Source organism: Daktulosphaira vitifoliae, unplaced genomic scaffold (genome assembly GCF_025091365.1).
Source record: "Daktulosphaira vitifoliae isolate Bord-2020 unplaced genomic scaffold, ASM2509136v1 Scaffold_3, whole genome shotgun sequence".
NCBI classification, from domain to species: Eukaryota; Metazoa; Arthropoda; class Insecta; order Hemiptera; family Phylloxeridae; genus Daktulosphaira; species Daktulosphaira vitifoliae.
In genome coordinates this window covers 43,465,731-43,520,007 of record NW_026099574.1, presented here as the reverse complement: position 1 = coordinate 43,520,007, position 54,277 = coordinate 43,465,731, and the positions used below count along the sequence as shown (strand labels likewise).

Below are 54,277 nucleotides of genomic sequence, written 5' to 3'. Positions count from 1 at the left end.
ATTTTAAAATGCCGTACTTTAAAGTTTCTTATATAGATAAGCGCTTCTGGTTTATAAAAATGCAATTAAATATAAATGTCACTTAGGTGAAAAAAACTATTAGGATTGAGCTTTGGACTAGGTATAAATATAAATTAAATAAATGTATGTATATACGTTTAATTATGATCTAACTAAGAAAATAACTGATTGATGATAATTTATTGATTAGTCCTTTGGGAGTTATAAACATTTTAAAATATATACTGGTGATAAAACGTAAATACTGCTATTCATATTTTTATAATCTATAAAATAAAATCTAATTAAATGGCCTATTACAACTTTTAATCCATTATTTTAGAAGTTATTACCATTTTAAAATATAGACTGGAGCTGAATGCAGCTACTTTAATCATTAGACATTTTTCGATTTAACTCTTCCTAGGTATAAATATGTTAATAACTTTTGAAATATTGGTCTAAAAGTTGTTATCAACCGGTTGTTTTCTTAATTACTTAATTATGTGTGTTGTCATTTGAAAAATTAAAGTTGACACACTTATAAGGCAGAAGGGACGAACTTAAAAATACTTCATAGTTGATAAATTGTGAAAAAACATGAAACTAAAAAAAAACAAAAAAAAAAATTATCTATATTATTTATATTTTTCAATTAATTTAATGTTTCGTGATTAATGAATCCACCTGTATCAGTGACGCAACTATTTAAGGTGCTTAGGTGTACCTTCCCTAAATTTTAATATCTATAGTTTCAACTAGAGGGCTAGATAATATAATTATCTATGCTCTCTAGTTTCAACGAAGTAATTTTATTTGTAAAAAATTATTATAGTTTTTTCTTATCTTGCATTATGTTTACATTGTACTATTATTGTAGCAAACAGAATCGTTCTTTTATGAAAGGACCTAAATAATAAGATAAAGGCAATTTGATTTGATAGCAGTCAAATTTCGTCCAAACTTTTCCAGTTTTTTATATAATTCAAATATTTTATAAAAGAGGACATTTATGAATTTATTTATTTATTATTCGATGTCGAAAACTACAAGAATCAATTTTTTCATATGACGTTTTTAGTTTCTTGTTCTATCTATTATGTAAAATTAAATTTTGGTATGTTTGTTTGTTTCATTGCGTTTCTATTAAATACATCCGATAACGATGATACTTTAGTGGGGTTATGTATGCACGTTTGCTAAGGTTTCTGAATTAGTATATTAATGAACTTTACATAAATTTATAAAAGGGTGAATGAGTGAAATATAAATATATATTTTACATTTCTATACAAAATGTTCACTAAATTGACTACTCTCTTATTATTTAGGCTCTCTAATTTTGAGTATACTTGGTCATCTCATTATTAAGCTACTGATCAGAGACAAACGTAGTTCGATTGTATAGCCATTTATAAACCGCTATCATTAATACAGCCATTATGCATTATATCATTATATAGCCATCTATACTCATTGTGTTGAACTTGGTAGTGTGAGGAGTAAGCCCTCAGTGTTTTGAGAGCCGTTACACAAATTTAGCACCACTTAAATTTTTTGTTCTAGCTGCGCCATTGTCCTGAATGATTATAAAGTTTTATGTAAAAGAAGAAAATTGTTTAAAAGTAACAAAATAGAAGAATAATTTATGACAAAATACATTTAAAACATTATAACGCATGATTCATTGTTATTTATTTATTGAAAATAATGCGCAATAAATTAATCAGATATATTTTTCAAATTGAAATTTATTTTAAAATCAATAAAACGTAAAATATGATAAGTTTGAATCTAGTAAATGATCAAAATAAAATATTAATTTCGCTAAAAATTAGAAAAAACATTTATAACAAATAAAAATACTTACTAAATTTTAACATGAAAATAAATGTACATATTGAATAAAAATGCAAATCAAAGAAATTTAATAATTGTTTAAATCGTTAAAATTATTGTAACGTAAAAATCTTAATATCTCTGCAATGTTAAAATGTTTAACTAAACTTATTAACTCGTTTACGCCTCAGCTATATGTCTTGTACATAAAATATATATTTCCAGTTCATGTCATATCTTATAATATTACATTGGGTGTAGTCAATTTTATATTTTTCAGAAGAATAAAATAAAATATTAAGAATATAATATAAGAATGAAAAATTCAAAAATAAAAAATTATTAACATTTTTAATTATATTTTAACAAATTAGTATTTCTATAATAACAGAATTTGTCAATAATTTATTTAAGGAAAAAATGTAATTGAAAAAAATAGTCTGTAAATAATATTTATAGATGTCACAAACATATTATTATGCTAATCCAATCAACCGTTTATTTCAGAATGTTAACCGTTTTTAGATGAAATTTCTATTGATATACTACTGTCTTATCTTTAACGAANCTGATCCAATCAACCGTTTATTTCAGAATGTTAACCGTTTTTAGATGAAATTTCTATTGATATACTACTGTCTTATCTTTAACGAANGACGTTTTTAGATGAAATTTCTATTGATATACTACTGTCTTATCTTTAATGAATCACCTGAATACATTTTTCAATTGATATCATTTAAATAAGTTTTTACTTCATAAAGTCATCGTGGCATTAGTGGCATCGGGTTGGTATNAATCACTTGAATACATTTTTCAATTGATATCATTTAAATAAGTTTTTACTTCATAAAGTCATCGTGGCATTAGTGGCATCGGGTTGGTATTTTACTCAACCCAACCATCGGGTAAAATACCAACCAAACCCAACTAGTGTCCACCAATATAATTCAGAAGAGGGACATGGTTTTTTCCTNAATATAATTCAGAAGAGGGACATAGTTTTTTCCTCCTCATTAATGTTAGCGATAAAAAAACAATTTTGCTCGTTTATCTTATGAATTTAATATGTAATTCACTAATTTCTAGTATAGCAATACAAATTTTAAAAATTTAACTTTTTTAGCATTAAAAATAACAATATATTCCTAAAAATTATAAAAACTGATACATGATATTTCGCTCACTAAACTTGAAATATTTTTTATATCAAATTATTAGGTAAATAGTAAGAGAGACTGGGACACATACAAATGTGCCTCAGACTCCAACTTTGGTAAACGACTCGTCTTTTTTGATTTGCATGTCAATGAATCAACTAAGAATTTGTTCATTTAATAAAAATCATATTTTGAATATAATCAAACTTGATATATCGTGTTGTTTGTTTACACTAAATTTGAAACAACTCTTAATTTTTGCATTAAGTCAAAGAATTTGATTTTAGTAGCAAAAAACAATATTTTTTGGTAAAAATATTTATTTATTATTTTACTCATAAATTAAAAATGTAAACAAAAACCAGTAGTTAAAAATTTCTAGTATTTCTTATAAAAATTGATTTTAAAGAAATACGTTCTCTAAAACTTTCAAAATAAATCATAACATTATTATATAAGTGCTCTTCAAAAATTTATTAATATAACTATAAATATACAGCACAGGGGGGTCGCAGCACAGTGGTGACGTGGCATAGTTGGATCAAGTATAATGATATCTGACAGTGATTAAAATCACTATCAAAAATAAATGCTTCGATGCAAATCTTTAAATAGTGTTTAATTTTAAAAAATTGGTGTATTATTCCAAAAGTTACATGATCTGCTATTTCTTTATTAATATTCTGATTAAGATAAAGTATGTCGAATGAAGGGATTATTAAAAAATATTATTTCTCATAAAAAAATTATGTTGATCCATACACTTTTAAATAAGTTACAGCATTATAATGTTAAAAATGTAAAAAATAAAATCGAGAATTTTCACACAAAAATAGCATTCGTTAGCCTTTTTCACCGTGAAGACAAGTCCAGAGGTCTAATTTTTATTTTTCATAATACAGTACATTACATTAGCTTTAATTAAAGATATATATAAAAGTGTCAGTCTTTCCGGAATATTTTCAAAAGTTATGTTGAAAAAGTTGTCATTTTGAATTCCCTTCGGTAGACAGGGAATGGGTCAAATTTATAAAAAAAATATATAAAATGATAGATAAATATCTAAGGTATCTATAAAAAAAAAAGTAATATTGATTCGGTCATTTTTAAAAAAGTTAGGGCAATTTTAAGTAAAAAAAATTAAAAAATATCGAACATTAGCGATTTTTAAATTTGTAATTTTTTGGGGGATTTCCCCCGTTTACGGGGAACGAGGGATTTTTTTTCAATTTTTGAGAGTAATTTCTTCGACTAGATACGATGTGTGATCTTTTGACATATTTTTCATTAAAATCGGTTCAGTGAGAGCTGAGATTAAGCGTATACAGACACAAAAAAAACACACATCATAGTAAAATTAATACCTTTTCAGCTTCGCATCGAAGCTAAAATTTTAAGTATAATATCTGTTTAAAATTATCTATTCAGTAATATAGTTTGTTGTAATTGTTTTAGTGTTATAATTAAATATAATATTATATTTATTTTAATTCTTTTTTGCATGTATTGTAACTAAAACGTTTAATAATGATAATTACATCGAAAAAAGACATTCTATGTACTGTTACATGATTGTATGTTAAATACATTTAAGTAATTTAGTTTAGCCTTAACTACATCGTCCTTCTTTAAAATTAAGAACAAAAGTAAATAATGAGAGACAAGATATTTATTGGCTGATATTTATTTTCTTATTGCTACAATAATTTATCAATAACAAATACATCAATTGCAAAAAATGATATACATTTTTTTATATATTTAATTAATTATATAATATATATATTATCCACAAATAATATGAATATTTGAAAATTAAAAAAAAACATTGTTAACTGTGTGTCTTATAAATTACTAAGGCATAAGTTTTTTAGTTGACTTTATTATTCTTCCTTCTTTTTTCATTGATCCAATCATATTTTTGTGTGTATATCATCACCTGATTACTTTATCAACCAGACAAACATTTTTTTATTTTATTGTATAGTTACACTATTGTAATTTTCAACTTCAATAATATCTTCTATTACTATATTATTTTAAAGCTTAACATATTCTGTCTCTTTTTCTTAAAGTAGGTATTTACTATCTCTGTCTTATATGTGTGACAATTTATATCTAATTTTAATTAAAGAAATTAACAACAAATGCAGCACTGGTGCAATAGAGGCCATCAGTACTGGTATATATATGGGGTGAAAAGGCTCTTCTGTACTGGCTTGCCAATTCTGATATAGTGCTAAGAAAATCAGTACTGGTACTATATAGAATTGCTACAGACACATTTCTAGTATAATACAAAAATACTATTAAACATCATAAATAATTATTTAAGAAATAAAAATGTATAAATATATCAAAGAATAATGAATAATCTTATTTATTAAATTAGTTGATTATTAATTTAAAGCTAGGATTTACATAAAAAATCAAATATCTGACAATTTTAGGAAATTGATATATAATATAAGGACCTAAACTATAATAATTAATTAAACAAATAATAATCATAAAGTATAATTAAAAAATAATAATTTAATGAATAAAAAATAACTTAAAAGAAATTTTTTTATTGGTCCTTTCATTTTTACCTCCTTTGCGATCAATTGCATCAGAAAAACAACGACTGAGTTGGACGTCTCATGTTTTATTACCTCTAGAAGTTTAGAAGTTAGTGCATCTAAAACACAACAAGACAAAGTAAAATATATTGTTATTAAACTTATTATATATATAATGCCAATTAAATGACTATACGTTTGTATCGCAGAAAAATTAATTTTTTTAATTCCTTTGCACTCCCTTTTAAGGACACTGAATTTCAATTGTACATTTTCATTCATTATATGTGAAAAATTATTTTCAAAGAGTTATACAATTTTACTGGCATTTATAACCATACATTTTTTTTTATAAAATATAGAATAATAATTTAATTTAATTTAATTAAAATTATAGTATTAATATAAAAAAAAAATTTACTTATTTACTGCTCTACTATAGACAAATATTATTAACATGTTAATTTTGCTTCTTCCATAACCCTGTTCTATAAACTTCATTTTATTAAGTCTAAATTATCTTTCTTATGGCCGAGTCTTTACCTAAAATTTAAAAAATATAATATACATTTTGTTGAGGTTTAAAATATTCACATACAGGGTTCATCCCAAAAGTAACGAGCCTTTGTTCAGAATCACACTTTTATTGATTATAACGCTACAAGCCATCAAAATTCTTCAAAATACTCTCCTCCCGTGTCAATACACCGCTGGAGGCGGTTTTTCCATGCCTCGAACGCTCTCCGGTAGGCGTCTTCCGTAACTTCTGTCAGGACCTTCGTCACGGCTGCTTGGATGTCTTCGATAGACTGTCAGGGATGTCTTTTCAGGGCTGTTTTCATTTTTGGAAATAAAAAGAAGTCCGGGGGAGACAGATCGGGACTGTAGGGAGGCTGAGGAACCATGGTGATGTGCTTTTTGTCCAGGAATTCGTTCACGATGAACGCAGTGTGAGAGGGCGCATTGTCGTGATTGTTGTTCCCGAATCGGCCACTTCCTCTCCCTCTGCAGGCGGTGGATCCTAAGCCTCAATCTCTTCAACACAGCCTTGTAGAACACTGCATTCACAGTCTGTCCTGGTCGGTGTTCAAGCAATCGCGCACACGTTTCACATTGGCGTCTGTCTGCGAAGTTGACGGGCGCCCTGACCTTGGTTCGTCAGCGACGTCCTCTTGACCCTTCTTGAACGCCTTGTGCCACTTATTAATTTGTGAACTGGACAGACAATTATCCGGAAAAGCCGTCTGAAGCATTGAGATTATCTCAGTAGCGGTTTTCCCCAGCCGAAAACAAAACTTGATTGCGTAACGTTGTTCAATCGTTTTTTCCATGACGACGCTTAGAAACTTCCTTCGGGGGAACTAACGTCCTGTCGCTTCCAGAGCTCAGAGTGAAATGGACCGGTCTGCAGTATTTCGTCAGAGTTCTCCCCACTCTTCCTGACCGGTCAAAGCGCACTGGATTGTTTAGTCACGTCAGAAAAAGTTGAGGCTCATTACTTTTGGGATGAACCCTGTATTATAACTTTATCGCTTAAACTATTTTAATTTTAAGTAGCATTTACATCTTAATTTTTAAATAGTATATAGCTTCCCGTTAGACTAAAAGTGATGTGATTTTTATTTCAAATAAAATGAGTTGAATCAGAAAATTAATGTTTCAAATTTAACTCATTCTCGCATATTATAATTAATTAATCCTAGTATACATTATTGTATTTGTTACCATGTACCATGTGTTACCATTTAAAANTATTGAATTAAAAACTCAAACATTTTATTAAATTAAAAATATGTGTTACCATTTAAAAAAACAAAGTTGACACCCTTACCAGGCATAAGGGATGAACTTAAAAAGTATTACATAGTTAATAATTCAAGAATAATGTGTAACTAAAGATAGTAATAAAAAAAATTTTTTAAATTATTATTATTCTGTAAGTAATTAAGTGGGTTATGATAAAAAAAATCACTCTGTATATTATTGCATATGTAATAGATTGCGATTCAATATAATTAATATATCTGATATAATTATTCAATTCATTATTTTATTTGCAAAATANGGGTTATGATAAAAAAATCAATCTGTATATTATTGCATATGTAATAGATTGCGATTCAATATAATTAATATATCTGTTATAATTATTCAATTCATTATTTTAGTTGCAAAACAAAAAATTAATTAATTAAATTATTATTTATTTATTATAAACTATACAGGCAATAGACCAAAAAATACAATATGATAATATTGTAAAATATTTTAGTAAATAATCGTTAATATATCATTAACTATTATTTATGATGACACAATATTCTACTACTACTAGAATAAAACCATTTCCTCTATTATGTTTTAGAATCAACATTTTTTAAAAAGCTATTTTTTATTTAGACTTACTAATAAATTTAATCTTTTAGGTAACACTATCGAGGCTTAAAAAGAGGATTTAATGAAGAGAAAACTGTGATATTTTAACTACTTTGTGCGTTCCATACATCAATATAATGCCAAGTTATCCACAGTGGTATTCGATTAGATTATTTTTTAATAAGTTAATAAACCATTATATATCTTAAATGAAATAATTTAGTTTTTGTGGTGTTCTTTTATTTTATATCATATTACCATGGTGTAAAATAATCAAATGCAACAACACTCTTAATTTAAGTAAAAGCTCAAAAGTATATTTTTTACGTTTAAAAACATATTTTACTTATAATTTCTTTAATTGAAATTGCACAGCATTAACTCTTTAATTCACTAAATAAAATACATTCTCGATTTCGTAAAAACTGCAATAATTTAATAAATATAGTAGAAACAATGTTTTCCTTTCATTATTATAATAATACTTTTAGCCCAAGTAAACTTTAAATACAAAGTTTTTCCATTAATCTATAGTACCTCTATTAATTTGTATTTTTCATGATCTCAAAACTAATTATTAAAGTAAAACAATCTGGTAAATAGAAAATCATTTTAATTATATAAATTTATCTTCAACAAACAAAGTAGCTAATATTATTTTTTAATTATATAATGAAAACAGTAAATAATTTCTTTAAACACAAGTTAAGTTAATTAATTGAATACTGGACAAAAAAAATATAAAGTATAAAGAAATATCAATAATTTTAACGATCACGTAATATGTCCATAATTGTTTTTGAAGATATTAAAAAGTTACGGTCGCCAAGTCTTAAATTTATTTTACATTTATATTCATTATTCTGTAGTTTACGCAGATTTTTTTGATGTGCGTTAAATAACTTGAAATCTAAATAAAAAAAATTGTTAAGTTTTCATCAAATAAACTAATTATTTCATAAGTACCTAATATGATGCATTTAACTGCCAATGGTGCGTGTTTCATATAAAAAATGTCTAATCTTCGCAGTTCAGAAGATGTTACAGACACCGACTCTCCCCAATCAATTAAATTAATAATATAAAAATGACTTCCCTCCACACTATTTTCAATATCAATACAAATTCCTCTATACCAACTACCATCACCTAAATGAAAATTCATATATTAATAAGAAAATAATGGAAATTCATTATTTTTTTTTTTGGTAAATAATATTCTTTTATTAAAGACGCTATTTGATTATTATGAGTTATGATGCACTCATATGAAAGAAAAAAGATACTAATAAATTATTTAAGTTGATTAATTAACTATCTATCATACATACGTATGAAGTTTACTTATCTTCATATTATTTTAATAATTAAAATTATTCATTACTATATTTAACAGCACACAGTTCATCACGTTGCGGTTTATAATTGTGATCTTGTGTTTGTTTGTAATGTGAATTCATACTGCTTTCCATAAATCTTATGTTTTGTTCATTTTTTACTTTTGTCATGCAAATATAATCTGTTTGACAATACAACACTCTCATGTTATATACATAATTATTCCTTAATTGAATTTGAGGAATATTAAACAGGGTATAGATTTTTAGTCCATTGTCGACCTGAGTTCTGTCCTGCTTGTTCTCTACACCGTCATTCTATTAAATTGTTATTATTATTTATTAATTATTATGGCTTTATTTATCTAAGTCCTCTCTGAAAAGACTATGCTTGATAGTAAGAGTCAAACATAAAGAACAAAAGTGTTCAGTATTAGATAAATAGAAAAAATTTGATTATATGATTTCTAATTACCGAATATGTTTTATATACGCCCACTTCAGCATTTGACAAATCATTCGACACATCTTCTAAAATATAAATTTAAAAAAAATGTTTTACTTATAAAAATTTCTAATACTTCTTTTTTAAATTTAATATTAGAGTCTATTGTTTTTTTTTTATACTCAATTATAGTTGCTAATAGCCAATTTAAATTTTACAAATGTAATTTTTAAATTCATTTTAACTAATTATTTTAACCTATATAATAAAAATATTTATAAGGAACAAAGTCCTAGAAATTAAGCACGTATATTTAAATTTATTCATGACTAAACATATAATGACTTTAAAGTAGTCAAAATTAAAGTAAAGTTAACGATTTTGTTTACAGTTAATATTACACAAATTAAAAACAACATAAAATTATGTATAAAAATCCAAAACAGAAATTCCTATTTTAAAAATTATGATTTATAGCAAGCTATATGAAAAAATAACTAATTGTGGTCACAACTTAAAAGAAAAATGAAAAAATTGTTTTCTTAACATAAATTTTTAAATTACTAATTAAAAAATTAAAAAATGTTCATTCAATTTTAAAGTAATCATACCTTTTATAGATGTTTCTAAGGGCAACGAAGTACATGAATGCAAATCATGTTCTCTAAATTCATTAACTAATGTGATATTTTTATTAGAATCTTGTTCAAATTTACCTTCAGTGGTTAAATTAAACATACCTTTTAAAAGAGGCTCATTTTTAGTAGATAAGAGGCAACACTGAGAAACAGTGTGCATATAATTTATTAATTTTGAATTTGAATTATGAGGCTCGTCCAAAGATATTGTATTTAAAATAAGATTTTCTATTGAGACGTCAGTTTGTGTTTCACAACTTAACGAATTAAACAACGACATTTCTGTTTGTGTCTCAGACACATTATACATAAGTTTATTATTTGTCTGAGTGAGTTTGTCAGAGGTTAATAGAGACGTCTGAACTGCTATATCTTCTACTTCCTTAATCTGTGACTCTAAAATATTTATTTCTGAAACGGATTTTATCGGAGCGACAATTTCTTCTGCCATTGTATTAGTTTGTGATCCACAATCTACTGAGATGACTAAATAAAATAAAAATCAATGATAACTTAAATCAAATTTAGAATAACACGTAAGAATTAATCATAAATAGAGGAAATAAATTTAGCAAACATTCTAATGTGCATAGAATTACCTTTTGATTTTTTTCTTAAGCCAAATTTCTTCTTGGCAATTCTCATTATTCGTCCAAAAATTTTAGCCATTTTGTACCAAAAATTATTGATTATTACTTTACTTAATTAACTCGTAACTGATTTTTGTATGAAAATCTTCATCATTTATAAATATATACATAGTTGCTATGAAAAATATTTTCAAACCAATTATTAGAAATAATGTTACTTTTCTGTCTAATTATTATTATTAATTTTTTTTTGTATAAAAATTGTTTTATACCTTTTTTAATTCTATGAAACAAATTTTAAATTGTAAGTATTAAAAATATTATCAAATTCATCTTTTTATGTACTTTACTGATTGATAAATTATGTTATTACATTTGAAATACAAGAGGGATATGATAATTTAAAATGACAACTTTTTCAACTTAACTTTTGAAAATGTTTCGGAAGGTCTGACACTTTTATATATATCTTAAATTAAAGCTATTGTAATGTTCTTTATTATGAAAAAAAAAAAATTTCAGACTTTATTTTATCTTCACGGTGAAAATTGCTACCAAATGCTATTTTTGTGTGAAAATTTTCGATTTTGTATTTTACATTTTTAACTTTATTATGCTATAAATTTTTGAAAAATGTATGGATCAGTACAATTTTATCACGAGGAGTAGTATTTATATTCATCTTTCATTTGACATACTGTTTTATTATATCGGATCATTTCCCTATATACGAGGGGATTAAAATCTAAAAAATGCATGTAGAAAGCATAACTTTTTCAACTTAAATTTTGAAAGTGTTCCGGAAAGTCTGACACTTTTATATATATATCTTAAATTAAAGCTAATGTAATATACTTTATTATGCAAAAAAAAAATTTCGGACTTTATTTTATCTTCACGATGAAAATGGCTACCGAATACTATTATTGTGTGAAAGTTCTCGATTTTATTTTTTACATTTTTAACTTTATAATGCTATGACATATTGAAAAGTGTATGGATCAACATTATTTTTTTATGAGAAATAATATTTTTTAATAATCCCTTTTTCATTCGACATACTTTATCTTAATTAGGATATTAATAATGAACTAGCAGATCATGTAGTTTTTGGAATAATCCACCAATTTTTTAAAATTAAACACTATCTAAAGATTTGCATCGAAGCGTTTTTTTTTTATAGTGATTTTAATCACTGTCAGATATCATTATACTTGATCCATCTATACCACGTCACCACTGTGCTGCGACCCCTCTGTGCTGGGTTTTTTATAATAAGGTTTCGGGAAAATACAATCGAGGTTAATGATAAACTATTTAAAATTAGGGTTCTTTTTATTTTTTAACAACATATTGTTATAGTTTTTTGAAACAAACAATATTTTTCTTTTCAAAAAGTCAAAAATTTCTATTTTCTCCAAGAAATTGAGTACACAATACATTATTACTTGATATTTTTTTTAAATAATTAAAGTAATAACCATTACTTAAGTTAAAACTATATTAAAAATATTATTAATTTAAAAAACTAAAAAATATTAAAAATATTAAACTCAAAAGCCACAAAAAAATTAATGAAAAGTCGCGGATACGTATTTCGGAAACAATGTTACCATTATCAACGCTAAACACATACTGACACCCCGACTAGAAAAAACTCCCTTATATACCCCTAGTGACCTTATCAGCTAGTGACGACATAANCTAGTGACCTTATCACCTAGTGACGTTATCACTAAGTAATATTATCACATTTTGCCAGTTTACACAAGTTTAATAATGAATTTTTCAGTGGGCCAAGATCCCAATTAATTAAATTGTTTTTATTTTTAAACATTTCTATTGCTTCTCTGATATTAAGTTCTTTGTAATTATTTACGTTTTTAATTAGTTTTATGGTTTTAATAGAGTGATTATGTGTCAATAAATGTTCAGCCACTGGAGATTTCTCAACTTCTTGATTTTTAAATTTNGTTTTAATAGAGTGATTATGTGTCAATAAATGTTCGGCCACTGGAGATTTCTCAATTTCTTGATTTTTAATATTTCTTAAGTGCTCTTTAAACCTGACCCCTATATTTCTTTTTGTTTGTCCTACGTAACATTTATTACAACTTTCACATTGTATTTTATAAATGCCTGATTTCCCCCCTTCATCTACCTTATCTTTAGGGTTACCTAATAAATCTCTTAAATTATTACTCTTAGATGTTACCAAAGTAATACCAAAATTCTTAAATATTTTAGTTAATCCATTTGAGATGCCCGGATAATATAAAATTGGTGATCTAATAACTTTTTGTTCCCCTTCGCTGGTGAGTGAGGCTGCTCTCCTTTCTTTTTTCCACTTTTGTGTTCGGACTAATTTTGAAATTATGTTTTCGTTATACCCATTAAATTTAGCTATTTCTTTTATAACCACCAATTCTTTATCATAATCTATTTTATTCATCGGAATATTAATTAATCTGTAAACCATACTATTAAAAGCTGACAATTTGTGTTGCCAGGTGTGGTTCGATGTGTTCGGAATGTATCTGAACGTGTGTGTGTTTTTCCGATAAATTTCAAAATTTAGTTCCCCCTCTGTTCTTTTAACTAATAAATCCAAAAAAGGCAATTTTCCCTCTATTTCTTGTTCATATGTAAATTTAATCGATGGGTAAAAAGAATTTAAATGTTGTATGAAAACCCCCATATTAAAATCTTTATTTATAACTGCAAAAATATCATCGACATACCTAACCCAAATTTTTGGAAAATCACCATAAGTGTATTTTAAATTTGTTTCAAACCTACTCATGAAAAGTTCTGCTAAAAATGGTGATAGNACAATAGCATCGTTCAACTGGTTGCAGGTGGATGCAAATACGGGTTATCCAGTTAATTGCAATTTATTCCCAACGTTTTTAACGTTTTACGTTCTTCATATACGTATATCGTTGAGATTGAAATCAACTGACCGCACGCGTTTTACAATGAATCCAACACGCTATAATATTAGTACTATTACTATTAACCAAGCTGGTTCTTACATTTTGTTTTTGTATTAATTTTTTAGTTCACGCATAATTATTGTCACCCAATCATAAATCTTAAGAAAAACTTAGTGGGCGTCAGAATTGCTTCCAGGTGTTACCTCCAGTATTAAGAAAAATACAGTGGCCTATACCCTTATTTTGTTTGACCTCTTCTTTGTACGTTAAAACATGCCCCAATTCAGTGCAATGAGAGACGCGATAATAAATGTACTGATTTTATGCATAGCGAAAAGATAAAAAAGATATGTGATTTGTTACCTACTAAGAAAATTATCTAAAGTCAGTGGAATATTACAAAATCATGTATATTAACGTAACAATCATTGAAATACATTAAATTGTACTTTTTAAAGTTAAAAAAATGAGTTTTTCTCGTCAGCATTCATATTCAACTAGCTTACAAATAAGAAGTTAAAGTCTATTGATTAAATGTCAAATCAATAACATATTTTTAATCAATATTAACAGTTCAAACTTATGACTGCAGGTATGAGTCTGATTTTTATTTTTTACTGTCTTTTATTTTGTAGACGATAAAGCTGTATAATGACGTATACAAATAAAACAATTTTAAACAGAACCAGAATTATTCCGAATTTAAACATATGATACCAAAAATGGAACTACATATAGTTATGGGCGAATTTTTCTAGGTGTTTTTTTTTTTTAATTTTAAGCCTATCACATTATTTTTAGTACGGTAAAATAGTAAACAAAAAAAGGATTTAAGTTGAATTATTCTTTAAATCCAATGTCCATAACTATAATTTCTATACAATAATCATTTTGTTGAATTTTTTTTAACAATTATTACCTTCTTAGACTACGCTTGTATCATATTTTTTATTATTTTCACTAATAAGAAAAAGAAAGGTAAACAAATGAAATGTTTTTCAAAATTTAAAAATAGCCTTATTTACCTTTTTTACAAAAAATGTTAATGGGTCCATAACAATTTTAGGATATTTACTTATTAAGTTACAAGGATTTTAATAAATAAATGTTCAGTTTTACATCCTTCTATTTCCCAAACTTAACATACTACAAAGGATGGTAGCTCTCTTACATATTAGGGAGTTAATGATGGTTCTTGGCTTGGTCAATTTTGGACAGTACAAATATTATGCGGATTGCGCTAGTGATCAGACACCAATAACGAAAAAATAACAAGAAAAATCTAGTTAGAATCGTGGGAATCGAACCCGGGACTTCGTGCGCCGAAACATACATTTCTACCCACTAGGCCCGGCCGACCCCTCAATATTTTTTTAAAAAAAATTTCAATAAAATGATAATTGTATCATTTAAAATTATAAACATTGACAGGTTGATCTAAGTCACTCTGTATAAAGAAAAAAATTTTTTTTTCAACAGATTTTTANCCTCAATATTTTTTTAAAAAAAATTTCAATAAAATGATAATTGTATCATTTAAAATTATAAACATTGACAGGTTGATCTAAGGCACTCTGTATAAAGAAAAAAAAATTTTTTTTCAACAGATTTTTAANACTCTGTATAAAGAAAAAAATTTTTTTTTCAACAGATTTTTAAATGGTATACAAGCTTTGAAGTGATATTTAATTACATAGTTATATATTATACGTAGATAAATAACACATTATTTATGTTATATTATAATACATCTATATAATAGCTATTTATTATGCAAATCGCATACTTATTCATCTACTCCATATTTGTTGGCGGTGTTTGAGAGCCTTCTGTATATGAGCTGCCAATATAAATAACTAGAACATTTTAACTATATAACTGATTTACGTTATCGATAAGCATACATTTAACCCTTCTAGTTCCAAAATTTTTATTTTTTATTTGGCATAATTATAAATACCTATTATAATATGTGCTTCAAAAAAATTATTTTAAATATAATAACATTTATAACTGTGACGTTAACATATTAAATTATCGANTAATATGTGCTTCAAAAAAATTATTTTAAATATAATAACATTTATAACTGTGACTGTAACATATTAAATTATCAATATAATAGTATTTTTTATACACCCAAATTATCAATCAGGATAAATAATAAGTAAACAAATATGAGGCCCCCTCGTAAAATCATGTCCGGGGACCTCAAGAAATGTAGTTGCACCGCTGTATGATACGTTATACCATGGGAATAAGTTAGTTTTTTATTGCTCTCAATTAAATTTATAACACACTTGTTCAGTATTCAGTTTTATCTGATCCACGTGAATTGAATTATTTCAATTAATTCAAGTCATTTTACAGGATAAAACATAAAGATATCGTGATATTTAAATAATTTTGTTTGTTTGGTGTAGAGAAAGGTGTCATTGTTTATTATTCCGTTTTCGAGTCAAAATTTAGGATAAGAACTACCGATCTAAATAAAAACTATCTTACAAAGCAATTGTTTTATTTATTTGTATGTATGTATGTATCAAATTTCAATGAATTAAAAATGAGAGTTGGGTGATAAACGAAGGACCGTTGGCGAACACATACTCGAGGTCGAGTTTTGCCGACAATGTAAATACAGAGGAAATTCGCAGTTGTTCTGGTTTCACAAAAACGATCTATTCATCAGTTCGTGACACTTAAATTAGCTTTAACAGCGACGTGCTTCCACACGCATTAGGCGGCATGAGACAAAGAGATCGGCTCTTGATCCGCAGCTCGTACAAACATTTATGATAACAATCACCGCCCTTTTTCTTCTACTTTATAGTTACAAATAATACCCAAGAGACTTTCACCAATGTCACCTGTTATAACAATGTTTTAATTTTTCTGTTCAATGCAAAAATTAATTTCAAAATGATGCAATATACTAGTAATAACCATAATTTATTACCTAATTTCATTATTGGTTACTATCATACTTGTTTGTCAAAATTAATATCCTGTAAAAATAATAGATTTATAAGGAATGTACAGTTTACTAGAATTATATCATTTATCCATTTGTAAACCACTTATTTTAATTTCCATTCAATATATAATGTGAACCAAGTAACAATATCTAAAACATAAAATTAAACATGTTTTTAATAGCAATATTTGATTATACATTTCGCGTACTTGCTCCGTTTAGAGTTTGTGTGCCTACTCATTTTCATTTAGGTACTTTATTATCATAACTATTACAATACCATTATGATTGTAAAACGACTGCTACGTCTATCATTCACATAATGATAACATAATACAGTTTATGGGAGAAGAGCAAAACCAGTGTCCCCCGCGTGCGTATCACTGGAAGCCGACCGACGCAATACCCACAGGCCTTAACGAGTGTCACGTACCATCTGATGCTCGTCAAGTTCCTTTCATATAAACCGCTGCCGCCACCGCACAGTATTTCGGTACACTTTAAACGACTTTGCTGATTATTTTATACGGAAATGCACGACCCGACGGCTCTGCACATAAAGTAATGTATGTATGTAGATGTACAGTAACACAAAAGGGCGAGCATATACCTGCGACAAACGAATTGCCATCGTGCCTCTCCTACTTATTCTATTCTTCATTTCACTCGTACCTATCTCTTCGCGTCTTAGACACATGCCGACCATTCCGTGATTTTGCAAAAATGAACTCAGACGCTCAAATGAATAGCATACATTTCGGCTGGTTTTTCATTTTTAATTGGATAAATGTTATTTACCAAATACCAATGATTAATATATAAGTTCAATTGAATTTGTGAAGCAATAATTGTAATTATAGGTATATTGTGTGATAATAATGTATTTATTTAATTTGAATTCTCATTAGCCAAAATAATTTTAAAAAAGTTAAAAGAGCAACTAAAATAAAATAAAATAAATTCTTTTTTATATTTTTAACTTTATAATGCTATTAACTTTTTGAAAAATGAATGGATCAATATAATTTTTTTTTATAGATGCATGATGGTTTTACCTATCATTTGGTACATTTTTTTTATAAATCTGACCCTTTACCTGTCCACAGGGGGGGATTCAAAATGACAACTTTTTCACAAAAAATTAACTTTTTCCACTTAACTTTTGAAAGTGTTCCGTAAAGTCTGATACTTTTATATATATCTTAAATTAAAGCTAATGTAATGTACTTTATTATGGCTAAAAAAAATTTCGGACATTATTTTGTCTTCATGGCAAAAATAGACAAAGTTAATAAGAAAAATATGATTTTTGTAAAAATATTCTTTTATATATTTTTAACTTTGTAATGCTATAACTTTTTGAAAAATGTATGGATCAATATAATTTTTTTTAATAGACGTATGACGTATGACATATGACATATCATTTGGTATATTGAATTAAGTGCAATGAACCAGACTTGAGACTAGAATTTAATAATGGAATAACAGATTCTTTTTAGAGCCATTTCTTCATTAGAGACAATTTAAACTGTCTTTTAAATAGTAACATTTTTAATGAATAAATACCTTTTTTTATCCAATGTGTTAAGTGATGTTTTCCAAGCTAATAAAATGTTATAGTCTTGCTTAAATTTTCTCCGAGAAAAATTATTATAAGCTCCAGAAATTCTTTATAGTCATAGAGAAAATCGTTTTGTAATTTTTTTTAAGAGAATTGTAGTATTTTTCTCTATCATTTTTAATATATTTAAATTTATGTCAATAGACTAAAAAGAAAATGCAGTTTTATTTATTTTTCCCCAATCATTAACAAATCTCTTAAAAAGTGGAATATCTGAACCAAACGACGGAATAAATTTTGTTTCAACAAAAACGGCATGATGTATTATTTCAAAAATATGATGCCCGCATGTGTACTTCTTATACTTATAATAGTATACTTCTTTCTAATTTTTGCTTTAATAATACACAAGCGCCATTTAATCGACCGTAGTTAAACGCTTTTTTGACAAATACAAAGTCTTGAACTTTAATAATGCCCACTTTTCTAATTCGCAATTTGGTTTGGCAACTATTATTGTAACATTTTAGAATCCCAGTGCACTTTATTACACTGCACTTATCGTATCAAGCATAAATAGTTTACGATTAGAGACAAAAGTTAAAAGTCACCGAATATAAACCGTTTGTTGCATTTGAGTATTGCAATTTTGTAGTAAGAGTAATTTGCTCAATCAGCTGATACTAATGACATTTTGACAAACTATAAACTCAAGCAAAATGTAGTAAAATACGTAAAAATATTTATATCAATATAACATTTAAATGATTTCATAGGATTAACATGCGAGACTAAATGTAAATGTATATATAAATTTCGGAATAACAGCAAATCTATAAAACTGACTATAAATTTACAAAAAACTAATATTACAATAAAATAAAAATTTAATTTTGCTGTTGAGCGAATTTTCAACTTCGACTCAGCACCTGAAGGGGTTCAGTTATTAAAAACAAATTTTACCGAAAAGACTTTCATATAATAACTAAAAGAAATTGGCAGGTACGGAGATCGATCAATGAAAGTTTATAAAATAACAGCCACCCTAATATATATTAATATACTATATGCTATTATATATTTAAAAAGATGTGTTAAATAAATAGTTCTAATATTAATCCAATTTTATACCAAAAAAATCAATTTTTCAATTTTATTGTTCTAATGGAACTATGAATTGTAAATAATAATACAGGAGTTACATATAATTTCAGTAATTTATCCATTAATGTAATAATAACGTACAAAAACAATACATAGTTATATCACTGTCATCAAAAAATGGTGTATCATGCATTAGTAGTAGGCTTCGTGACAACGGTTATGTGGGAAAAAAAAGAATTTCCTCATTATAAGTAATATTTTTTGGTCGGAATACCTTTTTATTGCAAACATGCAAACCATACAAAGAAAACGTATAAACAACAATTCTAACGAAAAAAAATTATGGAATCCTTTAAAAAAATCATTATTATATTTAAAAGAATTTTCAGAAATAACTTCATTACATGGAATAAGACACATAGGACTTTCCAATAGACATGTCTTAGAAGTGTAAGTATAAATTTTATTAAGAGATAATTTATACATTAATATTAATAATAATAATATTATTATCTATAACAAATTTTTCTGGCTACCATAGAATAATTTTTCTACATTAAATAAAAATTTAGATTTAACCGATATTATCGGTGTATATTAATTAACAACGGTTTTATGTTAATTGTTGTAGATAATTAAATTAACATTGTTAAGTAATTTATATAAATTAATTATGTGAAAATTTTCTAAAAACGATATATATGTCAATTTTAGAGGTTTTTCAGGCGAACAAATATGGTTTTTAAATTTTAATGCTGATTAATACTAAAAAACCATTTTTAAAATACAAAAATTTACCATCTCTTATTTTTTTAAAGATATACTTAAAAATAAAACACCCTTTTTTGTAATTAATCATTTTTTAATAAAAAGAGGACTCGTTCTTTAATATCATTTTATATAAAAATTTTGATACAAAAATGATAAAATAGTTAATTAATAGGGCACTGTGGCTATTATGTGTAATAATGTCAGTTTATGGATCAATTGCTTTAATGATAAACAGCTATGAAAGGTATAACACGAATCCAACAGTAATTACAGTAGAAAAAAACTATCGATACTGGTATATTCAGTTTCCAAGCGCCACCTTTTGTTATGCAGACCCTATTAACAAGGATTTAGCCAAAGAGTACATCAAAGAGTCAGTAAAGTTAAATTGATATACTAATGTATTAAATGTTGTATTTATTAAATTTAAGTTTTTAGTATGCATAATATGCATATAATTTTTTTTTTTGTCAGGAAATGGAACGTTAGCTCTGGAGAAGAATTTGACTACTACATGAAATTTATTACAGAAGCAGTTAATGTAACATATGAAAGCCTTAATTTGATGATACCATATTCAAAAAATCCCAAGCTTAATAAAATTAATTTAAAAGAATTATCTGATAGGGTAAATATTAAGGATCTATATTTAATACAACATGCATATCTTTTTTAATAACTTAAATAAAATAAATATAAACAACTTTATTTATATTCTGTAAAAAATGATTATAACAATTTCAAAATAAAAACAGAATTTACAAATGTCGAAATTAAGCGATTTTAAAAATTACTCGGGGAATTTTACACATTTACGGGGAACAAGAGAAATTTCTTTAACTGTTATGGGTAATGTCTTCAACTAGATACAAGTTAAGATTTTTTGATGTATCGTTCAGTAATACGGTTCAATAAATCTGAGAAAAAGTAGTGACAGTCAAAAAAATGTAATTGTAAACAAATTTTACTATTATTATCTTCTCAGTTTCGCATCAAAGCTAAAAAATATCGTATCATTGCTTTTAATAAAATAATTTTGATAAAATTACTTCTCCTAAAAAATGTTAAAAAATTAACTTATCTGTATATTGCACCAAGTCTATCATATATTTTATGCAACTTAGGTTTATACTAAGATTACCAATTCTCGAGCACTATGAATATTGAATATAGTACATCTTCAATTAAATTCATAAAAAAAATTTTTGCGTAAAACAGGTTCACGTGGAGTTGCGATTTAAATCATCTATATTTAATACTGAATATCAAAATATATCTTTTGAACCAGTTCTCACTGAAATGGGTACTTGCTATACTTTTAGTGGTACAATAACCGAATACTTCCGACCAAAGTAAGACAAAATTTAACTTGTCATAAAATAATTTTTTTAAAAGATTTTTGTATAAGAAAAAATATACTATAATGTTGTAATTATATATAATTTAAAATATTATATTAAAATGTTATGTCTTTTAGAATAGGAAAATGAAATTGTACAGTTATATTTGTTTTATATTTAACATACATAAGATGTTCATGTAATAATTTCCTTACTTTTTGAACACTCTATATATTAGTGCTAAGGACAAACGCAATGCATCAGTACTAGAATAAAATGTGTGTGTACCTAAATTTAATTTTCTTCCAAGAAAGTGAACATAAAATATTTTAATGGAAAATTAACAATTGCGTTAAAGATTATTAATTGTCTTATTTAAAAAAAAATTACATAAGGAAATTTTTTGGCACAGACATAGGCTTGTAAAATAACAGATTATGAGTGTTAAATATTTCATAGCATTTCAAATTACATGGAGAAAATACACCTATATTTTATTCAAAAATTATAAGAAAAAAAAATCTATATTTATTCCTCTTCCTAAAATAAAATTTATAGAGCGCCCATATAATGTAGTCCTTTTTAGTTGAATTAAATATTTGTTACAAGATTAATTTAACATATTTGATTCTATATAGGTATTCAAATATTTTTTATTAAAACTGTGATGGATTAAAAATTTGTTTTAGCGGCAAAATACAAATAAAGCGAAACTACTCTCCACCATCATGTAATTTTTTCAATTCATTGTGCTATGCTAGAGCTGAAAGTTTATCTCGGATTGTTGCGGTAGGAACATTTTATTAATTAAAAATAACTAATCGTAAGATTATAATTATGTATGAATCTAAATTTTATATGCGGATGTCTCAGACTTAACTGACAGCACTTATAATTATTGAAACAATTATCATTTTCTTGATATAATTTTCTTAATAATAATTACCGTCATATATTACATTTAAAGCATGTTTTTTATCGTTTATCTATTATAAAAAAAAAACAAAATAGTAATTTTTTATTACTTGATTAATGTACATATATATATATATATATACAGGGTGGCCCACCACTCACTGACAACTTAAATAACTTTTGATCCAGTTAATATTTTTAGTTGATTTTTTTTTTTAAATAATAGTTAGACGTTAGGTCTATAGCTATATCTCAATAATTAATTTTTTTACATTTTATTAAAAATATTAATTATTTTAAAATTTTAAATAAAAAGTAAAAAAAAAATCTAAGATAGCTATTTTGTAGAGTAGAATTTAAGAAAAATTTTAGTAAAAAAATATCTTATTAATATTCAGTAGTAAATATTCTGTAGCGTTTTGAAGTTTGTAAAATTTTGAATTTTCATGTACTATTTTACGGTTATAAACATTGAAATACGTATTGAGAAAAGGACAGAAGAAAACGCTATCTTTTCATGATTACTGTGTATACATATGATGATAATGTGTATACATTACAAACTTGGCATAAATACCATGATAAGAAATTAGATAAGGCAATTATTACTTATCACTCTCATTCAAAAGTATATTGAAAAGATAGCGTTTTCTTCTGTCCTTTTCTCAATACGTATTTCAATGTTTAATACCGTAAAATAGTACATGAAAATTCAAATTTTCACAAACTTCAAAACGCTACAGAATATTTACTACTGAATATTAATAAGATATTTTTTTACTAAAATTTTTCTTAAATTCTACTCTACAAAATAGCTATCTTAGATTTTTTTTTTACATTTTATTTAAAATTTAAAAATAATTAATATTTTTAATAAAATGTAAAAAAATTAATTATTGAGATATAGCTATAGACCTAACGTATAACTATTATTTTAAAAAAAAATCAACTAAAAATATTAACTGGATCAAAAGTTATTTAAGTTGTCAGTGAGTGGTGGGCCACCCTGTATATATACTACACCCGCGTTCCAAATACTCACTAAATACATTAAAATATTTGTAACTTATTATTATATTACAACTGATTAAAAAATATAATATTAAATAAGCTATATATTTTAAACATTTTTTTACTATCTATTGGTAATAAATTAAACAGTATAATTTTTAAGAAAAATATTTAATGTTGAAATTTAGCTCATTTGTTGTCTATTGGAAGTCTAACATCTCTATGGATGTTAGAAATTTAAGTATAATTGACATTTATTTGCAAAAAAACTATTTTTATTTATAGAAAAGTATTTAAGTATATTAAAACATTTTAATATATATCAATTAGTATTATGTACACTACGCAAGAGAATTACCAAATATAGTGGATAAGTATTTCTTAGTAGTAGATAATATGGAACGAGACACGACCTTCACATTCTGGGAGATGACATCTGCACAAGAATTAAGAAAATTAAGCCCCGTGCAACGTCAATGCCGTTACATGGACGAGCCAATGGACCGTTCCTTTCCTGTGTACAGTTACAATATATGCCGGATGATTTGCAGACGGAACTTGGCTATAAAATATTGTGGGTGTACACCGCATTTTTATTTGAACCGCGGTAAAGCAAGATCAATAAATCATATAAGATCTTCAGGATAACAAGAAATTATTTTTTACTTTCTTTATAATTTATCTCTAGATAACTCTAAGATTTGTGATCTCGAAGGATTAGCGTGCCTGTCACCATACAACGAAACCCTTATAACTCTGCAAAATACCGATGGATCGCAAATCTGGTGCAACTGTTTGATGCCATGTGAAGATTCTAAGCTTTTTTTAGACAGAGATTCTAAACGCACATGGTACTTACATAAATAATATACAATAACTAATCTAAAACATTTATAGCTATAAATTTATGACGTGTCAACTTAGGTGAATATAACTATAAAAGAAATATTCTCACATATATTTATTCGTATGAGTAAGCTTCACTAATTTAATATCATCAATGTAACTTAAGTCTTAACTTGCTTGTTCAGGTCTTATCCAGTACCGTATGACATTCGTTTCCGTTGGGCTATTGACAAATATAGTAAGACACGGTTACGACGTGACGTCATCTATAGCTTTGAAGATTTACTTGGTTAGTTACACTCTTGATGGTACTATACTAATTTATTGATTATTTTGATTATTATTTGATTTATGCTTTGACAAGAGAACAAAACTATCTTAAGTGTGAGGGGAAACATAATATGTATAATAATAATAACTTATATTATAAGTTGTTGCAAATAATAATGATTTGAGAAAAGTTGAAACAAGGATAAAAATTTTACTATAGAATATTGTTAGACTTAAACAATAGGACAGAACGAAATATTGAAAATATTAATATTTCAATTCTAATAGAAAAAAAATTGCAGTATAGTCTCCTGATTATGAGGGAATTTTTTTTTTTTAATATCTTCAGGTGATTCAAGAGAGTTGAAAAAATGACATTGATGGTAGTTTTATCCATTTTGTCACTTATATTTTATCTATGCTAGTCATAAGAAAAATTATAGAACTAAATGTTTACCATAAAAAATGTTATTAGTATAAAATTCATATCTATAATACTTAGTCATTAAAATTAACAACATACTTTTACCTTAACCGATTAATTCGTTTTATTTGTTATTTTAAATATTGCAGACGAAATATACAACATACAGAAATAATTTTTAATAAAAATTGTTTAGGATTTATTTGTGTTGTTTTAGCTTCGATGCGAAGCTGAGAAGGTATTAATTTACTATGATGTATTTTTTATTTATTTAATGTTTATTTTGTGTCTGTTACCACTTTTTCTCAGCTCTCATAATGTATTTGGTATATTTTTTTTATAAATCTAACCCTTTACCTGCCCACAGAGTGGGATTCAAAATGACAACTTTTTCAACTTAACTTTTAAAAGTGTTACGAAAATACTGAAACTTTTATATATACCTGAAATTAAAGCTAATGTAATATAATTTATTATAAAAATAAAAAATTTCGGATTTTATTTTGTCTTCACGGTGAAAATATGTACCGAATGCTATTTTTGTGTTAAAATTCTCGATTTTATATTTTACATTTTTAACTTTATAATCCTATAATTTCCGAAGAACTTAAATTATTTGTTTTCAAAAAATTAATTATAATGCTTTTAATTTCTTTAAAAATATTTTTTTAAAGTTAATTTAACACCACCAAGCAGATCTGTTTTCTGGTGTAGTATGACCAATGTTTTTCGATCCTGGTTATTGAATAAGTGTTATATATCCTTCAGTGATAATATTTTTACAATACTTAGTTCTCTATTGATTATTTATATCCTTCAATGAGTAATCCTAAAATTTGTTAATTTTTTAGTTCTTATAAATCTAAATTTCTTTTTTGTCTTGCTCTTCAAACTTTCACTCTATATACAACACTGTTTTTATTATCAACTGAAATAATACCAAAATACTAAAGTACTGCACTTGCAATCGTAACAGCCGATCCATCTGAAATTCCAGTTCTATCGCAAACTAAAACTAGAGCTGGTAAGTCTCATCTGTGAGTTTTTAAAATTCTCAATATTGTTTTTATTTTTCGATTAATTAAGAATTTTTTGATAAATGAACCTTCCTATGTATAATAATATGAAAAATATTTAAATAGATTTTATTGATATAAAACGATTCAAGATTATATTTTTTTCATGTTACATGAATGAGTCGATACATTTCCTAAACCTATTAAAGACGACCACTTCATATCGTAAAAAAATGAATTATGTTAATCATCCGATTAATTATGAGACTTTCATATTTATGTTTTTTAGTTAATTTGGCTATACTTAATTTCATGTGGAGAATCAAACATTTACGCTTGTCACAATAGATATTAAACAATTTCAATTTTTAATTTTTTGTGAATTAAAAAACAAATTGGTTAAATCACCAGGTTTTTTTTATAATTAAACTGTCACTGATGTTTCTACAAATATATTATGCTGTATGCAAACTGTCAAGATTTTTACTCGCGTACTAATATAATTACTTATTCATGAAAAATATAATGTATTAATAAAACACAGCTGTCCACAGCTTATAGTTGAATATTAACAGTAATTGTTGACGAAAATTTTTGTAAAGCCAGTTTTAATTCAGTAATAAGTAATTAATTGTTACTTTTACATATCACTATTTACTCAAAATCATGTTTTCATAAAATTTATAATACATAAACATTGTAAAAGAAGTGCAAGAGAGGCATATATCGATATTCAAGACATTGGACGTTTAAATCGTATAAAACAATCAATATAGTTTATTATTCTCTGCCTAAATATGCAAGAAATTCGTATAAAGTTTGGCAGAACTTAACTATTAACGAAATAATATTATTCATTTTAAATAGGTATAAAAAAAAATTTAAAAAACTTATTTAGTCAATAATGATAATGTTCAAAATTTTTAAGCTTTGATGCATAGCTGAGAAGGTATTTATTTTATTATAATGTGTTTTTTTTTTTTTTTGTTAAAGTTTTTGATTTCATATTTTAATTTTCAAATTTAAATTTCTATAACTTTTTGAAAATTGCACAGATAATACAATTTTTTTTATAAATACTTTGTATACACACATTTTCTTTTAGGATCATTTTACTTTATACACGGTAGGGGGTTAAAAACTTTAAAAATTCGAGAAAAAGTAGAACTTTTTCAACTTAATTTTTGAAAATGTTCCGAAAATACTTCGATCTTTAAATATAAGTCAAATTAAAATACTATAAGTTCAAAAACAAATTTATCCCGAATCCTTTTCATCTATCAGAAAATGGCATACAAATTGAACAATAAATGTAATTTTTATGTAAATATCATTATTTAAAGTTTTAATATTTTAATACTTAATCGTGTCATAAATTATTGAAAAACAGACAAATCAAAATAATTTTTTTTATATTTAAACCCTTAGATATTTCCTTTTCATTTTATATAAATTTTTTGAAAATCTAACCATTTATCCGCCCGTAAGGGGAGAATAAAAAAAGCAACTTTTGCACACAAGTTAAAGTTTTTCATCTTCATTTTTGAAAATGTTTCAGAAATATTGACACTTATATATATATTTTAAATTAAAGCTTATATAATATATTTTACTATGAAAAAAAAATTCAAAATAAAGATTTTCTTTTTGGCAAAAATGGCTATAGTATTAAAAAAATGCTATTTTTTTGTTAAAATTTTGGGTTTTGTATTTTATTTTATTTTAAAATACCTTACAATGGGAATACACTGATTTTTAGGAATATTATATAATTTAATTGATATATAATATAAAGTTAAACTTTATTTAAATTTTTTTATTTTTTTTAAGTCGAAAAGTATATTTTACACTCTAATAAAAATTCCTTGCAAACTATTTATTCATAATTAACAACAAATGAAAAGTTTTGTATCAAACTAGTGCCGCGGGAACCCGAAGATGGGGGCCACGAGGGAGGCAGTTGTCCCCTTGGTCAAAATACGAGGGTGTAAGAGTATTATTATGCCCCCCCCCCCAATAGAATTTGACAAAAAAAATTACAAAAATCTGGAAATTATAAATAACATTACCATATTTAATTATTTAGCTATTCAGATTTTAGGATTAAAAAGTATTAATGAATTTACCTAACTCCATTGAATATCAAAAAACGGTAGCACAGTGGAGTTGTGGGACCATATGGAAGTGGCATAGTTGGAACAAGTATAGATGATATTAACAGTGATTAAAATCACTATCATAAGAAACGCTTTGATGCAAATCTATAGATAGTTTTTAATTTTAAGAAATTGGTAGATTATTCCAAAAGAAAATTAAAACCTATTTTTTGTTCTACTTCAACTGTCATTTGCACATAGAAAATAAGTCATGGATACATATTTTTTTTTGAACTACTAGTTCATAAAATAAGCTTTATTTTAATATATATTTAATAGATGCAGGTTTTCAAAAACTAAGCTGAAAAAGTTTTACTTTTTATACAAATTTTCAAGTTTTCAATAAAAATGTTCTTAACTTTAAAGAGTCAATAATTTAAAAATATGTATAAATTTATATTTAATGTAAGTTAGCTTCATATTAATTTTATATTTATTGATGGACTCCTTACTATTGCAAATCCTTATAAGGTATTTTAAAATAAACAAAAATAGCATGTTTTTTAACTATGGCAGCCATTTGCATTAAGATGATAGGTCGTCGAGAACATTTTTTTGTTTAATTTATTGTACGTGACATAACATTTAATTTGACATATGTTTTAAAAATGTATTGTTTACGGAATACTTTTAAAAATTAAGTTGAAAAAGTTGAGTTTTGTGAAAAAGTTGCTTTTAAATCCTTTGTGAGCAGGTAAAGGATCAGATTTTCAAAAAATTATATCAAATAAAAGAAAAATGCATAAGGTTTCAATATAAAAAAAATAATTTAGTTCGTTTATTATTCAATAAATTATGGAAGTATTAAGCACTAAAATAACATTGATTTTTTACACAAAAATTACATTTCTGTTAAATTTTCTCGGTCATTTGCTCATAGAAGATAGGTCATCGGGAATTTTTTTTTTTTTATCTTACAGTACATAATGTAAGTTTTAATTTAACATATGTTTAAAGGATACAGTATTTCCAGAACATTTTCAAAAGTTAAGTTAAAAAAGTTCTACTTTTCATACGTATGTTTCAAGTTTTTAACGACCCCTGTGTAAGGGCAAATTATTCGATTTAAAAAAAAAATGTATGTCGTATGAATGGGGTATAAATAATGTATTTAAAAACAAAAATTTGTGTTCATCTTTACATTTTTCAAAAAGTTATAATAATTTTAAATCAAAATTTTTAACACAAAAATAGCATTTTTTTATCTACGTAGAGATAAGTTTTTCATTAAGTTTATTTTTTTTTTAATTTATATTACTTTAATTTGACGCATGTTTAATGGACGCAACATTTCCGGAACATTTTCAAAAGTAAAATTGAAAAAGTTTAATTATGTAAAAAAGTTGTTATTTTGAATCCCCTCTTGTGAGCGCTAGGTAAAGGATCAAATTTTCAAAAATATTATGTCAAATAAAAAGAAATTACTTTAGGTATCAATATAAATATAATTATTTTGATTTGTTCTATTTTCAATAAGTTATGATAATTTTTAGAAAAAAAAAGTCGAAATTTACTGATTTTAAAAATCGTAATTTTTTGGGTGATTTTTACGTGGAAGGAGGGGAAAATGTTCAATTTTTGAAGGTAAATTCTTCAACTAGATACGATTTGTGATCTTTTGACGTAAATAAATAAACACATCATGGCAAAATCAATATCTTCTCTGCTTCGCATCGAAGTTAATAACATGTATTATTAAGAGTATATAATAACAAATGATCAATTGTTGCTAATTTTACTTAATTAAGAGTATAATTTAGAAATGATTAAATTTTTTTTAATGATCAAATAAAAAATAATAAATCAAATAATAAATAAAATATAGCTTAACCCGCTTTTTAGCTTAATAACAATCAAAAGGACCCAGTTTTAGTCATTAAATTTTTACCCCCCATGTAAAAAATAGTTCCGGCGTCACTGTATCAAGTCCTTCAATTTTTATACGTGATTGCTAAAAAGTTATAACTTCTTTGTAATTTTTTTATAATTTCTCCGTAAAAATTAAAATACTAAATTATTTATAACTATTTCATACTAAATTTAATTACTATACTTAGTAATTATTCATATATTATACTTATAAATTATAGAACTGCTAATTAGAAATAATAAAGGATATAGGAGTTGAAATAGGATCATGTATGTGTTATGATTGGCAACTCTCAAAAACCGGTATTTGAATATTAGTTTGGGCTCCTGACAAGAGATGTCGCATAAGCTTATGGAAATACATGAAATATTGTTAAAAAAAAATACACTTTTATTCGATGAAATACTTGTTATTATTAATATTTTTTTTTTATATCAATGTACTTTATCAAATTCATGATTATAAACCTGACGAATTTTTTAAATATAAATTGGAATTCTAAAAATTATTTTCAGTTACTATGAATAACACATCATTAATTTAATGTAGATTTTATAAGCTATATTTTATATTTAACAGCACAAAAGAACATTTGATAAAATTAATTTTGTTGGTGTCAATTATTTATTTACAAATTATGACAAACTAAATATAGTGTTAATATATGAAATTTATGACTCTAGACCAGAATTTTACGTTTATACAAATTTTTATTGCCTATATGTAGCTCATCAGAAGAAAAAATATCTATGATTAATTTTTAAGATAATAGGAAAAAATATTTTTTTTATATTTTAATATATTTTGATTGTTTAACTTATTTTTTAGTTACGATGTGTAATTGAGAAGAATATTGTTTTACTCTGATTTAAATATTTTAGCTTCGATGCGAAGCTGAGAAGGTATTGGTTTTACTATGATGTGTTTTTTTTTTTTTTTGTGTGTCTGTTACCACTTTTTCTCAGCTCTCACCGAACGGATTTCTTTCAACGATACGTCAAAAGATCACAAATCGTATCTAGTCGAAGACATTACCCTTCAAAATTGAAAAAATTTCCCTCGTTCCCCGTAAATGGGGGAAACCTCCAAAAAAATTACAAATTTAAAAATCGCTAATTTTCGAAATTTTTTCAATTTTTTTTACTAAAAACTGCCGTAACTTTTTCAAAAATGAACATATCAATATAATTTTTTTTTATATAGATGCTTGATGTCTTTACCTATCATTTGGTATATTTTTTTTGTAAATCTGACACTTAACCTGCCCACAGGGGGGGATTTAAAATGACAACTTTTTCACAAAAAATTAACTTTTTCAACTTAACTTTTGAAAATGTTCCGGAAGGTCTGACACTTTTATATATATCTTAAATTAAAGCTAATGTAATATACTTTAATTTGAAAAAAAAAAATTTGACCTCTGGACTTGTCTTCGTGGTGAAAGTTGACATCAAAGTTAATAAAAAATTACGATTTTTGTAAAATAATTTTTTTTTATATTTTTAACTTAATAATGCTCTAACTTTTTCAAAAATGAACATATCAATATAATTTTTTTTTATATAGATGCTTGATGTCTTTACTTATCATTTGGTATATTTTTTTTGTAAATCTGACACTTAACCTGCCCACAGGGGGGGATTTAAAATGACAACTTTTTCACAAAAAATTAACTTTTTCAACTTAACTTTTGAAAATGTTCCGGAAGGTCTGACACTTTTATATATATCTTAAATTAAAGCTAATGTAATATACTTTAATTTGAAAAAAAAAAATTTGACCTCTGGACTTGTCTTCACGGCGAAAATGGCTACCGAATGCTTTTTTCGTGTGAAAATTCTCGATTTTATTATTTATATTATATTTAACTTTATAATGCTATAACTTATTGAAAAGTTTATGGATCCACACAATTTTTTTATGAAAAATAATATTTTTTAATAAACCCTTTTTCATTCGACATACTTTATCTTAATCGAGATATTAATAAGGAACCAGCAGATCAAGTAGCTTTTGGAATAAAACACCAATTTTTTTAAAATTAAACATTATCTAAAGATTTGCATCGAAGCGTTTATTTTTGATAGTGATTTTAATCACTGTCAGATATCATTTACTTGATCCAACTATGCCACGTCACCACTGTGCCGCGACCCCCTGTGCTGGTTTTTTTTTTTTTTTATCATATTACTCCGTTTTTACTGAACCAATTTTTCTCAACGATACCTTAATAGTTAAAAAAAAGTATCTAGTTGAAACTAACAATACCAAAATTTTGAAAAATTCCCTTCATTATTTTATAATAAAGAGGAATGTCCCAAAAATTACAATTTTCATAAACAGTCAATAATTGTATATACAGAGTGATTTTTTTTATCATAACCCATTTAATTACTTACAGAATAAAAATAATTTAAACATTTTTTTGTGGTTATCTTTAATTATATATTATTCTTGAATGATTAGCTATGTATCGACTTTATTTTTCAAATTGAAACACATATTTTAATAAAATTTTTGAGTTATTAATTTAATGATAAATGGCTTTTAAATTTTTAATATACCTTTATCTGTTAAGTTAATACAAAGTTATATCAAAAATTCATATGCCATTTACTATTAAAATAAAACTCAAACATTTTATTAAATTCAAAATATGTGTTCCAATTTAAAAAAATAAAGTCCATACATAGCTAATCATTCAAGAATAATATATAACTAAAGATAACCAATAAAAAATGTTTAAATTATTTTTATTCTGTAAGTAATTGAATGGGTTATGTTAAAAAAATCACATTGTATAATAATGTTTCTTTTTGTTTGATGACACGCATAATAATCAGTGATGTAATTAAAGGGAGAAGCATGATGACACGTATCTCCTGCCATTGGAAATGCTTTACAATTATAAAAATGTTTGTTAACCTTTATTATAATTTTTTTTTTTTCATAATTTGAATGAAAAATCGTCATCAAATATCTTTATTGTAGTTCGTCAAACGACTTCTGAATTCATTAATATTCCCCTGTATGGTATATCCACAAAATATTTTACTAGCAAAACTCATAGTTTCTAACTATTAATAACTAATAAATCAAATTTTACAGGAAAAATTAAAAATAAACTGACAAATGCCTAAAATATTAGTAATATTGATAAGAAATTTCACAAATTTAATGATATTTCTAGTTAAAATATTTTTAAAATACTCCAATTTTTATGATTTTAATTTAAAATCTAATTTATTTGTGATACATTTTGTTTTGATATTATACAAATATTTTTACTTAAATTGCTCAAATGATAAAAATAAGATTTTACAATAACATAGTTATTTAAAAAATAACTAATAATAAAAAGTAACCAGAAAAAAATGACAATAATTCAAATCTGTGACTCAGTATTTATTCACAAATTATGAACTAAAGTCATACTGTTTTTAAATTTTTTAAAGGAAATTTTAGGTCTGGAAATTATATATATTTATATCACTTTTAAGGGTCTCATGTTTGTGCAACTTTATCATAGGATTATACAGTAACAGAAATATTTCTCTTTTTGAGGAGGAGGGTCACACATTCCCCCAAAACTATAACTTTAGTTACAACACATTATTAAGCTTTCAAGTTTATTAATAAAAATGTGTACAGGCTAATGATATATTCAGAATAACTTAACAAAATTTATATAAAAGCCTGATTAGCTGTTTTAATGTTTTTTATCAAGAAAAATTTAAAAAAGTATATTATCAAGGAATGAAAAAAATCAGAAATAAGTATATTATTTGGTATTAAATTGTTTTTTCGTTTCAAAATTAGGCTTTTGATGCCGTGATAATAGTCTTGCCCATATGAAACCGTCTCGTTTATTTTCTTTACAAACTGTACTTGAAGCTTCTGTCACCAATTTGATTCAGCGCTTTACGGCTTTGGTATGACATGAAAAATCTTGAATATTCTGACAAGTAGTCAAACCGCTTTTAACAATCTCTTTCAAGGCTTCATTAGATAAATTGGAAATTAGAGGTGGCTCGAAATAATGACTTCCTGGCTCTAATAAAATCACATAATGATCTTTTATTACTCTTTTTCTATAAAATTAGCCTTCATTCTGAATACTAACCAAAGTCTTATCTTTTCTGCCATCAAAATAAATACCGCGTATAATTTTATTGCGATCTGCATCGTGTAATGCTGATCTGACTTTCGTTCTTTCACGGTGCAACTTTGAACGATCAATGACAGCACTTGGATCCTTTGATGCAATGATTCCTACATATTTTAATACAGACAAAACTATAATAGCAGTTGCTCTGTCAGAGACTCCAGTACGATCGCAGGCAAGGGCTAATGATGGTAAATTTAATCTCTTTTTCTTTGGTGGTGACTCAACTATTTGTTTTGGCGATTGATAAGGACTAGAAGCTACGCTATTATTGCTTGAACTGGTGCTTTCGATGGTTAAGTCATCAAGCTAAAAATAAGAACAAGACGGCTAGCTGGTATCCATTCTATCTTTGTTACGCAGTAATTCGTTTTCTTGTCTTTTCAATTTTCTCATATTTTTCACAGTCGCAACCAAATTTACACCACCTATCATCATTTTTCTTGTAGTTCTTTGATCAAGTAAAAAAGATACTTCTTCCTTGGGAACACAGCTGTCTTTTGAGCAAGTACTCTCTGAGATAAGTTTGCATTTTCCGCTGCAAATATCAGATAACCTTTTGGACTCAGTAACAAATTCAGTTATCTTCTCTTGATATTTCTTGTTCGTTTGACGGCCTTCTATATTTGTCATGGTAAGATCGAATAAATTGTAGTACTTTCTTAAGTCTGACAGTAGGAAGCGATGCTTATCGACAGATATCTAAAATTTCCATAGCCAATCTTTCAGATATATCATAAACTGTCGGCTCTTTTGTTGTTTTGTCAAGCTTTAATTCATATTTAATAAATAAGTCATTTTTCATAACAGCATTATAAGTTGATAATTGAGACACTGGTAACTTCTCCGGTAAACCAAACACAGGACAACATGCCGTTTATCGTGTTTTGACATGCAACATTTGACTGTAATAAAGAGAAATAATAGGTATAAATAACATCGAAAATATTTAATTGAGATCTAAATTGTATCATCTGTGAACAGGAAATTTAAAATATTACTTACATGAGTCTTATTTTCTTGACAGCAGTGGTTAAATCCAATGTTTCTCACAAGTAGAATAACAATAACTCGCGCGCATTTAATTGCGTTTGAACAACGATTGACAAGTGCAATGAAATCACCTCCCCCCACCGTATCTAACCGTGCACTTATTCAAGGTTAAACTGTTGCAAACCAACGGGGAGACACACACAATATGATTTAGCATTAATTTGACAATGTTAGACATTGGTGTTTATTGACAAAATTACGTAAATTTCTCTAAAGTTCATGATGTTGGGGGCACCTCTAAATTTATCATGTGCTAAATAAAATGTTGTATGTTAATTTTGTATATTTTGTTTGTATATTTGTGAGCAATAACAGCAACTTTTAACAAGTTTTCCGAAACAAATATGAAAAAAAAAATTTTTACTCCACCCTAATATACATTGATCCTAATTTGTTAATGATTTAAAATTTGATTGCATTTTTTTATGGAAATATCGTGTATAATATAATATTATAGCTGATAGTATTTTTTAAACATACATTTTTGTATTATTTTTTATTTGAAGCTAATAAATAGTCATTTTATCAGTAAGTCCATTTTACTTTTCCGGCGTATTATAATAATTCATTAAAGTGCATGTTATGTTTTAACGCTTAATTCATTTTGTTTATTATCACAAAGAATTGTGAGTAACCAATAACTTTTACATTTAATGTACCATGAATACCTAGTAAATTAAAATTAAAAGAAAACTATGGTTAAATCATAAAATATATACTATATTATTGATGCTCGTACATACATCGAACTAGAGTCATACAACCAAATTCTTGGCTAGTACATCACTTTTAGTAATCTTAAGTATAAATCTTCTATTAAATCAAGCGAGCAGAAACGCAGGTGAACATATATCCGAAGGCAATAATTGATCATAACTGCCACAATAGCCAATTTCTCAGTAACACGACTATATTTTTATATTTTATATGCAACAAACAACGAGTTTCATTACACAAAAAACTATACTTCAATATAAATAAATATAAACTTCAATGTTCATTATAGTTAATTTTATGAATGAACTTTTATTGTCTAACTCGTAGCAACTTTACTACAAAACACGCGTTCGATATGCTCTCAGTTTAACTGTATATTAATATGTACATTAGATAATTAAAATTAGTCATTAAAAACAGTTTATTCAAAAATCAATACACACATATCTGTAAATTTCATTAGAGTTATACGCAATAGATTAAGAATAATTTTATTTAAGAGAGAGTAGTTAAAGCCTTAAGCTAATCATAACTGTAGCCCTTGTTTGAATGTTAGCTTCGATGCCAAGCTGAGAAGGTATTAATTTTACTAAGATGTGTTTTTTTTTTTTTTGTGTCTGTTACCACTTTTTCTCAGCTCTCACCGAACCAATTTCTTTCAATGATACGTCAAAAGATCACAAATTGTATCTAGTCGAAGACATTACCCTCAAAAATTGAAAAAATGCCCTCGTTCCCCATAAATGGGGGAAACCTCCAAAAAAATTATAAATTTAAAAATCGCTAATTTTCGAAATTTTTTCAATTTTTTTTACTTAAAACTGCCATAACTTTTTCAAAAATGAACATATCAATATAATTCTTTTTTATATAGATACATAATATCATTACCTTTCATTTGGTATATTTTTTTCATAAATTTAAACCTTAACGTGCCCACAAGGGGGGATTTAAAATGACAACTTTTTCACAAAAAATTAACTTTTTCAACTTAAATTTTGAAAATGTTCCGGAAGGTCTGACACTTTTATATATATCTTAAATTGAAGCTAATGCAATGTTTTTTATTATGCAAAAAAAAAATTTCCGACTTTATTCTATCTTCACGGTGAAAATGGCTACCGAATGCTATTTTTGTGTGAAAATTTTCGATTTTGTATTTTACATTTTTAACTTTATTATGCTATAACTTTTTGAAAAATGTATGGATCAGTACAATTTTTTTATGAGGAGTAGTATTCATATACATATTTCATTTGACATTCTGTTTTTTTAAATCGGACCATTTCCCTATATACAAGGGGGGTTCAAATCTAAAAAATGCATGTAAAAAGTAGAACTTTTTCAACTTAAATTTTGAAAGTGTTCCGGAAAGTCTGACACTTTTATATATATCTTAAATTAAAGCTAATGTAATATACTTTATAATGGTAAAAAAAAATTTCGGACTTTATTTTATCTTCATGGTGAAAACAGACATTAAACTTAATAAAAAAAATACGATTTTTGTAAAAAAATTCTTTTTTATATTTTTAACTTTATAATGCTATAACTTCTCGAAAGATGTATGGATCAATATAATTCTTTTTTTTGTAGATGCATGATGTCTTTACCTATCATTTGGTATATATTTTTTTTATATCTGACCCTTTACCTGCCCACAGGGCGGGACTTAAAATGACCACTTTTTTACAAAAAATTAACTTTTTCAACTTAACTTTTGAAAGTGTTCCGGAAAGTCTGACACTTTTATATATATCTTAAATTAAAGCTAATGTAATATACTTTATTATGGAAAAAAAAAATTTCGGACTTTATTTTATCTTCATGGTGAAAACAGACATTAAACTTAATAAAAAAAATACGATTTTTGTAAAAAAATTCTTTTTTATATTTTTAACTTTATAATGCTATAACTTCTCGAAAGATGTATGGATCAATATAATTCTTTTTTTTGTAGATGCATGATGTCTTTACCTATCATTTGGTATATTTTTTTTATAAATCTGACTTTTTACCTGCCTACAGGGGGGGATTCAAAATGACAACTTTTTCACAAAAAATTGACTTTTTCAACTTAAATTTTGAAAGTGTTCCGGAAAGTCTGACACTTTTATATATATCTTAAATTAAAGCTAATGTAATATACTTTATCATGGAAAAAAAAAATTTCGGACTTTATTTTATCTTCACGATGAAAATTGCTACCAAATGCTATTATTGTGTGAAAATTATCGATTTTATTTTTTACATTTTTAACTTTATTATGCTATGACATATTGAAAAGTGTATGGATCAACAATATTTTTTAATGAGAAATAATATTTTTTAATAATCTCTTTTTCATTCGACATACTTTATCTTAATTAGGATATTAATAATGAACTAGCAGATCATGTAGCTTTTGGAATAATCCACCAATTTTTTAAAATTAAACACTATCTAAAGATNTACGAATTTTTTTAAAATTAAACACTATCTAAAGATTTGCATCGAAGCGTTTTTTTTTGATAGTGATTTTAATCACTGTCAGATATCATTATACTTGATCCAACTATGCCACGTCACCAATGTGCTCGACCCCCCTGTGCTGGGTTTTTAAAATTAAACACTATCTAAAGATTTGCATCAAAGCGTTTTTTTTTGATAGTGATTTTAATCACTGTCAGATATCATTATACTTGATCCATCTATGTCACGTCACCACTGTGCCGCGACCCCCCTGTGCTGGGTTTTTTTTTATGTTTTTAATAAACGGAATTAGAATGTGTATATATCATGAATGTCTCCAGAATGATTTGATCAAAAGTTATAACAACATAAAAATGCAAACTCTCATTATGATATTTTTTAACATTTAAAAACAATAAAATTGTATTTACTGCACAGTTAATTTGATTAAATTAGTGAAATTTTCCTGAATAGTAACCATTCCTAAGTATTTAAAAAAAAATAGCAAATTCTTTGTCTTACAATTCCATGTTATTCAAATCTATTTATTATACATTTTTTAAAGTATCTAAAATTATTCCTTTTGTCAGGAATGTAACACCACTACAATTTTTAAAGGAGCAAAAATTATTTTTAAAATTGACCAACAAAATTTATCAAGCTACACTCGCTATTTCAATATCACTATGTACAACTTTATTTATGTAGAGGGATCCAAATTTAATAGAAAGATAAACTATTAAGCTCAAAAAGCTCTACAAAAATACGTAGTTAAATAATTTTTTTTCGTCCCTTCAGATATAAAAATTCTTAACTACAATTTTTTTAAATAACAATCTCTAATTTTTACTTGACAATATGATAGGAAAAAATAACGCTAAATACAATTTTAAGGTATCGTGTATTCTATTTAAGTTTATCAAAAAAAAAAATTTAATTCTAAATTTTGGTTTTTGTAATATTTTATTGTATTATCATATTTATTACTAGGTGTACAAGTAAAATATTTCGGTTCATAAATATATTTTTTAAATAAAATTAAATTTTTATAATAGCTAAAATAACTAGTCTTTAATTTATACAAAATTCCTGTTTTTAAGTTTTATGCAATTCATTAGATAATTAATCAAATGGCTAATTTTTTAAAAAAAATTATAAAGGGTTGAATAATTTAAAGCTATATCCAAAAATATTATTTTTGGAAAAACGTGAGATGAAACTTTTGATTCTAATGCCATAGCTATCTGATCAATTTTGTAAAGTCATGACTTATAAACACATTTATTTCATATTAATTCAATCATGTACTAACATTTGTATTCAAAAACAATAATAATCAAATGGTCAATTTATTACAAATTACAATTTGGTGCGAAAAACAAGTGCAAAATATATTTTTATGGGAAAAATAAAATGTATTCAGCTGTATGTAACAATAAATTAAGTAGTTTTAAAATAAGTACTTCTCTACATTGACAAAAAAAATGAAATATTATAATTGCTCAAATAAAATGATTACAGTTTAATAGTAGATCTAAAAATAATTATATACTGCTACTTACAATATATAAACAGATTAAATCTAGATCTATTTCATTAAAATCTTTGAAAAGTTTTACACATTTATCGAATTTTAATTTCATTAAATCGAGAAGTATGAATTTAATTTTAATTTTTTCAACATTTATGATATTATCTCTAATATCTGATTCATGCTGTAACAATAAGCCAACCCATCATAGGTTAGATTTTGTTACAAGTACTACTGCATGGGAAATGTTAAGTACAAATAAATATTATTATGATCATTATGCAAATGAAGAAAGTTTCACTTTAGATTTTGAAGTGGATAAAACATATGATAAAAAATACATAATAGGTAGTATCGTCTTAAATTCACTTTATGTCTGTCTTATTGAACAACTTTATAAAAAGTATTCAAATGCAGCAAATTACTATAAGAATAACTTAATTGAACACGATAATAAATTAGAAGGCTTACAAAATGTATGGAGAAGTATAAAAATGTTGGAACCTTTGATAGATCAAATGATAAATGGTCTTCAGTTTTTTAATTTTGAAGAAAGAGCTGTGCTTGACAATCTTCAAAAACTGAAAACATCATTTAATAAAATCACTGTCGATGGGTTACTTGGTGAAGATGAAATAAATGAAAAGTTTCAGCAAATATTCAACGTCGTAACATTTGATGATAGTCTTAAGATATTTAAGTACAAACACGTTGGTGAAAATTATAGGGAACCATTAATCATTAATTTTATTAACTCCTTATGTGGTGATGACAGTTTTGATATTATAGATGATACATTTATAAATCCTGACCAAATAAATATTCAACAAATAATTAAAAATGGTATTAAGGTTTTTCATTTTAATTTAGGATTAAATTTTGATGTATATGAAAAACATAGAAAAATAGATACAAATTCCCGTTTATTAGATAACTGAATACATAATGTCAAATTTGTGTTGTTTTTTTTCTTTAAATAAATAATTGTCTATTAATTTAAAGTCTTAATTATTTGTTTTTTAACTAAACCTTTGTTTGAATTTTTATCTGTATGTCATAATTACTTGGACGACATTTATCGACGAGTTTTATCTGCGACTATGATGCTTGTTTCTCTCTAGTACTGATAATAAGTAATGTTACAATTCATTTATAAAAAAACTCATGGTTTTCATGTTATTTAGTAATTATTTATTGCTATCTGCGCATGCATTAATAACAATTTTGAGTATTACTAACTTAAAATTAATAATAAAAAGCAATCACAGTGGGGTCGCAGCAGAAAAGTGACAAATATATCTAATATCTTTTAGCGATTAAAATCACCATCATAAAAAACGATTCGATGCGAATCTATAGATAGAATTTAATTTTTAGATGGAATTATTGAATTATTCCAAAAGCAACAACAACTGCTATTTAATAATGATTGGCCCCATTGCCGAGTGACCAGCACTTAACAATAGCTAGTTTTTCAACCAGTTGTGTTATTTAAAAAGCTATGTAAAATTTTGTTCACATTTATTAAGTAAAAATTATTTTAAAAACGGTAACACAGCGTGAAAGTGGCATAGTTGGGACAAGTATAGATGATATTTGACAGTGTTTAAAATCACTATCATAAGAAACGCTTCGATGCAAATTTGTATATAGTGTTGAATTTTAAGGAATTAAAGGAAAATAAAGTATTTTGCAACTCTCGTTATTTATATGAATAACATAAATTATAATTGCCTAAAAATTAGATTTTGTATTATCCAAATTAAAAAAAATCCGTTTTATAAAATAACAACATACTTATTTAAACAATTAAAAATTTTTTAAAAAATGTTTTATAAATATAAAATGTTTTCCTTAAAAATATTATATTTACCAGACATAAATATTCCTATGCGATCTTATAATAATTTTTGTTCATGTAATTGTTCACAGTTTCTCTTGGAGGTACTGCATCTTTTTTTTTGGGATGTAGTGTATTGTCTTTTGTTGAGATCGCATATTTCTTCACAATCAGATTGTTTTGGTACGTCAGATATAAAACAGATTAGTGCTTATACTGTAATGTATCATTAAAAAATAATCAAGTTATGTACTAATTTATAATTCTTTTTTTTCTCTCAAATTATTTTTAAAATAATTCAATATTTTATCAAATTAAATAATTCGATAATATTATATTGTTAGAATATAAATTGTTAAAAACTGAGTGTAATTTTTTAAAGAAAACTAAAATACATGTCATTTTTATTTTATTTATTGACTATTTATTATAATAAAATCTTTAATGTAACCAAAAATTTAAACAGAGGATGGATGACTGGTACGGACTTCTAAAATATTCCAAAAAAATTTACACAAAACATGATTTGGTAAGAATATGTTATGTTCCTACCATTTCTGCGCATTGCCTACAATAAAAATTACTGCTGCCCCCAACCTCCCCCAAATTCCAATTTGAAGCTACCCGTATGATTGGGTTGGGTTTGGTTTAATTTGTTAAATGCTTTATTGGCATACGAGATACGCAACAATGTGTGCGTAATTTGATGCCGTACGCTGTACTGATCATGGAAGTCAAGGGCTAGCACTTGAACCGATCCAGGAGAGCAGCGATCGACTTTATGAACCGTGAGGTCACGGTCAATAACATCAAGGTGTGCGACGGATTTATAGTGGCGAGGATTGGCGTCATCGACATCTTGAGCTACTACGCGTCACTATACTAACTATACTAACCCTTTGACTTTTAGGCCGTCGCGATCTGCCTGAGGGTTAACTGTGGCGAAATCGTTGATGAGGATTTTAAAGCGAAGAGATCTGAAAAAATGAATGACATATAAACCAAATAGTTCAATATTTTAATATGAATAAAAAAGTGCTTCTCGCAAAGTGATAGGATTTTCAATATTCATTGAATATTTTGTTTGAATGTTATTTATTATTATTTATTTTGAATTTTTTTTCCACCTCATAAAAAAATTAAGAAAAACATGTAAAAAAGTTTATTTAATTAGCGGGATTCGAAGACTGCTAAATATACGACGCAGTAACCGTACACTACGATTACGATAAAAAGAACTATTTAAACTAAAAAAAAATTCAAAATCACTTTTCTTAACTTTGAAATGGAAAAATAATCAAAATAAGTTTAAATTTATGTTTAATGTAAGTTAGATTTATGTAAATTTTATAAAATGATGGTAGATTTATTACTATGGGTAACCCTTGTAAGATATTTTAGAATAAACAAAAAAAAAAATTGAACGCAAATAAAACATGTACGGAAACCATTTGCACGTAGATGTAGATCATCGGGATCATTTTTTTATTTAACATATAGTATGTAACATAACCTTAAATTTGACGTATGTTTCAAAAATGCAATGTTTCTGGAATATTTTTTAAACTTAAGTAAAAAAAGTTGAGTTTTGTAAAAAAGTTGCTATTTTGAATCCCCCTGTGGCCAAGTAAAGATTCAAATTTAAAAAAAAATTATACCAAATGAAAGGAAAATACCTAAAGTCTCAATATAAAAAAATATTATTTTGATTTGTTAATATCTCCAATAGTTATGGCAGTGTTAAGAAAAAAAAGTGAAAAAAATGTCAAATTTTTTTAAAATTTCGATCTTCAAACATATGTTAAAATAAGAGCTGTATTATGAACTATAAGTTAAAAAATATGAATATATCGTGTTAAATTTTCTATTTTCTATTCCATTTTCCGACTTGCTATAACTTATTGAAAAAGGAATGAATCAATAAAAATTATTTTCCATTAATACTTCATGGATTTTTTTTAAATATTACATTTCAAATTAATAATTTCACATTAAATTTATTTACTATAACAACATGTATTTATTTAAATAATATACCTCGAAAACATAAAACTTATTTACGTTGCTTTTTAAATAATACTAATATTCCTCCTAAAAATTAAACTCTATCTACAGATTTGCATTGAAGAATTTTTTATGACACTTATTTCAATCACTGTCAAATATTGTCTTTATATTTCCACATTGATCCACGATTCTAATGTTCTAAGATATTTTATTATATCTTTTTAATATAAATAAATATACATATACACACAGTAAAAATATGTAATTAACATAATCACCATTTAAAATACATCCATGTATAATTAACTAGTTAATTTATTAAATAAACTAGAAATAATTTAATTGTAAATTCAAGTATTGTAATAATAAGACTTTTTTTATTAAATTTTTATAATTGTTAATATTAATATTATACTAAATGTTCCCGCGTGTACAACCAATAAATAATTGTGTAATTCGCAATTCATGTTTATTTAATAATAATAATTAAAATATTTACTGAGTAAATATAATTAATTATAAAACATAAATGTGAAAAGAAATTAATTTTTTTTACTACATTTCTTGAGTTTCTATTTGTACTGGCGTTGGAGGTTCTACAATTATTGATTTAAATTCCAATTCTAGATTCATAAAAAGATATATAAGACTATAAATTAATATTTTAATTAATATTTTTTTATTTTAAGTACCAAGTTCAAGTGGCTCCTCTGGTGACGGTAAAACCGTTTCTTCGGTAATTGGATCAAATTTAAATCCCAGTTGAAAATACTTTTCTAAAATTACTGTCTTGATATAATCTTTCATTTTTTGGTTAAGAAGTTGAAAAATATTAAATTTAATCCTTGGTTAATAATGGCTCTATATTCTTGAACCCATTCATTCCATAAATAATTGACATTATTAGGTACATATTCACAAAAACTGTCAGTTTCAAATTTTAAATCTGATATTATTGTATTAGAAAATAAATATAAAATTTCAAATTTCGCTGAGTTTGTAAATCTATCATCACATGATAGACTTGGGTCATTAAATTTGTCAATAATATTTCCTATTCTATCTAATAAAGGACTCGTCATGTAGGGCTTTTGGCGACACATTTTAAAATTAGCCCATGGTACATGATGTAATAAATCGAAAGTGTCCATTGCGTTTTTCAACAATGTTGCTATCGGAATAATTAATAAGGCTATTAGGTTGTTAAAGTTGTTGATATAAATGCATTCATTTATCAAGTGGTTTTTTTCTATATTTTTATACATTTCTTGCCATTTGATAATAATTGAAAAAATATTATGTATAACTTTTGCATATGTGCAACCAAGATATACAGTCAAGGCTCGAATCTTTTGCTCACCTTTATTATAAGATATAGGTGTTTCAATCAGATTTTTAAGATAATATGTTTTATTGCAATATTTTATAAAGCTTACATCATTTAAATTTTTCCATCCCGGATACTTTAATAACTTATCTAATTTAACAATTGATTTTTTTTTAGAACTGTATGCTTTTGTACATAAAATCATATAAAATAATAAAAAATTTAACTTGAAAGTTTTAATAAAAACATTTTGAAAATAATTAAAATATTTATCGTTGAAACTTTAAAAAAAATATATAATTCGACGTTTTGTCAAATGACACGTATTTGTTCTGTTCTACAATTAGAAATATTATGAGTAATATTTATAATATAACATTTGTGCTTATTTTATATATTTGTTGCCTCGTAGACTTGCAAAAAAAAAAATTCCATACGACTTAATTAAATAAATGAAAAGTAAGAATTTAAAGTGCTTAATATAATAAAAAAATAAATTTGATAGATTTAATTACATTTTTTAAGTTTGTAAATTTCCATATTTAGTCGTTTATTTTTTTTTATTTATAGTATGTAACATAAGCATTAATTTGACATATTTTTAAAAGACGTATTTATAAGAAGTATTTTTGGAACATTTTCAAAAGTTAAGTTTAAAAAGTTACGAAAATAAGTAACGCCTACACGCAGGGCCCTAATTGTAATTAACCAATTAGAATAGAAAGCCTCAGCTTCCAGGATCACGGTAAGGATCGCTGGGCTACCCTCTTCAGGCTATAAAAAGCCATTTTCCCCCGCCTGAACCAGTTCTTTCGGCCATTTTAAAAGACACAAAATGTACGACACTATACTCAAGATTTCACTCAACGGGACTTATTCGATTTTTAATTTAATTTGGACTAAGAATATTTTTCTTTAAAACTAAATGACACTTGGAAATTTTAAAGTGAATTTTGTTTTGGTGAATCTTTTAATTAAGTTTAATTTGTTCATTAAATAATAATGTTTTGTTTTTATTGTTGTGGAAATAAATATCAAATAATATTTTAAACATTAAATTATTTTATTTTAATAATAAATCCAACTCAACTTTAAATTTTATTTAATAATAAAAATTCATTGTGAGCTTTTCTTATTGGGTAGCTAGTCTCGTTGCTAATGTCTTTGTTTTAACAAACATCGCGCCGGCAGACAACGTAGAAAATCTTACGTGTATATTTGCAATGTTTAATTTTTTTCTTGGTGATTATTGTGCCGCATCCTTTCAAGGCGATTTCTATTGCTGAGACACATTGGGCCGCCACAATTCCGCCTTGATAAATTGTTTACATAGATATAAATAGTTCTGAATTTTGTTTTGGCCAGGCCAGAGGAAAATTTAATATTGGTGTCGATCTCTCAATAAAATAGATTCTCTCTCAAAAAAAATACTTATTATATAAGTATTTTTATAAATTAATAATTAGTAATTATTGATTATAAATTATACTTCTAATAAAATATAGAGTGTTTAAAATCTTTCACAAGTAAGATCAGTCGTGGACTTTGTGTAATTAAATCATATTCTTTAAAATTTTGAATAGTTTTTGTAAGTAATTATATGGACTATATGACGTGTAGTATACATCGTATATGAACCATTAATAAAAATTAAATAGGAGAATTAATAATGAATAAGGGAGACAATTGATAAGATAATGATTTAATAAAAATTAAAGAGAATAATTATAATAATAAAAATCATATTAGTAATATTAAATATATATAATAATTATTTTTTAAATTCTAATTTCTTTTCTTTCTTATTATTTTTGATTTATTACAACAAAGACGCCAAACGACAAGGCATTGCCTTTAATAGATGACGATGAAAATTTTTATTACGGTGCCATCGTTGATTTAAAATATTTTTAGAATAACATAATAATTCTGTCCAAATATTCATACGCGTGTACCTTAATAATACAGTATTTGGTGTCATATACAACTTAATTACACCGTTTTACTATAGTCATTTTTATTCTCAACCAATATTTTCAGAACAATTTATGCACGAATAAAATTTAAATACATAGCGGTCCGCTTAACAAATTTACCTTAATTATGTAAATTCATGTAAGTAGCAGACATTTATTTTTTTTCACCAATTCTTTTTTTGAAGTAAATAAACTTATTCACTTTAAATGGTTAAAAATAATCCCTAATTATATAGAATATCTGACTTGATCCACATCAACCCTTTACAGATTTAAATGATTAAATTTTAAGATTTTTATAGCGATATCCGTTAGTAGACTAGATCCATGTGAAATCTCATCTTTGTCTATATTTATGTATGTAGTTGGACTTTGTTTATTACAATAGCATAGAATTAATGGATGAAATTCTGTTTTTTTTTTTTTACTAAATACTATTTTTAAGAGACTTCTACTTTATTTGCCATTGTTAAATGTATCTTTACGATTAAGTTATTTATAAATAGATTATATTATTTGTATAGACTACTAACAAGTTAGTGCATTACAAAATAACAAGAATTTTTCAATAAAAGTAGCTATTTTTATTTTTAATATTTTGAACACAGAAAGCAGCTCCATTAGTGTATAGTATACCATATGTCGCTGCTATTATTATTTTTTTTTTAACAATTACTGAAAGAGGTATTGTATATATTGTGGTTTAAATATTCAATCCATACAATAAATTGAAAGGAATGTTTTCATATTTTCATAAAATATGAGTAGCGAGTGTCTAAGAGAATTTTCAAAAACCCCAAAACATAACTTATATATTTTACGACGATGACAAGGAGATAAGAAAAAATATTCGTATGTAAAACACAATCCAGAAAAATTTTAGATAAGCTAATGCTGTGGTTTATCTTGTATTCACCAGTTCACTAGTCAATCCTAGATAAAATAAAATAAAAAAAAAGTTTTTATAAAATCAGAATCAACAAAAAAGACAAAATTAACTTAAAATGGATAAATAATTTTTTAATGTTACAAAAATGAAAAATAAAATTTTTGACGACAAATTACTACATTTGTAACATTTAATGAGCCAAATTTTTATGTTGTCTTGTAAACTAAAAGTACATTCAAAGTTGCAACTCGATATGATATCAAAAAGTGGGTCAAAATTGAGTTCAAAGATTTGTAACATAATGGAGACAAACAAACAACAGGACATTAGGTTGGATAAAAAAATTCAATCTTCGAAATTTTAATGATAACCATTTTAACTTTATTATATACACTAAAATAGGCATTTTGTGAAAATTTGAGATTAATAAAAAAAAATTTTACTGATTGCTCAACGTTTTTTTAGTAATTTGACCAAAAATACCCAAAAAAACGGCCTCTGTTGTTCAATTTTTGGTCAAATATTATGATTAATATATCAAAATAGTTTAATTTTTACTGTAGAATACAATTATTTAGTTTCAAAATTTTAAGTCGAAAATTTATAGCATGGTTATCATAATGAACGTAATTATTACCGTCATTATGTGGTATATTTTTAATAGGTCTCAAGTAAGCTTTAAAATGAAAAAAAAATGCAGTTTGGCTGATATTTATGTATATTTTCAGTAGAAAAAAATTTTGAATCTTAAAAACTTAAATTTTTTTATAATTAATTTATAAGGAGGTATATTAACATCCGTGATAGTTTTGGTGCTGTTTCGACCTATGCTTGTTAAAAATAATTTCTAAATATTAATATGTATTTTTTATGGAAAAAAATATACATATCAATCAATGTACTTTTAAGTTTATGCTACAAGATATTTTGATAAGTAAAAAATGTTTTGCTATGTTAGAAACTGTTAAATTTGTTTAGTCTAATTTTTGTTTAAATGAGCTACGTTAATACGATCTATCGGATAAATAATAAACTAGCCCCCCTATTATCACCATAAAAATATAATAGAATAGATAGTAGTCTTGCGCTGAACATTTACTGGTAGAAACAAATATTATCGATTATGCCATTAACTTTAAATTTTCTTTAATCATCAATATGTAACAATAGAAAAAGTTAGTGACCGTTATTAAGATTACAAATTAAATTTTTTCGGATAGAATTTGATCATGGCCGCTTCACCAAAACGGACAGAGGATAGTATCTCTAACAACAATGAGACAAAAGAGAAAGGTAAGAAAAATTATTTATTTTTGTTAAGTGTTTTTAAGTAATGTATTATTTAACATATAAAAATAATCATTATAGATAAAGTAAAATCAAACTCATCAGCATCAAGTGATACATCTATATTAAATTCTGATGAAAACATTGACAAAGATAACAATTCTATCACTTCCGAGGAATTTGAAAATAAAACACAAAAAAAGTCTCAGATTAAAAAATCTAAAAATAGTGGTATGCTTAAAATTATGAATATTTTTATTTTATCATTATTTAACTACTGTGTTTTTAATGCCTTAGTTTTTTATATCACTGATATTTTGTAAATTATATAACATATACTCTTTTTTTATGACTTACAATAAGTTGTCGACTATTTTGCAATAGTCTTATATATTTTTAAAAGTAAAACACATTAAAAATAAAGGAACATAAAATTTTAATTCTGTGCTTTTACCTCCTTATTATATATTGATAAATATAAGAGACATTAGATTAAATAAATGTCTAACTCTAAATAAAAAGTTGTTATTTGGGTCAAGAAGGCCTATCTACAATAATAACAATTAAAAAAGATCTATTTTCAAATAACAACTGTTGAAAATCTAATTATGTTGGTAATATCATCTGGGTTATGCCTTTAAATAACCTCTCATTTTACTGAAGGAAACTTATATCATGTTGCTTACATACTTAAGAATTCTATAGAATGTATATATTTTCATGGTTTAAAAACAAACAATACATTATGTTTCCATCCAACGAATGTAAAAAATAATTTACCTACATTATTTCTTTAATCAGATAAAAATTACAGAAGATTTTTTAATAAATAATATTTTTACAAATACATTATTTGCAAATAACAGCTTTATTTTGAAACATTGTAATTATTGATAACTTATTAATAGGATATGATGTTTTTATCACAAATTTAATAAAACATAGTTGGCAAAAAACATTACAAAATATAATTATTATTAAGATATTTAATATAAATTCTTCTTTTAGAAATCTCATTAAATTAATAGATTTATGTATTTTTAAATGTTGCATTGCATTATATAATAATGCATAAGTACTCTATAAATAATATATTTCCTATCAAATACTAATGAATTCTAGCAAAGACAAAAATGGTCCTAAAATATTTTTAAATTATTGAGAATTTAATATAACCAATTAATAAGGTCTTTTTCCCATGTAGAATTTACTTAAATTTTGACATTTAAAAATGTATTTAATTTTAACTCATATTTGTGTTTTGTTGTACAATTTGTTTGCAATCATAGCCAACAGCTATTTATTTCTAGATAACTTCATTCTTCCTTAAAATATAAATAAGTATATTTCAAGGTGTTTTTTATGCAGTTAATAATTATAAATTTGAAATGAAAGAATTTTTATTATAATTTGTTGAGTTAGTGTTGAAGAAACTATTTTATACTCACTTACTTTGTTGTTAAAACTTGTTATATTTTTTATTTTAGTATTTATCTTTTGTATTGTTTTTACTGCACTAAGTAAACATGTATTGATATATTTTGTTTCTAAGATTTTACTTAATAAAATATTTAACCAACACTTTTGCTATTTGATTTATAAATTTGAATGCATCCTCATATTGGATGCTTAGTTGTATTTTTATTTACTACCCAAACCTTTATTAAAAAGCTTTGCTTTATTAATTAAATTTTGAATAATTTAATAAATTAAAATGTAACTGCTAAATAAAATAATAAAAAAAAATGATCTACAATATTATAAAAATATGAAAAAAATTCTGTATGAGAAAATATTTTAATGATTAAATCATTCATATTATAAGCATTTATATTTTAACAAGTAGAATATTTATAAATTATTATGAAAGATGGTTATACAGTAGAACCTCATTAATCGGGACTAATAAGGGCTCTAGGTTGTCTGATTTAATAAAAGTCTGGATTAAACAAAATAGCCAAAAAACATGTCCGTATTATAGATTTAAGAATATTATATTATACTAATTACTATATATGATATACAATATATATATATATTGGAACATTAGTTTATGATAACTTTAATGACGGAAGATAAGAATATATGTACTTATGGGAAATTCGAGGAACTTGCTTTTATGTTTATTTTAGTCTACGGCATAAACTGCGTATTTTTCGTAATATTAGACGGCTGTCCAGATTAAGCGAAGTCCGGACTAATGAGGTTCTACTGTATATAAAAATTTCCAACATTTTATAACTCACAAAAATTCTAAAAAAAATTGTGTTCAAAAATCTTATGAGAAAATGAATTTCTAGTTTTAGTTTTAGTTTTGTAATATTAAATATAATATTGAATTACATATGTCTGAAAATAAATGAAGAAAATTTAAATGTATTAATTTAACATTTTTTAATTAAGTTGTTGTTAATGTATTTAATTTTAAACTTTTTTTAGAGAAAAAAAATTCTAAAGATCTCAAAATTGATTCAATCGATTGTCCAATATGCTTAGGAACAGCTGTAATTCCTACACGTATAACTTGTGGTCACATATTTTGTTTTCTTTGTGTAAAAGGAGTAACTAGAAGATCGAGTAAATGTCCTTTATGTCGTCAGCCAATACCTTCTGATTTTGATAAAAATCCTACTGTATTGGAAAAGCATGATATAGAAACTCTTGAAGATGGCTATCAATGGTTTTATGAAGGGAAAAATGGTAAGACATAGTTTTTTTTTTTTAATTTAATACTTTATTGTATATATAAAAACAAATATTAACTATAAAAAAAATTTTACACAGGATGGTGGTTGTATGAGAAACGAACATCAGAAGAAATTGAGGAAAATTTTAAACTTAATAACATGAAATTTGATTTACTTATTTGTGGTACTATGTATACAATTGATCTGGATCGTAATATACAGTTTAACAAAGAAAACCCAGTAAGGAGAAGAAAAATAAAACGAGAAAATGCTGAAAACATTGCAGTTAAAGGAGTTGCTGGAGTTCATTAAAAGATTGTTTTTTTTTTTATATTTAAAATGTTTGTCAGATTTTTAACTTAATAAAACATTTATGAATTTCAATTATTATACTATTAAGTCTAAACAATTATATTTAGTACTTAAATCAAACTATTTAAGTAAATTTAATTATTTTTACCTTTCATGATTTTAGAATAACTTAGAATCTTGAGAGCTGTGTTATTAATGTTTCATGAGTCTAGTACATTTTGTTTAATGTTTATTCTTGGTGTTCATATTAAAAATTTAATTAATTTTTAATTGTATTATATAAAACAATGTTATATTTTTAATGCAATAAATATAAATAATATAATAAGTATAAAAGATTTAGGATCTCTTTTCACTTCCGGTTTTCTTTTTATTAAACATATTGATGTCATTTGCTCTAATGCTCTTAGAAATTTAAGTTTTATTAAACAAAATTACAATGACATGCATACTATTAACTGTTTAATTATAATATATTCTGCTTTAGTTTGATCTGGCTTGGAATTTGGTTCAGTTGTATGGAACACTAACCAAATATGTCCGAGTGATAAAATAGAAAAAATTCAAAGGCGTTTTGTCTGTTATTTAGCTTTTAAACTTGTTATGATAGGTAGCCCAATAATTGACATTGAAAAACTCTGCAATTTGGTTTCCTTACAAGCTCAACATAAATATATTGATTTTGCATTTATTTTTAAAATTATTAAAGGTTTGATTTATTGTCCTGGAATTTTAATAATAGTTAAATTTAATGACATTATCTGTTTCAAATAATATTATACTTAGGAGAAATACCTATAATATATATAGAATTTCAAAAAATATAAGATGATTCACTTATCATAAACCAAATTATGAATTGACAAATTAAAATAATATTAATTATTTTTTTATTTGTTTCTTCTAGTTCAATTTTTCAGTGATAAAGTTTTTTTTACGTTCATCCCTTATATCTTATAAGGGCGCCAACTTTAATTTTTCAAACAGAAATATCCCTCATTACCATTTATGAACCAGTTTTGTAATACTTATTGTTATATTCATATTTATATTTATATGAGAAGAAGAGTACAGCTGGGAAAAGTTTAATTATAAAAATAGCAGCAACCACTCTTTATCTCTAAACATTACTTTTAATTGTTATCCTTTGTTAAATATAAGGGATGAACATAAAAAAATCTTTATGGTTGAAAAATTTAGACAAAAGTAGAATTAAAAGAAACACATAAAAAATGTTTGTTATTATTTTTATTTTTTAAGTAATTAAGTGGTTCATGATAAGTTATTCATTCTGCATAAACAAGGTGATTGACTATGTCTCACAAATTTTCTTTATAAATATTAGTGTTATCATATAAGTAATTATTTTATTTGTTATAAATCATTGTTGTGCTACTTCTTCTTCTTCTTCTTCCTCGCCTTAATCATAACTACTTGAGGTCAGCCACCCTTATCCTAAACTTCCACTTGACTCGATATCCCACATCCTCTACGCTCACATCAGCTGTCCTCATATCGCATTCAATGACATCTCTCCATATCTTTCTTGGTCTTCCTCTACCTCTTCTTCCTTTAACATTCATTGCTACCCTTATTATAAACTTCCACATCATATTGTATTAACTAACATTTCTCCTATTTGATCTACACATTATTCTTTTAATATTCATTTCTATAACTGTTCTCACAGCTTTCGGTTCCTCTCTCCTCATAACATGACCAAACCATATAAGTCTATTTTCTCTCATCTTATCCACGATTGACCTATACTCCATCATATATGCTTGTTCCTTATCCTATCTTCTCTAGTCACTCCACTCATCCATCTAAGCATTCTCATCTCTGCTACACTCATTCTCTGCTCTACTTTCTTATCAACCGCCCAACACTAT

The 54,277-nt window shown here is 25.4% G+C and overlaps 3 protein-coding genes across 10 annotated transcripts; 2 read left to right on the top strand and 1 right to left on the bottom strand.

The window, feature by feature from the left end:
- The first annotated feature begins 7,989 nt into the window (after positions 1–7,989).
- On the top strand, positions 7,990–42,287 carry LOC126901026 (sodium channel protein Nach-like). 8 transcript variants are annotated; one of them, XM_050677146.1, is made up of 10 exons: positions 7,990–8,093; positions 19,905–19,974; positions 20,468–20,668; positions 20,770–20,923; positions 21,514–21,647; positions 22,325–22,424; positions 23,892–24,168; positions 24,250–24,412; positions 24,593–24,696; positions 41,993–42,287. In XM_050677146.1, exons 3-10 carry the CDS (start codon positions 20,493–20,495, stop codon positions 42,106–42,108), a joined length of 1,224 nt encoding a protein of 407 aa, XP_050533103.1. In that variant the 5' UTR covers positions 7,990–8,093; positions 19,905–19,974; positions 20,468–20,492; the 3' UTR covers positions 42,109–42,287. The 8 variants fall into 8 exon arrangements, 7 of the variants coding, with proteins under 7 accessions (XP_050533103.1, XP_050533104.1, XP_050533105.1 ...); XM_050677147.1 differs by having other exon boundaries at positions 7,992–8,093; positions 19,914–19,974; XM_050677148.1 differs by having other exon boundaries at positions 8,028–8,120; positions 19,914–19,974.
- Positions 8,574–11,098, bottom strand: LOC126901030 (uncharacterized). The gene is made up of 6 exons (XM_050677155.1): positions 10,956–11,098; positions 10,330–10,842; positions 9,749–9,804; positions 9,321–9,591; positions 8,903–9,085; positions 8,574–8,846 (listed from the first exon to the last, which is right to left on the bottom strand). The coding sequence occupies exons 1-6, from the start codon at positions 11,023–11,025 to the stop codon at positions 8,704–8,706; spliced, it is 1,236 nt and encodes a 411-aa protein (XP_050533112.1). The 5' UTR covers positions 11,026–11,098; the 3' UTR covers positions 8,574–8,703.
- Positions 42,288–49,176: 6,889 nt separating the features above from the next.
- On the top strand, positions 49,177–52,508 carry LOC126901036 (E3 ubiquitin-protein ligase rnf146-like). The gene is made up of 4 exons (XM_050677166.1): positions 49,177–49,392; positions 49,468–49,617; positions 51,826–52,086; positions 52,171–52,508. Exons 1-4 carry the CDS (start codon positions 49,329–49,331, stop codon positions 52,383–52,385), a joined length of 690 nt encoding a protein of 229 aa, XP_050533123.1. The 5' UTR covers positions 49,177–49,328; the 3' UTR covers positions 52,386–52,508.
- Positions 52,509–54,277: the final 1,769 nt, after the last annotated feature.

Coding starts and splice junctions, on each gene's coding strand:
- LOC126901030 (XM_050677155.1), bottom strand. CDS start 11,025: ATGGCTAAAATTTTTGGACGAATAATGAGAATTGCCAAGAAGAAATTT. Junction 9,805..10,329: donor CTTAGAAACATCTATAAAAG/GTATGATTACTT, acceptor TTTATATTTTAG/AAGATGTGTCGAATGATTTG. Junction 8,847..8,902: donor AGTTAAATGCATCATATTAG/GTACTTATGAAA, acceptor TTTTTTATTTAG/ATTTCAAGTTATTTAACGCA.
- LOC126901026 (XM_050677143.1), top strand. CDS start 19,814: ATGCAAACCATACAAAGAAAACGTATAAACAACAATTCTAACGAAAAA. Junction 20,924..21,513: donor TAAAAGAATTATCTGATAGG/GTAAATATTAAG, acceptor TGCGTAAAACAG/GTTCACGTGGAGTTGCGATT. Junction 24,169..24,249: donor GCATTTTTATTTGAACCGCG/GTAAAGCAAGAT, acceptor ATTTATCTCTAG/ATAACTCTAAGATTTGTGAT.
- LOC126901036 (XM_050677166.1), top strand. CDS start 49,329: ATGGCCGCTTCACCAAAACGGACAGAGGATAGTATCTCTAACAACAAT. Junction 49,393..49,467: donor CAATGAGACAAAAGAGAAAG/GTAAGAAAAATT, acceptor TAATCATTATAG/ATAAAGTAAAATCAAACTCA. Junction 52,087..52,170: donor GTTTTATGAAGGGAAAAATG/GTAAGACATAGT, acceptor AATTTTACACAG/GATGGTGGTTGTATGAGAAA.